The sequence below is a fragment of the Phyllopteryx taeniolatus genome, chromosome 20 (genome assembly GCF_024500385.1).
Source record: "Phyllopteryx taeniolatus isolate TA_2022b chromosome 20, UOR_Ptae_1.2, whole genome shotgun sequence".
NCBI lineage: Eukaryota > Metazoa > Chordata > Actinopteri > Syngnathiformes > Syngnathidae > Phyllopteryx > Phyllopteryx taeniolatus.
In genome coordinates, this window is record NC_084521.1 from 13,023,464 (window position 1) to 13,091,325 (window position 67,862).

Below are 67,862 nucleotides of genomic sequence, written 5' to 3' on the forward strand. Positions count from 1 at the left end.
AAGCCAGGAGAAGTTGTTTTTACACGGCAATCGATTAAGAACTCTAATCATAATCCTGCTTAGAGGAGGTGATAACATGAGATGTGAGTAGTTGATTATTGATATGTACTCACACAGCAGAGCATTAATTATTGTTATTCTAGCTTCAAAAGGTCATATGATCAATATCATTCATTCTTGCGTTTGTTAAATATGTAATGTCATTATTCTTGCTCAAGATTACAACGAGAAACAAGCTTGACGCATAACGAGAATTTCCTCAGTCATACATGAATATATTTACACCAATATTTGACAGCGAGTGTTATAAATTGATTGTCTTAAAAAGCAGTGTGTTAATTCCGGAAAGACACCAAAATGTGATGTGGAGCACGTGGAAAAGTTAAAAAAAAAATTTAAATTAAAAAATCAACTGAACACTGAACGCTCTTCTAATTTTAAAGTGTCTATTAGTGTACAGAGTGACCCAAAAGTCACAATAGACTTCCTTTTTTTCTATTTCATTTTAGTTATCAATCGGACAGATGTGAGGCCACCAGCATTTGACAGCTTCGGCTTTGCAGCTTTTATTAGCGTTTCATTCACTCGCCCATGACTCGCCAATTGACATGGGAGTGGCGTTTAAAAATTGACGGCTGGCAACAAGTCTTTCTGCTCCTGACTGCAGTTCAGCGCCAGTCTGAGAAGCTTTATGGCCGTCACACTGCTCCGACAAATACTAGTGACATCAGTTTGTCGAGCGTCATAATCTTGAAAACTTGAACAACCTGAAGTCAGTACTGCTAAAGTTTTATCACTTTGCAAAGCGTCTGCTGAATTGAGCTTTTGGGGATGCTGAGTTCCAGGTAGACTTTGTTAGAATTTGGGGGTTTTCATCAGTGGTGGAACAGGTCCTGTTTTGACAAACTTGCCATGGATAGCATAAATTGTACTACGCATTGGAGCGGTGTGTTGGCCATTACTGTTGCTGAAGTACAGTCAGAGACAGAAAAAACATCTTATCATCGAGCCTCTCTGCCTAGGTGTTTATAATGAGATGAGCTTGACATCTACTCGGTCTTTTATTGCCTTTTCCGTGGATATACTGCTTTTATCTGTGGCTGTACACGTTGAATCAATACTGAAATTTTTAATTGTAGGTGCTTAAGTGAAGAATGACATGAATTCGATTTCCCATGAAAGTAATATAGCACTCAGCCTCTTGAAATATAAATTTTTCCCCATAAAATGTAGTTATCATCCTATTTGGTAACTTCCACCTCCTACGGGTGCAATGTACTGTGCTATGAAACCGAAATTGCGCGAAAATCACGAAACGTGCCAACGAATGGATTGTCACACGACACAAGCATTTGTACGTGTTAACGAGCTCCAAAACCTTTTATACTCCCTAGCGTATTGTCTAAATTTTACAATATTTCTGATACAGTCGGTGTCAAGGTGCGGCTGAATAAGAATGAGAAGGTGATGTTATTAAAAAGTGCAGTGTCTTCCAAGCAGATGTGTGAGGATGCATTTACAGTACATTTATATCTAACACACTCCAAATGTTCATTCTGTTCATTTAGGTGTGATTAAGTGTCTGTCCAACATCTAACCTGGCTGGATCCGTCATTTATATTATTTAATTAATTGCTCGTATATCTAAAGCAAGTTGCACACATCGGTAATGCAACACCTTCGCTCTAAAAGATTAACCTGACTGACTAGCTTGTGGTGTGGGGTGTGTTGAGTGATTTATTTATTTATTTTCACTCTTTCTGATCTGCTCAGAAAACAGTCAGGGCCAACAATCATAAACGTTCAAGCTGATCAATAGCTCTGATCGCAAATTATTATGTGGTCATCACCGAGTACGGTTGGACGCTGTGATTGTAACGTGAAACAGAATCAATTCGGAAGCAACCTGAAGCTTGTTGCAAGAAACAAAGAGGAATACCCAGCTATTTTGAAACGCTTACGTTCAGCCTAGTTTTTTAAATTTCTTCTTCTACTAGTACTCTTTATTCCTCTTTGTATTTTCCAGGAGTCCGGTTGGCTTGCCCTGTGGCTCCACGTTGCTTCTGGCACATCAGTCTTGGTACCACGACAGACATCTGGTTTGGGAGAGGAGCCATGCGATCGTCAGTGGCGCTACAGTGTCATGATGAGCTTGATGTGCCGTGTTGGTCAGCTCAAGTACATCACCACCACTATTAGAGCAGTAAGAAATTCTGTGTGTCTCATTCGGTGTGGGGTCTCTTGCATTTTTTTTTTTTATTTTGTTTAACCAGGTAAGGCAATTTAGAACAGTTTCTAATTTACATATTTACATACAATCTGGAGGCAGTTTAGTGTTAAGTGTCTTGCTCAAGGACACAGTAGACAGATGGAGCCAGGATTTGAATCGTTGACCTTTCAGTCATTGGAGAACCCGCTCTACCAACGGAGCCACAGCCAATCGGTTCAGGCGTAAAAAATGTGTGTGCATGCACCCCGCTTTACGTTACACACTTGAAACCACTGCAGATAAATATCCGTGAGTTCATAACGTTCAAAGAAAACTTTTGGGAAAAATATGGCTCTGAAGTCATGTAAAACTCAAACCGCCATAATGCAAGACATCAGCCTCTGTCACAAGCCCTGAGTTTTCCAAACATCAAATAGCTAACTTGCTTTTTCTTTGCCTTTTTGCTCTTTTTGCAACATATTCCAATTCAAGCATCAGCCTCAACAAAGAATTTGTGTGAAGTAAACGCACCTCAATTCAATATATATATATATATATATATATATATATATATATATATATATATATATATATATATATATATATATATATATATATGCCACCACAGCCGGCCCGTGAGAAAAATGCCATCTCCTAACCGGTCCGCGGTGCAAAGAAGGTTGGGGAACACTGTTCTAGATGTTCAAATATGCATGCAGACTCTGCTCCTGAAGCTTTACATAATACTAAATGGTCAAAAACAAGACAGGCTTTCTTTGTTCTATAAATTCAGGAACGAACGATCATAACATTTTCAAGGTACGACTGTTTAGGGCAAGTGAATTCTACTCAGACACAAGAACATTACCATAAACACATTTTATTGTGAATTGAATGACTTGTTTCATCATAACATGAGAAAGTGGGATGGGATAATGTGTGAGTTTGTCTGTCTGTTGTCGTAATGTAGAATAAAACCACAGGAATGAAACATAGACGTTGCATGAAATTCAACATGGCCCTGGAATTACAGTAGTACATGACATTACATGACATTACATTAACTTACAATTCTGTGGTCTCGTCATCTTTGTTTCCGTAGTACTTTAGTTGATTACCTTATTTACCAACATGAGGGGGACCAAATATTACACTCCACTCTCATTATGATGCAGTGGCATTTAACACCACTGTAAACTACAGTAACATTAATAAACACGGAGCTGGAAATATAAACCGAGCATTATTTTATTTGTAAATGCAGATTTGTGGTGCGGCGGCACGTGGAGCGTGTAGTTAGCGTGTCAGCCTCACATTCGAGAAGTTCTCAGCTCAAATGTCCACAGGCCCACCTGTGTGGAGTTGCCAACACCCCTGCTGTCATTGCAAGATAAACCGTGCCATTTACAATAATGTGACAAGTTCCAGTTCTGCGCCTGAGACCACACACCATTAAAGAATGCCCACTCTGGCCATTAGGATAAATAAATATTGACTATGCATTACAACAGAGTACACTATGTAATACAGTAGTGCAGGAGATCATACAGTATCTCGTATGAGTGGGAGTCACAGAGTAACTCAGGATAACATTTTATATCAATATTTTGCCAACGGTAATGATGGTATCATGATACAGGGATCATAAACTATTTGATATAATGGAAGAAACCCATCTTATGATACATCATGATATAAATGTCGTTGAAGAAGTCTTTTTGCACTTTAAACATACCAACGGGAACAAAAACACACTTTTTTTTCTCATATTATTCACCTCTTCATTTGTTTCACGCAAACCCCCTGCCTATCGTTTTTTTGTCCCACCCCCTCTGTGACTGTGATGTTGTCGTTTCAATCACATGAACAGGAACTTATTAAACCCAATGTTGTATAGTCCTTCCAAGTGATCGATTGAATTACCGTATCCAGACCAGTAATAGTGTATGTGGATTTGGGCATGTGTCCGTCATCTGTGGGATCAACTGCTCACAGTGTGAGTTTTGTCACCCAGCCAAAGTATTTGTGTCTCTCCCCGCCCAATCATAATGAATGTCGTTAAAGTTGGTCAGGTGTAAGACGGGTCCCGAATTATGTCTCTCGGGCTTGCTGTGGCTGAATCTGATGTGCAGACAGATGATGTTCTGGAACCATCACATCAAGAAGTTGTGCAGATGAGCCTCTATTGCCTGGCGTAGACTATGCGGTGGGTGGGTGGGGGGTGGGGGCTGGGGCGGGCTTGGAAGGAGTTGCATTTCCTTGAGGGAATTGTCTGTTTCAGTATGGATATTGCAAGCTGTGGCAGAGAGAATAAACAGACTTTGTCTAACACAGGGGATGGGCCTGTTCACAGAAGCGGTTCGGTGACTGATGTTTGTCTGCGTCTATGTGTTTGTTTGCCAAACAAATGCATTATTAACAAAACGCTGCCACGTGTGATCCTTGCTGGGTCTTCTCCATTTGTTTCAGTGTCTCTTTCCATCCCGTTGTGAATGAGCCGGGTCACCGCGCCACCTTCCCAATGTCAAAGGTAGCAAAATAAAAGTAGTACTGTATATGAGATTTCACTCGAAGGAAATGTGATCTATGAACCATTGTATTGACCCATTCACTTGCACATATTGAAACAGACTGCATATCCTAATCCAAATCAAAATATGTAGAAAATGTTATCATATGTGTTATTCTTTTACAGAATGTGAAGATAAATGAATATCCGTGTGTCGCGTCAGCATTTTTCTTTACTAACTCAAGCATTAATTCAAAAATGATTGAAGATTTTCCTTTCTGTGAATCACCAAAGAAGTAATATTGAGTTGTACAATTTCAGAAAACTGCTTCACATCTGAGTTGCACGGCGCCGACCAACTGGCAACTGCAAATAGGTATTCCAGTTCAGGACAACATTTTTGTATTCTTATTATCCAGCCTTTATTCAACCAAGCTAAAACAACACTCGCCAAGACAACCACACCATACTCAATACAGTATCAAAGAAAGTCATACAAATAAAAATAAGATCACTGACAACCAAGGATATCAGAGTTATCATTAACATTTGGCGCGACAAGGTGGCTCTACTTATCTAGTTAGTCGTCTTACCACACTGCTTGCAGAACAGACATGGCGTCTATAAAGATGACGTTTGTGGTGGTGTTTCAAGGAAAGCGCTGCGTATAACATTCCCGCCACTAAAACTGTTTTCGATTTCCTGATTGACCCTTACATCGTCTTCAGGGTTATGGGGGAGCTACACCCTGGATTGGTCTCCAGTCAGTCACAGGCCACATATAGAGACATACGAACGCTGTAACTGAGTGATATCTGTGTGGACACGTGTATTTGTGGAAAAACAACATGGGATTTAACATTTTTATTAAAAAAAAAATAATAATGTGAAAATCAAGGACTCCACCTAATAAATGCCTTAGCCCCAGTAGATGGCTGTTTTTTTTTTCCTTATCTGGTTTAATCTGAAATTGTGCTCATTACCTTTCCTATTGCTTTAACACCTACTTCCAATACATTTCCCCAGAGAGGGCTCAATAAAGTTTGATCTATTATGACAAACTATGATAAAATCATTAGCCTGGACTCTCTATCATCAGTAAAGAAAAAAAAAAAAAAAAACATAACCATAGTCAATTTGTTGCTAAAAATTGTATCCTACGTCATGACATCAGGGGCAGCCAAGACGAGAATATGTAAAAATGACCTTTTTTTTTTTTTTACACCGCAGTGAAGGACGAGCTTTGCAGATTTGATGTGTCGTGTAGGTTATGCCTACTTACTCTTCAGACAAAATGCCTCCATTACCCAGCCCATGAAATTAGCAGAGCTCATTTGGAAGGAAAGATGCTGAAAATGGCTTTCAAACATGACAGAAGCGGGCTGGGCCTTTTAAAACTTAGCGATAAATCCTCACATTCATGACGCCTTTCCTTTTAACTTGCCGCCACATTAGATATTAGGCTGAGTAGGCCCCTGAGCATCATTCCATCTCCGAAAGGAAGTGCCTGTAGGTTTGCCAGGGACTATCTTGAATAAAAATAATGCTGTGAAAGGCTTATTCACACTCACAATTGTACTTAAGGCAATTAAGCCATTGCAGAGACCAGCAGCAGGAGAAAATGAATCTATGGTAACAGACACGTTTTGCAAAGTTTTGTTTTTTTCTCTCATGCATAACAATATACTGGATAGCTCATCTGCAATCAGCAGGAAATGCTGTTCACTGAAAAATATATGCACAAAAACCGACCACTAGTGAACTAAACATTTAGAAATAATTATATGATAAAGGTTGAATCTGTGGTATGCATTTATAGTATTTTTTATTTATTGAATTGTTTTTACAGAGACAGCCATTATGCTATTTAGTCAAAGCATACAATTAAAAGCACGGCATAGTGCTCCTAAACAAACGGTTGCGATTCAACAGCTTTGACACATTTGCTTGACTTTTGCTCTCTGAATGCTGGGTGTTTAGAGTGCAGCTTGACATTGTAGAATCAAACGAATGTCTGTTTAAGATTCATAAAAGGCACTTTGAGTGGTCCTGCCAAGGTCACGGAGCAAGTCGGATCAGTGATCCCACACAGAACAAGAACAGAAATCACCTGTCTTTGAAGTCATACGTTTCAAAATGTGACTGTTTTCACAAAGATTGTGGCATCGGGATTACCTTTCTTGCGTTTTTGATTTTTTGGGGGGGGCTTTTTGGGACAAAAATGGAGCAGCTTCAGCAAAGGGTGTGAAGAGAAGACGATGAAAATAGAAGCAGTAAGACTCCAACGTGACCACACGCACCGTCACTTACTGTGGTTTATTGTAAGTAAGTAGTGTTAGATTTTCCTATTGACAGACGTTAACTTCTTTTTACACTTTCGTGGCAATTAATTACCATTAAAACGTGAGGGGCCTCTGAAATGCGAAATCATCTTCACATTCCAGCATTCTCATTCAAAATAAAAAGCTTTAACTACCCTGATTTTTAATTTTAAACTTGTATGACCAATATGATGATTGACATTTTACTTAATTACTGAAACTTGCTAATAAACAATGGGAGAAATTTTACTCTGGGACAATTATTTATAACTTCTATAAAGTCAAATTTCTTCAAAAGCCAAGCAAGTCTGAAGTTGACTTGGTAGCATCTGAAAATGGATTGCCTTCAAATTGAATATCTAATGAATTTGCAAAGCCTCGTAGTATTGCTTGTTTTAGAGTATTTTTAGAAAGTAAATTATCATATAGTAGTATAATAGATAGTATATGTGACTGATTATGCATGTACATTTAAAAAAAAAGAGTAAATTACATAATGTACATATTTCTCAACTAGTGTGTTGGTACTTGTTGCTGCTTTCATGCAGACTTTGCAAATGTTCGATTCCCAGCGAGTGCCCCAATACACAGACACTGCCGCTCCCAAGCCTGGATATAAAAATGGGTGGGTTGCATCAAGAAGGACATCTGGCATAAAAACCGTGCCAAACAAACCTTGCGAGTGAATCGCTGTGGCAACCCCTGGTGTGACACGCCAAAAGTCGCAACTTTTTTTTTTTTTTTTACAAGAAAAGGACTCCGTAAAGTGCAGACCCACACCGAGGCCAAACTGTTAACTAATCCATCAAAGTTTCATGAAAATGTGTTTAGTAGTGTTCCCTGAAAACAAACTATAAACAACTTACAAAGTCTTTGCTTAATAATCTAATATGGGATATTTCCATTGGTTTAGACGAAGAATGTTCTGTAATGAGGAGGAAGTCAGTCATCTGAAGAATCTTGTGAACATGAAACATTCTGCAAATAGATGACACTTCACCTGCCAACTATCGTCTTCTCACGAGGTAATTAAATGTTTCCATGTTTTTCGAGATGGCTGAGATGAGCAGCGGTGAATGTCATTTAAAGCCGTCTTGATCGTCAGATGATGCAACTTCTGCTCCTGTGACTCCAACACTTTCAGTCTTGTTTTGTTTCAGATGTGTTAATAGACACTGTGCAAAAGAAGCAATGAGCATGCGGGAATGCTCCCACTCGTACGCATGAAGTAGAAATTTTCACACTTACAGCCCGCGTGAGTGTTTATACAGTATAGCAAGCTTACTAATGAGTTCGTGACATCATGTATGGGGGTCTGCAACCAGAGAGGACTTTCGTCTGATGAGTCCATTACGTAATTTACATTCAAAAGCAGAAGCACTGCGTTATTTTACTTTGTGTATTGTGTCCTACAGCCATCCAACGCACACACACACACACACACACACACACACATTCATGCATCAATTCTCAAAGAGGTCTTTAAGGATACCTTGGACAGACAAATAATACTCTTCAAAAATAACTAAAAAGGCCTCATGAGTTCACCACTTTTTTATAGCATCTACAATTTTGTAATCATCTTTACGCAGCCTCCAAAGCAGAATAAAACGCCATCTGCGCTTCAATAAAAGGCACCCTATATTTAAAGGCTGAGTGTATCTTGTAGCATTTATACTCTCCGATAATGTGGATGACTCTGCATTTACTGCAAATGGAGAAAAAGAAAAAATACAATTCAGGCTGCATATCATAAATCTTAATAATGGCACTGTGGTATCCTTCGTACTCTATTGGGGAGGATAAATCTTCCTGGATCTTAATCCTTCCTTTAGTTTTAAACAACACCATATACGTATGGAAAGTAAGGAAACCAAATCAAGTGTTGGTCAGCAATACGCTAAAAGCGTGTTTGTTTTTACGTTTGTGTGTTTGATGGTTTTAATACTGCAAATCTGGGGTTGGAAACCTATGGCCCATGGGCCATTTCCAGCCTACGAGAGCATTAAATCCAGCCAATCCATGCAGTTGTAAAAGCTAACTAGGAGGGGTATCTTCAGGTAGAATCTCTGGAAATGGCCCAAATACCCCCAAATATGCCATCTTCAGACTTTATGGGTTCTGTATTGATTTTGGTGCATCCTGTCATGATGAAGGTGCCTATGGGATTGAATCAATCAAAGGCATGCTTAGCAGGTGTTAGACGAACGTCCTAAACTCGTAAAATATGTACATTTACACTAGATTGCCTGTTTGCAAAATATTTTTAGGTTTTTCAGAAAGCAAAGCTTCCAAAAGTTGATTTACTTTTCAGAATGATGATAATCATAAGAGGAAAGGAACAAAGCCTTAGGATGTTAGAATCACAATAAAAGAATCTCGTAGGAACTTTTATGAAAAGACACAAAACAAATGCTTATGATATAGAATAAAAAACATTTGTCACACAGATGTATCATCTTTTTTTCTTATATTTAGTATGACCCTTGGACGACTGGTTTGAAAAGATTTCCCAACCCCTATTCAAGTGAACTTTTATAAAATATTTAAATGGATTTAAATGTTTAATAAACTCGGGTCTGCGGGCTGCTTTTGACCATCTCATTGCTGCAGTAGGCATGACTTTTGTTTCTGGTTGTTCTATTTTGTACAATTGTTTTTTTTTTTGTTTATAAAGGGGAAAAAAGATACAGTATGACTCTATAGATGATTATAGAAAGTCCTGTTTAAGGAAAAACTGTGGCAGCAGATGCTCACGTATCATTTTGTCAGGCCTCCAAACTGTCTTTCTTCACCCAAATGACCAAAACATTTTGTTTTTAATTGTACATGCCGAAAAGGGTTTGCCTCTTCATAACGCTAAATATAAATATGGACAATATTTACTAAGTGACTCACATCCTCAGTTTGTGTATTAAAGGGACATTTCAAGTTTGCAACAGGTTTGTAAGGCATTACATATTGCCTGATTTAAAGTGGTGATCTGGAAAAAAAAGAAAATACATTTTGTGATACTTCATGGGTAAACCAAATGAACCCACAACAAAGTCAATAATTATAATAATAATTACTTTGTTGATCTGTTTTGATGACAGCTTTTGATCCTTTAGGGTAGGCATCTATCAGCATGGCACATGATATTAGTTGCAAATATGTAGGGTGTGCACAAATCCCCTTCGGGTCACCGTACATATTTGCAATTGGTTTTAGGTCTGGGATCTGGCTGTGCGATTCCAAAAGTTTCATGTTCTCCTGGTGAAACCATGTATTTTGTAGGGCCATTGTCACGCCGAAAAGTACAAAACTGAGTTGTATTTGGGGGTGTTGAGGTTTCAGAAGCCCCAGTTCCAGTTGACCACAAAACATGACGCTGCCACCACGATGCTTCTCCCTGCTCTCATTGTTTTGCATCATAATAACTTGGAATTTTAAGAGGGGGGTGTTGGCTTTCTATATTCAGCATCATTGGGTTTTCTCCATGTGACTTAAAAGAGCTGCGATTGGCTGGCAACCAGTTCAGGGTGTACCCCGCCTCCTGCCCAATGATAGCTGGGATAGGCTCCAGCACGCCCGCGACCCTAGTGAGGAGAAGCGGCTCAGAAAATGGACGGATGGACTTAAAAGAGTAATAATAGTTCATTGAAAAGTGTATTCACCTCATATATTGCTCTATACACAAATAGGACATCCGTTCTGGATTATATGTTGACTTTTTCAATTGACAGTTCAAAACAACAGTGCTTATTTCCTGACTAAATCCTGGGACTAAAATGGGTTTTAGTGTAATTACAGCACTAAAAAGGTCACATACTAATAAGATCACCACTAATGAAGATGAATGATTGTGTCCTTTTGACCCAAAGGGCTCACATTAAGGAGAGATTAAAAGCTCAGTATCATCGACCAACAACAGAACAGACCCAATTTGTAACTTCCATTTTGTGTTCCGAATCTCTGAATTACTGCAGCAATCTCTGGAACGTGTCTCAAACAAGCAGGAGACTTCACTCTGGAGTCACATCAGAGCGGGACCACACAGGATACCTTTTTTTTTTTTAAATGTATCTTTTTGTCTAAACTTGATAAGATATTTTGAACGTGTTTCACTTTCTTGGGAAAACCCCTCACACATCTCACAAATACATTACGTTTGTGTGTCATAGTGTATGACTTTGGTTAAAATGTACACCATGCAGCAAGAAAATGGCATTTTATGTCATACCAAACTAAATGATAATATTGTACGAAAATCTAAATGTTCAGTCCACAGTTGTTGTTTTTTTCTTTTTTTTGCTTCATTAACATCAGTTTTATCTGTATGTGTGCATGTGCCACGCAAAAGTGCACTGAAGTTGTGCGTTTTTATATTTAAGTCAAGAGTGTACCCATGAATGCATTTTAATTTTCACTGTAACAACATAGAATATTTATCTGTTGATAAATGTCGAGCAACAACGATATGCCATGAAACATCATATGAAGGATAAATGCTGCAACTCTATCTTTTTTTAAGTCTTATTTCAGGACTCAAACTTGAGCCATTCAGATTTCAGAACCATGGACAGAGGTCATGGTCCTCTCATCTGGAGCTCATTTACAATGAAAGATATACGCTTAGGCTATACAATACAATATAGTTTATTAAGCGGGACATATATAGGGATTCTTGTATTGTTTCCACAGTTTACATTTAGTGAGCAATTTCACTGAACATTAAATCGATCAAAAGCTATACGCGGATTGCGCAAACACACTCATGTGAATAATGTATTTTCAAAATTATAGAATCATTCTTTTTTTTTTTCTTCAGCAAAAGGGCTCTCCAAGTCAAGTCGTTTCCGGTGTGTCCTCTTCTTTTCATAAATAATTCTTCTTCTTGTGGCCCAAATTTGGCTTATTTTCAGCATCCAAACGTAACACCATTGACAGCACAAAACATTAAAAAAAAATAATAAAAAAAATAAAAATTCCATTCGTGCAAAAGACGGCTTTGGGCGTGAAAGCACTTCACTCTCAGCTTGTCCATAATTCCATATACTTCACTTAGACGAAAACCATATAATCTTTAAGGCTATACAAAACTTAAAATAGAGCATAACACAGTCGTCGCCTCTTCCACGTCATGTCCTCTCTTCCTTCTTTAATTTTGTCCTTTTTGGCAAAGTTTCCCAAGCCAGCCAAAATCCCAAAGACACCACCACGACATCCTGGTGCGTACAAGTTGATGGATGTGAATATTTGAATGTCCAAGGTTCATATTGGACGAGATAGTAGACTGATGGGAGGAGGAGGAGGGAGCGAGGGGGCGGAGGAGGTGGACGGAGGATGTTGAGGATATTCAGGAGTTTCGTCATTGACTTCCTTGGCTGACAAGTTCTTAGAGTTCAAAATAAATCGCACGTTGTTCTTTTTTGTCGTTGTTGTCATTCCAAGCAGAGTCACATCCAAGGTCAGATTATAGAGGAAAGACCAGAAAGCCTGAGAAGGTGGAGTATTTCCAACCGCCCATGAGGGTGCCTCGCTCCAGCTTCAGATAGACACGGTCCTCTCGCTCCACCATCAGCAGTACTCCATTACTGGCCGCCTCCCTTGTCACGTCCTGGTCCCCGGCAAAAGCTGATATGACTGGGTAATCATTTTGCATCAGGTTTACCTGCAGCGGAGGATAAGGAAAGAAGGTGGGATGAGTCTTCCTTTTTGTCACATCGGTTTACACCTGTTCTTGCATGCAAAAATCCCAATTGCTCACCTGAATGGTTTGTCTGTTATAGACCTTCACCACGTGGAAGCTAAAACTATATATCCCCCTCCTTGGGGCTTGGAAAACACTCGCCTTCAGGTCAAAATGGTTGCCGATGTTCACTAAAACCTGTAAATACAGATATGTTATACTTTAAACAAAACAAAACAAAAGAGCTGCATTTTCCTCTGCCAAATGCTTCAGGTGTCATGTTATGCGTCAGATGGGAGTTTGGTTTGGTGCCAAATGTGTGACCGAGGTGCATACAGTTCACCCAAAAAAAGAAACTGAAAGTATATGCGTCAAATCACTTGTAACTTTACTCGGTAATAGGTTAAATTTAGCAGTGGGTTGCCCAAATCACATTGGAAAAAAATGTCAATAAACGATTGATATATGACAAATTCGTCTTCTTAAGGTGACTGCTTTTTGTATTATGGTTCGGAATTAATGATGGGAAGTCTGTGCTTCAACAATTAACTCAGACATAAAGTACATGTTAAGTCAGACTCTGCCTAAGGCTTGATTTTTGGCTGCGCATCAACAAAAACACTCGTTACGCATACATCAAACAGCCCAAGGTTGCTTCTTCTGCGATATCGAGTTAGATGCAAGTCAAATACTTATAAATAGTCAATGGAATATCACATTAAAGAAGTTGCAGAGGCATAAAGGAAGTGTACAATCAGCCTACCCGCATAACTTTGCACGTCAACGGGTTGCAGCTTGAAATAAGCTTCCACTTATTAAAATGAAAATGCTGTGGTTGTTTTTAGGACCTAAACCTGACGGTCTCATTTCACAACGGTGGGTCTTACAGGGTGAAGGTTCAGGTTACAGTCAGTTGGATACGAAATAAATGAAAGGTCAAATTTACACACTCCTAGACCGCACGTACCATTAGACTCGGCCCATAAATGTAAGCGTAAAATCACCCATTAGTACCAGGGGTAAGAGCTCTTCTTGTTGGTCAAATCACAAATTCAATTAGGGAAAATAAATGGAACATTAAACAAGTCAGACATAAAAAAATAAATAAATAAATCACTCTGTTGCATGGGTGCGTTCAATGGTCTGTTTTACGCACAACATTTAATACATTACACGCAAACGTAGCTTAACATTATATTAATTCAATTCAGCTTTTCAAACAGCGTTAAAGTGGGAAAAGATGATTGTCCTATTTTTTTTTTCACCTGATCAAAGTAGATTGTCATGGAGGTGTTGCTCATCTCTGACGGCTCGTGGTTGGTTCCACGCACGGCCGAAAAAGCCACCTTGGCCCCGGCGGAGCGCACCGAGATGCCGAGTGAGGACGTGACCGCTCCGTCCGAGGAAGGGTTCGAGTCACACACGACGAGACACTTGCCCTCCAACACGATGGGCTCCGTGTCGTTCTGGCCGAGGCAGAGAGCCACGGTGCACCCCAGGAGGAGGAGGAGGAGGAGGTGGGCCAGTCCCGGGCAGCGCGCTGGCACCATGGTCGCTGATCCTGTGTTCGAACCCGGCAGCCCCCGTGGAGGTTTGTTAGCACTCGATCACCTGGTGCACACTTTCCTCCCCTTCTCTCCTCCCTCTCTTGCTCTCGCTCACTCTCAAACACCCCCTGACTCCGCGTCTCCCCTCCTCCCTGCGCACCTTACTTGGATTTGGGGAGAAGGCAAGTGCTCAAAGTCACACAAAGGTTGACGTACATCCTGAGAAATCAAATGTTTTATGTTAGACAAAACTTGTTGGCGGTGATTGGTCATTGTTTCCACCGAGACGCACGCACGTTGTCTGTGCGTAAAATGTCACCACTTTCTCACCTAATCTATTAAAAACGGAAACTTATGGTTTACCCTATCGCCGTCTTCTTTACATAAAAGAGGTTTAAGGTTTAAAGAACGACTTTATAGAGGCTCCAAATATAATTTTGGACCTACCTGCGCACTCCATGCTGCTGGTTCCTCCTCTGCCTCTCAGCGACTGAGCCGAGCGCTCAGATGCTGGTCCAAGAAAAATTCAAAAATAAATAAATAACACAATAAGCCAAGGTCTCCGGGCTCTCGTTCAAGGGATAACTCACGCCCATTCTTTGTCTAACTCCTTACAAGTGTTTCGCAGTGAAGAACACAGGCATGGACTCGTGGTTTGTTTGTTTGTTGTGTTTTCGCCCAAGTTTAGGTGGTGCGGCGACTTGGCTCTCGGTGTGTGTCATTTATATGCTGCTGCTGTCTCACGTCTGCCTCTGATTAATCCGAAATAAAGGGTGGGGTGCCGGAATAACATTTCTTATGCGCACCGCATTCCGCATCACAGTGCTGGAAAGGGAACAATTTGACACTCAAAGCCGGGATTCCAACTAGAGATGCTTTTGCGCCATCCAGTGGTTTATTTAAGTTCTGTCTGGAATTAGCACCAGTGGTAATTACGAAAATCTTTCCTTCCTGAACAGAAGATGTTGATTTAGTGGTGTTATCTGTTGTATTCATTTGTGAGCTGGCCCAAAGAAAATTACTCCAGAAACCGTTGTGAGCTCACTGAAATTTAAAGAGTTCATCTTAAAGCATTTCATGATGCTGGATGCCTGCATGTCATTTTTCAAGACAGGTGGTCTAATCAATTTGTTATTGTTATTGTTATACATGTATGTATAACCCCAAAGCAAGTGACATTGCAGTCAAGACCTTTTAATGAGCTGTCACTTCAGGGATTCATTTTTAATATCCCAATGAAAGACGCAGTGTGATTTTGCTCCCATTTTGTGTGGTTTTAACTCAGATTTTAGATTGCTGGCTATTTGAACCATTGAAATGTGTGTGCGTGACCATTTGGCTCCATGTATCTTGTGGTATGTGAGTGTGTGCGTGACGAGAGGAATCAAAGGGGATCAGATAAGCTTGAAGCTGCAAGCAAGATTACAGCCGAGTGTCTTTTTTTTTTTTTTTTTTTTTAAAGCAAAGACTGCTTGAATATTTATAGATCGGCACGTACTAGATGAAGACCAATATGTCGTTACGTCTTCGCCATTTTCTGGCATGAATGGGTTTTTTATCCATATGAGGGAAAACAAAATCTTCATGCGTTATTTCAATGAAGAGATGCGGTTTGGGGCTTAAATCAAACTAGGGATGATTTTTTTTTTAATGCTTACAATTGGATTGAGAGAAAGGACAAAACTACACCTTGCACATAAAGGTTTGGAGGGGCATGGATAATCTTGATACACAAGCTGCGCAGTGTTGCGGTGCAAAGCTTCATATGGCTTGCACTACAAAGAACAGGGAATTTTCAGCTCAATCACAGTACTCCTTCCCCCTTCCTAAACCCGATTTGACAAACATTGCGTTGTCAGAGCTGACTGCCAAACCATGCGGAAGAGTGACATCAGGTATCCGAGAGCCACAACTGACCCCGGGCCTTCAAGGACATGTAGCGATGGGAAAACATCAAATGTCAAGTACGGGGGACACGCAAGCAAAAGGGATGTGGCCTATATGGCATTAACATACCAGGGGCAGCCGTTGCCCTAAAAGAGGCTGCATGTCCTTCAGGACAGCTGATTGGCCAGACTGACGACCACATTATGTTTATTTTCCCTGACAGCTAGCAGTGCCTACTGGCTTCCAGGAACGGGGAGGTCGATGATGTGCCGGCTCTTAAAGCGAGCCATCTGCCTTTTTTTTTCTTTCTTTTTTTTGTATGTGTGAGGAAAATGACTCAGACTATTCATGATTGGTTTTCCGTTTTTCTCTATGTGACTTTTTTTTTTTTTTTTTTTCATGCAAGTCCTTCGAGGTCAGATGTGGTTTGATGACTCATTATTCCCTCTGGTTGTTTGGGACATATTGTCTGGTGTGTGTTAAATGCCATCAGATGCAATCAAAACATCGCACATTGAAAAATGTAGTACATCTGAACCGCATATTTACTTTGGTGTTGGCACACACCTTTGTATCCATCTGTCCTCCCGTCCATCTGTCAACTATAAATGTCTCCTTGGAATTAGCTCAACTTGCCATTTTGGCCTGAGAGAAACCCTTGAGTGGCATGAAGACTTATTGTGTCATGTGTGTTACATCATCACTATGTGTGAGCTCCTTATGATATCAGCGTGACCACTTCCTCCCAGAGGCTTCAAAATTCAAATTGTATCCCTGTAGTGGTGACCAAGTAATTGAGTCAAGCTTTACCGTGCGTCAAAATATTAGTCTTCTTTTGTTTCTCCACTCGCTTTTTGTTAATGACATCGCAAGTGTGGCTCATTTGAGATGATTATTACCGATCAAACATATTGCTTACGGCCGCCGATATTGTGGTGGCTCTCATCGCTGACTTTTGGGCTCAGTCGCAACTTAAATCCAATTTTCCCATCAATTATGCTGGGCTACACTCCACTCCCTGTCATGACCTTGATTATAGGGGGTTACAAAATAGATGGATAGATATGGATGGAATTATTACTATCATCAGTCTTCCATTTAATTTCCCTTGACAGCATTTCCCAGCATTTATTTGGAAACCGAGTCGCAATTTGTAGTTAGGTGTAAAGGACATATGCTTTTTTTTTTTCCACAATTTAAACAGTCCCCAAGTCTGTTAAATAGCATGGTTTTATCAAACTATCCCAAGGATCAAGAATTATAGTAAACTTAACACGCTGCATTTCTAGTCTTGCTGAAGTCAGGTTGTTTGAGAAGGGGACTCTGCCCCATGCAAGTGAGCCAGCCCCTTATCCCTCGCCACGTATTATTGTCCAGAAACCATACTCTGGCCATCGATTGAAAGTGGCTCTGGATTTCCAGCCAGCCTAGCCGATCATGTCATTGGCTGAGCAACTCGGTGTGGGGTGGTTACATAAAGGTAACTGTAACAGTAACGGGGCAGAGGTGCAGAAGACCTCAGTCACAGACATATCTTCTGCAGTAGTCAGATAACACTTTACTTTTGTTTGTAACTTAATGCTTGATGGGTGGGCAGGCATTCCTGAGATCATAAAAACATTAAAAGTCATCTTTCTCCAAATATGTGTGACCTCAAAGATTTTTCTTTTTTTTGTGTGTCTTACCAACAACCAAACATTCTAGAGTCCGAGACTGCCCCTTCTCAAATACTGTAACCCAATTTACAACTAAACAACTGCATTAGCGTAGGTCAGTGATAGACTAAAAACGTTTCCAATTTACGTAAAAGTTCGAGATTTACCGCAGTCCTGAGGGAACGGAACTCTTTCTAAAGGACCGCCTGCACGGTAGGCCTTCGTATTTTTAATTATCATTGTTTACATACTTTTATTTTGACGCCGGAAGTCAAGACTCATCGCCGGAAACGTCTTCTGAGCTAATGCTAATTAAATGACGCTTAACATCGATGTTGCTACGGCGACAGGACGCCAGCAGTGTGAAACTGCTGGTCGCTATCAAGACGAGAAGTTCACGAAGACGCTCAGCGAATGTTTCAGTGGAAGGTGTCCGACTAAATATTGAAAACCGTCAAAGCCGTATTTGCTATCACAAATGCAGTGCTACAATTAGGAGAAACAAGCGCGAGCATGTTAGCATTAAAAGCAACGAAGTCCCAAAGAGCTAACAAACCCTCTCGAGCATCCCTTCAAAACTTTACGGAAAGGTAACAAGTTCATCTCTCAACTCCTTTTTTCTCTAATTGTTTCAGTCTCTGAGAATGAGAACCACTGTTTGCTACAAATTCCAAGACAATTAATTTTGTTCATTAAAGCCCCACCAGAGAGTATGCATATAGTTAATGTCAATTTGTCAAAGTAAATGTAGCCGACTACTGATATCAAATGAACATGTTATTGATGTTTTGCTATTGACGTCATCATTTCATACAGTCGTGGGGATGATAACACTGCCAGTGGCATACAACAGAACAGCAGGAAGAACAGCTAGTGGCATAAAAACGTCTTTTTTTTCCCCGTTACCTTTTTTTGTGTAGACTGCCATACGAGATCCAAAATAAGATCTTGTCCTACCTGGATGCTGGCACACTACTCTGCATCAGCCAAGTCAGTAAAATCTTCTATCAACTTGCCAATGATGAGTAGGTATTAGAACACACCACACGCGGTGCATTAAAAGGCTACAACAATGTTGAAAATCCACTTCAAAAAGGATTTGAGGATTCAAATCCAATCGTAAAGCCTGGCAAGGAACAATCCGAGTCAGAGGAATTAATTCAACTCTACAGCTTCCTTCAGATAATAATTTTGACGTATTTCCATTGTACGACTTCACTGTCACTAGGTAGTCCTTTTAGTTTAATGTCAATTTCTGATGTAGTTTGTTGGTGTTGGCCAAGCATTCAGAATGTGTAGACAGAGAACTTTCTATACACACACACACACACACACACAGAATATTGTTCTATGTGAAAAGGTCAGATGGCAGAACAGTTTACACTCTCAATATATTAAAAGCAATTGGGTGGTCATCTGACTGAAAAATAACCTCTGGGTTTGTGTAATAGCCAGGTATATTCACTACTTCCATGCTGGTACCTTTTGAGGTTCAAAAGCGTGCTGCATGCCTATCAATGCCAATTTCTCATATTTCTCTTATTACCAAAACAACCAATGCAGGGCATTATGGAGAAATATATTCAAGAGGCTGCTAACCAAGAAGCCAATGCGCATGGTTGGGGAGATGCTGGAGAAGACCACATTGGAGGCTCAAGATCAGCCTTCAGGTTACTGGAAGCTACGTTACTTTAAAACTCTGGATGCGTGGAATAGGAGGAAGTGGAAAACACACATTGGAGTCATTAGCCGTCACACAGGGTTGCCCAGTCGCACAGTTCAGATGCTCAGGTGAGAGAAAGAGTGCCTACTTTAATTGCATACAATTTGTTCAATCATACTTTATGTATTACAGTCATCCCTCACCATATCAGGTTTTACTTTCCGCATTCTCACTGTATCGCAGAATTTTAAATCGTACATATCTAAGTTTATATCACAGATTTCCTCCTGTATCGCGGGATTTTGCCGTGACCATTTTTCCGCATGGACTAATTTTATTGCAGGCTTACATACTGTAGAAATAAGCACCAGCCAGGAGGAAAGAGTGTGTAAAAGACACAATCTCCCTAATTTAAAAGATAAAAGTCCATTGTGTCTATTGCAAAGCAGAACTGGCTAACACAACTACACGTCAACAGTAAAGTAAACATCGTTAGCTAATTTAATATAGCCTTCCGCCATTAGTAAGAACAAATTGTAATCCTTCCGCAGGTGGTCAAACACAGACACAGCTGCAGCTTTCAACTGATTTATTGAGCAAATGGTAACAAAATAAACACGTAACAAGCACCTTCATGGACGAGCTGCACGGCCACAACCGATACTCACCCAGAGGCACTCAACACACTGACTAGCTAACGGTTAGCCAGCTGCTATCCTGAGCCCACAAAAACCAACTCTAAAACTCTCACTCGCTGACCCCCACATCACTCAACAGGCCACGCCCCGCCTTTGAAAACCACACACATTCAAAGTCACAGATGCTACTGTGTAGAAAGTGAGAATGGCGACCCCAAATTGACAAAAATAATACATACACCTGAGATTTATATGTTGTATTGGTATTATACATAAAGCTCTAAAATATTTGTAAATAATAGAATAAATATATGGCCGTAGTGTAACCCTCACTATAGGATTTTACTGTGCTGTTCTCTCTCAATTGTCTCACTTTTTATCAGCTGCGAAGTGACTATGCAGGTTTTTTACATCCACTACATTTTATAATGGGATCCTTAGTAAGAGGCTACTTAAGCACCAAGGGAGCAGTTCAGGTATCGATGTCTTGCTCAACGATACCACAGCCGTGGGTCTGGGCGATGTTGGGGGTGGATGGTACGTTGCCGCATCCTCTCAAGCTCTGTCTACACTTGACGAAGCTGCCGTTATTTATTGGCCCACATTCTTCTGCCGGTCCGTGACTTGAACGGGTGCCCACGGTTGCAAGGGAAGATATCAACCAATTAGCTGGAAAGCTGCGAAGAGAAGTCCAAGGAAGAAAGTGTAAACAAAAAAATAAGATGGCATACGTTAAAATAAAATAAAAAATGATGGAGAAAAAGGTTAAAGCTGTTGAGTTTTTTAATATTAGTTCAGATTGTTTCTAGCCATTTTTTTTAAATGTATTTAATCTAGAAATAATGCAGCTACTACTCCTCAGACTCAAACCTTTTTCCGTTTCTTTGAGAAATTTTCAGATTTTGAATTTTTTGGGATAAAAAAAATATGCTTTGTCTAAAGATGCACCTATTTATTTTGATCAAAGGTTGATGACACTGTCAGAAATGTCCAGCTTTTTCTATTGGGTAGCACAACTACTACAATTTTGTGTTTGGGAAGCATGAAAAAAAAAATTTGCTGAAAATGTGTAATGGCATACATTGTGGATATGCATTTTTAGTTTATTCTTTACAAACTATTTGGATTGTAGAATCAATATCGTATGTATTCTTTACAGCACACACATTTCAATCTTCTGTAAAATTCCAGGGATTATTTCTCCATGTCTGAGAAAGAATTCTGCTCACTCAGCCGAATTTAATTAAAATAATTAAATTGTTACAATTTGAAATATAAAAACAAATAGGCTTTCCACGATCAGGATTTTTGGGGCCGATCACCCATCAGCGAGTTAAAAAAAAAAAAAAAAAAAACGATAACCGATCACGGATCCAATCACAAGATGGAGCAAAGTATTTCTATTTAAATTACTTGTTCATTTGCTGCATATACTTGTGTACTGTATACTGAGTATCTTCAACAATATTTTCTAGACAGTTCATGTATTCTAATCAGTCAGGTCAAACCCACATTACAACATGACAGAAATAATTGGTTAACTTACTCATTACTTCATCATAATTAAATTCTCCGATTGGCTGGCGACCAGTTCAGGGTGTACCCCGGCACTCGCCCGAAGATAGCTGGGATAGGCTCCAGCACGCCCGCGACCCTTGTGAGGAAAAGCGGTACAGAAAATGTATGGATGGAATGGTAATTAAATTATTTTACACACACCGAAACTTTAGAGCATGATTCAACAGAACGCTGGCATGTTTACGTACAATCGTTAGTGCTAGCACTAGCTTGCTAGGCTACATAACGTTTTGTTGGCCGCTTGTGAGCGTTATCGTATTAAAACTACGTGGCCATACCTCAGGCAATCCTTGAACGAACATCTTCTCCCGAGCACCGGTGACCACCACCACCACACGTTTTTCCCCATTTTGTTCTTTTTTGACCAACACAATACACGCGCCATCCATTGTTGTTGGCGTGGCCGTGGTAACGAGTGTTTCCAGTCGCGTTTGATTTGACAAAGCCCAGTGATCGTAAATGACGTCAAAAGACACGCAACAAAGCTAAAAATAAACTAGCTTTTGGATTCAAATATACTTTATACGACGGCGACCCAGAGTGACAGTCTTTTGCGGAGCCGATCAATGACGTCATTGAACGGATCAGCGAATTCTGACATTAAAGCCGATCAGCCGATCATCATAAAATGCTAATCATTGGCCGATACCGATCGAAGCCGATCAGATCGGTGTAAAGTCTAAAAATAAAAAAATCAACTCATAGAAACATGTTGTCCAGCACATGTGTAAACTATATTAGATTTTTTGTCATTACATGTTGATTATGGTAATCTGTTCGGGATTATCGTTTGTACAGCTGTGAAGTGCGCTTTACATTTTCACTCCATGTTTGCGCTTCCATTTTAAGAGTTAAAGGTAATTATTCGCTTTGATAAAATTATTTTGAATGTCAATTATTTCCAGATTTTTTGCAGTATTGCCTAATGGGCCAGCGGGCTCTGCTTGGTCTGAATCATCTGCTCAGAGATATGCCAGCATCCATGATCGGAGGGGGGCTTCCTCACCGCCTCCCCCTAACTCTCTGCTGGGTTTTTATAACCTCTGATTAGAGGCTGCGAGGCGCTACATTTGGACTTCCATTCTGGTTGCTGCGGTACAGAGGGGAACTGGAAATAAGTGTTTTCCTTGCAGAGGCTGTCTGAATTGTTGAAATAAATTACTTACCCACGCCCCCTCCCGACCTCTCATCTAGAACACACTTTCTCTCTCTTCCTTCCCCAGAAAGTCAGACACTCCCCCCTGGGGGTTTGTCTGAGACACTCAGGAGCGTACGATTTACCTTGCTAATAAGCATTTCACAAGACATCACACACACAGACAATGGCGGGCCAAATCCCCAGGGTGATCCTGGTCCTCACAGGCTGCTCCAATTTTTTCTTTTGTTCCTCCCTCAGCTAAGCATAAGAAAAAAATAAAAAATAAATCACAATAGGGGCAGTCCTGAGTGTCAGTATAGACTGAATCAGATCAAGAAATTCATCAGAGCAGCTGCAGTTTTATGTCATTATTACATTTTATTCCATTAGCAACTTCACTGAACTCCCTTCACTGCTGATAAAGCAAATAGAATAGCCTTTAAACTCTTAGTTGGGTGAGTATAAAATGTAATAACCAGACAAATGACAACCTTTCTGTTAAATTACACTTTTCATCTTTCATCACTTATCTTTTCATTGCACTTTACATTAAGCTGTTTTTATTGTACATTTACAAAGATTTACTAGGTCACACCATACAGAAAAAAAAGCAACGAAGAACTTTTTAAAGAAAAATGTTAAAATTTTATGAGCATGAAAAAGAATATTCCAAAGTACAAAGTACTATGATAAGTATGAGAATACAAAAAAAAAAATTGCTATAGTTGAACTCAATATACTAATCAAATCAACGAAAACCACATTTATCTTTAGAATTTATATTTTCAAAGCTGTAAAAATGGCATATTGTGGTCCAGACTAGCTGAACAAGTTAAGACAATATTTCATTGTGTTGAGTGTGGATAAGGTACATTACAGGTGGCATTTATAAATACTGCAATCTGCAATCAATGTGAATGTTTCTAATTTCTTTTATACTGTCAAATATTCTTGCATAATTTCTTTAAATATTTCTGATAAATTATTCACATATTATTCATATATAATTATGATAAATTATTAAACCCATCTTGCCCACCCCTATTGGTTCAATGACTGTGGCCTTACTTTAGGTCTTGAAATGTGTCTTTGCTAACGCAGATTTGAGTGTAGCCTAATTCTCTTATTAATTACTCATGTCATGGCACACTAGAAACATAACCTGGGAGCTGACGGTCACCGACAAATCAAAGAATGAAGCCACATATGATCTCAGCTGGCTCCAGTTCTTTGAGAGCTCTGCGGTGCTGTGCTGGAATGGGAGCCTCTGGCCCGACTTCCATCAAATTTCCACCGTTCAGCTCCACGGCGTCAGGAGAGTAGCCCTCAACTGCCCCGGACTCAAGGCGTGAGACAGTCAACATCCATCCCCATCCATCTGTTGCTCCAGCGCCTCTCCACTGTAAAAAATGATTGTCTTTTCCTTGCTTTGGCAGACCTGGCTGGAGGTCCCTCATGGATGTGGTAGACATGGAGAGTCTGACTAAAAGCATGCAGGACTGTGGCCGGGATCAACTAGTTGAACTGAAGCTATTGAAGCATGATGTTGTCATGGGGCTTTGGAAGGTAATTATGTTACAAACCACTCTGTAAAACTAATGGAGCGGGCTCAACCCAAATGTATAAGTTTAACCCTAGCTATTTGACAAATTATGTATTATAATTTATTTAGAATGTCAATTTGGAAGGTATGGTTTAAGGGAGGTAGACAGAAAAGAGAACAAAATGTCCAAAGACAAAATCTGCAACTATAACACCTGCTAGCACCTGGTTGGGGAATCTTGCGATAAACAAGGGGAAAAAAGAGGTCAAAAGGTAATAATTAACGAGACGTGAAAGATTTGAGCCAATTAGTTGATTGCAGGGACAAGTTACATCAGTTGAGCTGTGCTTGTTAATACAGGCTTCTTGCTTTGACATCAAACAATGCCTGCACCTTTTGACAAGAGCGATGGGTTGGAAACTGTAGCCCTCTTTCTCACAAAGTTCCTGCAAAATGTGTGTTTCACAAAAAAAAAAAAAAAAACTGCCGTGCTGAATATTACAGCAACTGTGTTTGCCTTCACACAGCCAAAATGCAATCCTGCATCCAGATCAGCTCCAGCGTGTGGTGTGAAAATTGCTTTCAACACAAAAGGACAGCGGAAGTGAACTGGGTGTTCACCGTCACAACACCCGTTCTGACTTTCTGTTTATTTTTCTTTTATAACACTCCTGCCTCTAACTTTGTCTCTGAAGTCAGGTAATTGAGGTGTTGCCTCCATTCTCCACCGATTATTCCGTGGCAGTCAGTACCTTTCACACAGAACAGCAACGCAGGAAATAAAGCTGGGATAAGAAAACTTTTGACTAGCAGTGTAAAAGTGTGTGTCTTATAAACACAATCGGATAACCCCTGAAAGTTACAAGCTTGGATAAAAATTGTGACTTGCACAGTGTTAAAACTAAGGGAACAACGAAACAAAATATGGTGCTGGGTGGAGAGCTTTTCTTCAATTCTTGTAAGAAAAGTCAAGACAATGACAATGTAACGACAATGCTGATTTGAGTCTTTTTGTTCGCAGGAGCGACACAGTGTTGCCTTTGTCATGTTCACACTTCACTTCTATAGACTACTGGAGAGAAGTACCCAGGGATCCTCTCTTTGGTAGGCGACACCTCTTCTTGAGCTGTTCAAACGGTAAAAAGTGTGTCACGAGCAAATGCAACTGACAGCCTTCATTCCCGAGGTGATCTGTCTTTGATGCTCTGCTTGGTGATCCATTACCGGCACTTTCACTACGACTGTGGCCGTTATCCTTGTCAACATTATGGCCTTTCCCCCCTCTCTTGTCTTGTGTTTGCATCATCTACGGCTTGTCTTTAGAGTAGGGTTTTGAGAGATATGTTTAAATGAAAAACCAAAATAATAGAATTGATTGAACTCTGGTAAACAGGACAAGGCGTTATATTTGTACAAGTGAGTTCCATTTGTATTACAATGAAAGCGTTTAAATGAGGAGGGCGCTTTAATTTGACATTGCTCATCTACTCCCTCTTTCGTGCAGCATTTCTAATAACTCATAAGTATGCACATAGCCCCCTCTACTGGCTAGAATTGACAACTCATTATTTTCCTTCCAATAGTCCCTACGTGGAGCCCATGGTCAAAGCCCCATTTGATGACATCGACCCTGATTATGGTCTCCATGGTTACCAGCTAAACATAGTTCTCCACAGCACTGAATGTGAGATCATGTCTGCAAGTTTCTCTCAGTTATTCTGCCGAAGAGGTAATCTTTTTTTTTTTTTTTTGTTTATATCACATGCGAAATACAACTTTAAGTGTTATGCTTTTGTTAAGTGATTATACTGCAAGTGAAAGTGAATTAATGAATGCATCTGTTTGTTCATGAACAACCTTTATCACGATGTCCTTCAGATCAGATCTGCGATGGCCACCTTCGACTTACAGCCATTAATGAGACCTGCTTTTCGCAGCGCACACCTCTATCAGGAAATGTCACTCTGCCCTGGAGGTGTGAGGCACTGCGGGGCGAAGTAAAGGTACCAATTCCTTTGTTAGAAGACTTGTTCACTGTCTGGGACTCAGTCACACACTAAATGGTAGGAAGTTCTAAGCCAACCAAACATCAATCATTCAAAGTCATCGGCACTGTGGTTCAGCAAATAGTGATCAAGGGCATTTATTTACAACACTGCAGTTTGGGATAGAGCTTTATTTGTACAAATACCTTTTTTTTGTATAATATTAAATAGCGTTACGGAGAATTGCAGCAAAATGGCAAGAAACGAGTAAACACGCACATTGTGGTGCAATTACGTGTCAGGGTCGAATGGAACATTAACAGTCGTTAAAGATGTCACGTTCACTTACATAAGATGCTCTTTAATACAGCACAGGGAACTTGTTCACGACATGTGGTGAGTCTCCACACTTTGAGAGACTGTTCAAGTGCTTTGATGATGCTGTTTGCTCAGCAATGAAGTTAGCAACTTAGTACAAATGGGCCCAGCAGTCAACTATTTAATTATGTAAATCAGAGCGTGTGAACTGAGGTAATTAGTCACTATCCTTTTTTCTCCTGATGAGGAAGAATGAGCTGCAACTCAGCCCGCCCGCATGTACAAAACTGGGTATGTCTTTTTGTTTCCATGATGACTAGGGCAGAGCTAGGGGGTTGCAACTAGGCAAGTGGCTACTTGTTCTCAGACAGCCCAGTGTCAGACGAGAAAAGCACACCTCCACATAGAGAGCAAGTAAAAGGCATATTTGTGACTTCACTTTCCGTCAGGACTTCGTCACCAAGCCACTGGATTACACTTGCGATGCTATCCGTGCAGGCGGAAAATGCAGCTGGCACATTAGCAAAGGCAAATAACTCCCGTCCCCACGTCGACAAATTTGATGAACATTTTAGTTGGTGCCAGTTATCAGGAGCTAATGCCGGCAATGCTATTAGCGAATGGTAATCTCTACTAACAGTAGGCACTCCGGAGTTCCAACTTTTTGTGTACAAGCAATTAATAAGTCAAATTTCCATGATATAATATGAGAGTTCTCGCAAGAACTTGTTTGAACATTGTCCCAAACAAATTCATAACTGGATCCTCCCCTCCAAAACATGGCTGTTTGTTGTACTCATTGCAGTGTATTTTTATTAAACAATTTGATCATGTCTTCTCTTCATCAGGATCGCTGTATCATGACTCTGACTCTTCTTGATGAGTTCAACAAACCCTTTTGGTGTGTCAGCACGCCAGTTGTCATGAAGCACCTAGAGATGCCATGTTCACTTTTCTATGCCGCGGAACACTTCCTCATGCACTATCGGGACTCAGAGGGTCAAGTATTGATGAAATTTGTGCGGATGGAGCAGCAGAAACAGTTTTTCCTCATCAACTTAGCAGTTTATGTGACAACCTGCAAAGTCAACAAGTACTTCAGAAAACAATACTGAACATTTACTGCTTCGCAATTGGATTGACCTTTCTTTATTAAATCACACATGTCCACATTCTGAGCACACCAATAACATTTGTGTTGGAGTGAGCAGTCACGTAAAGCAGTTGTGTAGGTAATAGGATTCCTTCCATTTTTTAGCCACTAACTTCACTAACCTTTGGTTAGAAAAACCCTAAACCACATGTATCAATAATAATGAATGTATTAATTCCTAAAAAACCTTGAATGCACAGCATATTCGCTTCATGGTGTCTGAACTTCATCCAGTCATCCTCCCAATTAACTTTAGTGCTCGCCCTGTGCTGGTACATGGTAACCCAGTAAAATGGTTGAAAATAATACACCTACACAATGAAATGAGCTCCAAATCCAAAGTTGTGATACGTATATTGTGTTGCTCAAATGCTTACACAAGGACAATGAATACATTAAAAGAGAAGTGTGTGCATATATGTTCCTCTTCTATAATCAGCAAAAGGACATTTCACAACAGTGTATGAAGAAATTTTTTTACCACAACAATATTGATGCCTTTCTTCAAAGATTCAAGGAATTTAAGTGTCATAACAATACACATTTACACATGATATGGCACAAAATTAGATACCCAAGGTCCCAGATTAGCCCAGTAAGTCTCAAGATTTGTGAAATATAAATAAGATACAATAAGAGAAGATAATCAAGATTTTTTTAACAATATTTGCAGTGGTGAATGTGTGCAAAGGTGCAAATCAGCAAGGATTTGGATGCAGCAAAATACAAATGCCAGAAGCATGTATTGGACATAATATTTCCATTATATTTCTGTGGTCCTTGTATTTGAAGAGAATAAATCTAGCTGTACTGTCTCAGATTTTGGGGTCTTCTTTTTGACAGGAAAGACACAGAGAATGTCTCCCCCCCCCCCCCCCCCCCACCCAAAAAAAAAAACGAAGCCTAAAAGCATCTTCCTCCCTGGCTGATTTATTATTATTGTTTTTTTTTATGATAATGGGTCACTTTTAAAAGACCAGACAGACCTCTTATTGAAATGAAATCATGAAATGATTTTTGGGGAATTATTTGCTTGTGAATACACATTTTGTTTCTCATTCCCATGGTTTTATGAATAGAGTCGGCCAAGAGTAAGAACAGCATTGTTTAGGCCCACTGAGCCACGTCCGCTTTTCCTCTGTATAAGTAGCGTGTCAGCAGGAAATGCTCCCAGTCAGTCAAGCGGTCAAAAAAAAAGTCAAGCGGAGCGCTCATCACACAATAACATTTATAGATGTTGGAACTCGGTGCACACATAAGGCGCGCCACATTATAAGGCGCCCCGTCCGCTTTGGAGAAAATTGAAGACTTTTAAGTGCGCCTTATGGTCGTGAAAATACAGTAGCCTGAATGTCTACAATTTTAAGAGTGATGCAAAAGTATTGACCACCAATCACTGAATAACTTCTAAAACCTCCATCCAACTCACTTACATTAGGTAATTATCTCTCCATCATGAGGCCACCTTTATTGCGACACCCATTAGTGTCGGTAGCCGTCGCTTTGACTCTTTAATATCCACATACCCATAAGTGTCCAAAGCAAATGAAAATATGCAGTGTATTTTTGCCAGTCGGCCATTTTAATATTAGGGCAATTCCTCGGAAACCTGCCAAATGACTTGAAAGTTGCTGAGTCATGCAGTTATAATGGCAACGCATCATAAAGTCTCATGGCGCCAATATCTGTTTATTTGCTTCAAGATTGTGCAGCCATTTTGAGCATGTCATCACAGCTTCAAGATTGTGCAGCCATCTTGAGCATGTCATCACAGTGTGTTGTTACACATTTCTGCGGGAGCGCTTGTCCCTAAATTAAATAAAGCTGCCATGTTCATAAAATGTGACCCACACCACATTTAGAACCAAGGACGCCGGGTCTAGTGTGATAGCATGCCTGTATTTGGTATATGACGATGGAGATTAAAATAATAATAATAATTCCTAATGCTTATTTTATACCTTCGCCGCCACGCTTCACAATCACTCATTTCTGTTATTAGTGAGACAAATGGTCAATTCCTTGTATCGAGCACAGGAAATTGCTTTCCCTGCACACGTGAAAGCTGTGGCAGACAAACAAACCGGCCGTAAATAATAATTAATAGCAAGTGCTTAAAGTACAAAGGATGATTTGTCATTGTGTAAATATAAACAGTACAATCACTTGTTTAACATTGAGAGAAGCTTGATTATCTGTTGCAGTAAAATGCAGACAGAACATGCATTTCAAATGAATTATAACAGTTTAAGCTGTATCGAGAATGATTGCATTTTGTTTTATTTACTTCTTTTTTCGGGGGCACGGTGGCCGACTGGTTAGAGCGTAAGCCTCACAGTTCTGAGGACCCGGGTTCAATCCCGTGGAGTTTGCATGTTCTCCCCTTGCCTGCGTGGGTTTTCTCCGGGTACTCCGGTTTCCTCCCACATCCCAAAAACATGCATTAATTGAAGACTCTAAATTACCCGTAGGTGTGACTGTGCGTGCGAATGGTTGTTAGTTTGTATGTGCCCTGCGATTGACTGGCAACCAGTTCAGGGTGTACCCCGCCTCCTGCCCGATGATAGCTGGGATAGGCTCCAGCACGCCCGCGACCCTAGTGAGGAGAAGCGGCTCAGAAAATGGATGGATGGATGGATTTCTTTCTTTTTTCATTGAATCGCAGTATATTTGCCAAGTGGTCCACTTTTGAGGAGATCCTGGAGGAAGAGGAGGAAAGTGACCACACGAGGGCACTAAAGCACCTTGGGGCGCTCACCTTTTGCTTTGGGCAAAGAGAGAGACTTTTTTTTCCTCCAATGTGAGTTTTTAAAACACCCCAGGACAAAAAAAAACATCAGCTTCCCAGACTGTTGTAAAAAGTGTATATGTTCGTATTTGTTTCCACTGTAAACAGGTCAATCATTTGAGACGACTTCAACCTGAAAGATACATATCAAAAATGAATTTGATATTAAGCTTATTTTAGGTGATTACCTGGTCATGTTGTTCTCCCGATACTGAGCCAGCATGTGGAATCAATTTGTTTGCCACATTGCAAAATGATACAGTGAACCCACTCAGGCTGTGTTATCTGTATACTTTGAAATTCTATGGTTCCAATGTCTGCCAAATGTTTTGACCGGTCGTTCAGTTTTTCCATTTGGGTAGACCTTCCTAGAAAGACAAATGGCTTTTTGTGATCGGTGTATATCCTCATGCGTGTCCTCCTCTGCTGTCATTACATCAACCTTGTGAATTGGAACACCTAACGCGTCTCATCAGATAATTTTTAGCTAACACTTAGAGGACAGCATTCATCAATGTCATGGGCTTTTTGCCAGTTGTGCATTTCTTTCCATGTGTGTCCCCTATACCTTGCAAATAGCCATTCCTGCGTATCCAGCAGCGCCCTTTGTGACCTTTGCCACCTCAGCGGCGCACAATATGCATTGTCAAGGTTCTTCAGTCATTGCAAAGCGGCAGCCATCTAGCAGATGCAAGCTTAAATTAAACACAACAAGACCACATTTTACAACATTTCAGGGTACATTGGCGCTCGACCACATGCAATGTTTCAAAACTTAAAATTGATTTATGTCTTTGCTATTACATTAAGCGTCCTTGTTGGGTTTGACTTTTGTTTTTTTTCCCCCACATGAATGGAACTATTTTCAACATAAAATAACACAAGTACAAAATTATCTTCTCTTATGCAATACTGTGTCATGGAATTAGGCCTTGTCAATAGGCCCCTTTTCGCTATAAGCGCGCTGAACTGGATATATTCCCTGAGTAATCAGCTTTCGTCAAAGTGATAAGCGACATAATGTGGTGATGTTAGTTGCCCAAATCAATCAATTTCCTATAGCACTCTTGTTTTCTTTCCTCACTAGGAATGCCTCATTGAACTGAGACTGAATACGTATTTGGTTTCCACTGTCTCGATGTATACTGCTAATATACAGCGAATGTTAAAAATTGAAAATCTAGAAAGAGCTAAATCATAGTTAAAAAAAAATAAAAATCTACTTCAGTTTCATAGATGACGGACTACTGTGGTTTGCTCTTCGGCTTAAATCCGAATCACATTGCATTACAGTATCTAATTACGATTTGCGTATTTTGCGTATATTTGATTTATTGTGTTTATCAATATATTTTACATGTATTTTCACATGTTTACATTTAACGTAGCACCTTAATCAACCTACATGTCTAAAATGCACATAAACAATTATTACATAACTATTCATTTTAACAGAGATGTGTCGGGAAATGGGCACTGTGGGCGACTGGTTAGAGCGTCTGCCTCACAGTTCTGAGGACCGGGGTTCAATCCCCGGCCCCGCCTGTGTGGACTTTGCATGTTCTCCCCGTGCCTGCGTGGGTTTTCTCCGGGCACTCCGCTTTCCTCCCACATCCCAAAAAAAAACATGCATGGTAGGTTAATTGACAACTCTAAATTGCCCGCAAGTGTGAATGTGAGTGCCAATGGTTGTTTGTTTGTATGTGCCCTGCGATTGGCTGGCAACCAGTTCAGGGTGTACCCCGCCTCCTGCCCGATGATAGCTGGGATAGGCTCCAGCACGCCCGCGACCCTTGTGAGGAGAGGCGGCTCAGAAAATGGATGGATGGATGGGTGTCGGGAAATGAGCTATGGTCAGAAAAAAAAACAAGGTTAATCTTGGCTGTTATTCCAAAAGGTATTTTTGCCACAAACACTGCTTAGCACCAAAAGAACACCATATCTACAGTGAAGCATCGTGATGGCAGCATCATGCTTTGGATCTGTTTTTCTTCAGCTGGAACTGAGGCCTTAGACAATGTGGAAGGAAAGATGAACTGTTTGAAATTGCAGTCAGTGTTAGCACAAAACATGCAGGCTTCTTCTAGAAAGAAAGAAAAAAAGACTTCATATCCTCTGTAAATAGAGAGCTTTCTCCTTGACATTATGATCAGTCGCTATAAATCCTGAATGTTGTTCACGTTTTTGAGATAACTCAAGAGAGCTGCCTTTGAACCTACAAATCACAATTGTCACTATGAAACCAATGTGATGAAGTTTGTTGTTTTCCCACTGCCACTCATCAACTCACTGTCTGTCCTCTGCGATGTAAGCCCTCCGTACGGAGCAACAAAATGTCAGCCTGGATCTCCGTGTACACACGGGTCGCCCTAAACCAATTTTAGATGTGTCAGAGGAAGTGATGCTGCACACGCCTCTAGTCACAGTTTGAGTAGAGGAGCCTCATCTCAAAATCACCTTGCAATTTCACAACCTTCTGAGAAGCCATGCATTACTATTGTTTTTATTGTCATTAGTAGTAGGTTAGGAGAGCATTTGGCTACATTTCCCCCAAGGGAATAGAACTGAAACACAATGAGCAATACCCTTCCCACTAAAAGCATTAGTACAGTGAGGCCAAATCCCTTTTTTTTTTCTTACAGACTGAAAACATTTTGGTTTGACAGCAAATCACAAATGTCAGATGAGATAAACATTTTAACTTTCATTTCACCTGATATACAACTCAGAATGTAATGCGTTATTTGCATTATTACCTGAAATAACTTTGCCTGTGACCAGGTGACATCCTCAAACTATCGCCTGCTTGGCATTAATGAAGATTAAGAAACCAGATGAAGCCATGCCAGCCCAAACCATGACATTACCTCCACTGTGTTTCATAGTTGAACTTGTATGTTTGCGCTCATTTCCGCAAACTTTAGTGTTAGCAATAGGAGCAATACTTTCAGGAGGTCCAGAAACCTTAGGGGCGAGGCCAGCAGCACTGAACATATCCGATTGGGTTAGGTCCACGAACGACAAGTACCAAAAGCTTAAAGATCCTGCAACTCAATGGAAATGTGACTAGTACAGTGTATCGGCGGTGTTTGTGGACCTGCTAGCTCGATTGGTCACTCAATCGACTTTAAAGTTCATGAATTGTTTGCGTCATGTACCGCATGCCTGAAAACTCCAAAGTGTCAAACTAAGTTTATCTCTTATTTAGATAACAAACGACTTGTCTTCTTACCTTGTTGTGGAGTTCTGCTCCTAACCTTCCTCTCTCCTGCATTAAAACTCGATTTAGTCGATTTCTGCGTTTCAAGATCATTCAAGTCAACTTTGTAAGTGTAATTGGAGCCTGACATCACCTCCAAATCCCAGGTGGAGAATATGCTATCTGCACTGAAAGTATTCTGCGGACATAAAAGAATAAGGTTTGAAGACGAGCAGAAGTGTAAAATATAAAAGTCTGTGGTAATGTATGCAGGCCCTCTGCTCTGTTGCATTGAAATCCATTCCTCGGTGCCCATTATAATGTGTCCAGTGAAAGCTTTCACTTTCAGAGTGTTTCCGCAGAGCATATATCACGGAGGAGCTGTGGTCTAACGACAAAAAGCATCCCACCCTGCCACCACCTCGTCCTCCCCCCGTCGGGGCTCATTCAGTGTATTCCTGCATAATTACCTTAAAGTGATGAAAGAAATCAATGGATTGCAGTCGCTCCCTACGGCACTAAGCAAAGCCTTGGATTGTCACGGTATGTACCTACCAGTCTAGCTTCCTTGAATGAAGATTTGGTAAACAGTCAACTGCAAACTGTACATACAGCAGCAATAGTTTCTAAAATGAAACAAGATTCCTTCAAGGCAAAAAGAAAATCTTTTGGGGGTCAAATATGTAAGAGGTTTGGGAAAATATACCACAGAATCTTAGGTCAAATTGATTGTAGTACTGGTTGTTGATTGATCAGTCAGTTGATTCAATTATTGATTATCTAAAGAAGTTTACATGACATCACCTATGGCCGGGGGCAAAATTTCAAATTGTCTTCACTTTTAGTAACATGGAAAAATTTTAAAAATATTTTAAGCATTTTAAAATAAGAAAGGTAGGAGTGATGCTGGCAAGGGGTTGTGTTTAGCGTGTGTAAGCATAAGTTATCCACTGTTAAACCGAAACATAAAACAAACATTAACTCGTGTTAATAAGAGTATGGATGCAAAGGTGATTGTGCCTAGTGTATTTAATTCTTTAACCTGGACAACTGTCATGCAAGGGAACGTGTTGTAAAGTATCTAAATCAAGGAAAATAAAATCATGAACAATAAAAATAAATTTTACTTTGATAAGTAAAAAAAAAAAAAAAAGAAGTTGGATTTTCTGAACCGCTTATCCTCATTAGGGTCGCGGGCGGGGTACAGCCTGAACCGGTAGCCAGCCAATCGCAGGGCACAATCAGATTTAAATTCTTAGATTTAGGATATTTCACTGTAGGTACTTAAGACATACCAGTATCTCATTAATCCTAAATATTGATTTGAATCAATACATTTCCTCAACAAAGCTTGATAAAACTGTTTCACACTTACTACAAAAAAAAATAAAAAATGCTTATGACTTAACAGCATACCTTGTTTTAAACAAGTGCTTCTGGGCTTAGATCATCTTTTTCAACATTCTCCTTTGTCAGCATCTCAGTTCCAAACAAATGCGCAGGAGAAAAGGATAACACAGACTTGACAAATGTTCACATGAATCATTTTACATGACATCTTATCAATGCGTTCTCTCTCGCCATGACAAAGCTACTGCATTTCAAGGCGTTAATTGAATCCTTCAATGTACCTTACTTTGAATTGGGAAGCTGATTGTAACTTATCATTTTTTTAACGCTGAGATTCCAATATAACCGTGTGAAGGAATGGAATTACAAAGGTGTTGGCATCACCATGTGAACATATAGCAGGGTTTTGTGAAGTTTTAGTTCGACCGGTCACATATTTGATCTGACAAGTTTTGTCTTTTAGAAAAGATTGATGAATGTCACAGCAACAACCCAATTCAATTTGAGTGCTGTCGTCGACTCTCCAAACTGTTTGGAGAAGCTAAGGTCAAAAAATGTAATCAGTGCACGTTCATGTACGTTGTTGCCATCCATAGTTCTCAATCATGTTAAACCTTTCACAGATTATTGACTTTATGCCACAGCAAGAACCCTATTCATTTTGACTGCAATGCGACAAAAGATGTCGGCGTAGCTGAAGTAAAAACTAAACTTGGGGCATGTTCATATTTCTCTGCACAGGACCCAATTCTCATTTAATCATTAAACCCTCAGAGATAATTGAGCTTTGGCACCGCAGGTAAAAATGTCAACAGTAATCCTGACTACTACGCAACACAAAATGTTAGAGGTGGCTAATCTAAACCCAGTCAATGCAAATTCGTTGTTACTTTTCTGATAGACAGGATGAGGAATTACTATTACTCATGAAATGAAAGTTATTAGATTGCTCTATGTTACTGCAAGAATCCTGTTAATATTTACTGCTTTCCAACACAAGATTTTTGGAGTGGGTAAGGTCTAACATCAAATCAGTACACTATACTTTATGTCCATTATCGTCTTTGTGAGTCACAATTGTCACCTGAATGACATCGAACTTCAAAGTAGTTGGAATCCAATCAGTAATTGTGGCTATCACTTGCTCTTTATATCAATTTTCAGCATTTCTTTAAAGATGATTGGTTCATGTAACACTTAAGAATTTTGGGGACACCAGTGGTCATTTTTAGTACATATGACACACTGCTAATCAATGATCGGTTCTTTAAATATAGATAAGAAGATAAATGGCACGGAAAGCAGAGGGTTTACATGAAATGATTAACAGCAGCTCGAACATGTCGCATGGGATTTGTTTGTAAGTTTGGTCTTATAAGTCTAAACAAGGGAAGGCAGCCAGTGTGGATCACAGGATCTCAAAGATTTACACTGTATCGCCACAAAATTGTAGGCGCCGCTAAAAAACAAACCAAAAAACAACAACAACAACATAAGAGCATAAAAGCTTGGTTAAATGTATTATTATGAAAATGCGGTGCATGCACAAAGGTACATGCGGTACAAAGTAAAGAAGAGGCAGTGCAGCCTCCTGTTTGTTTCTGGCAGCACGTCAAGCAGCTGCTCAAGTGTTCCTCCAGCTTTAGCGAGCGGCCTACAGTTGAACCTTTAGTTAATCTCCCCCAGGAAGTAAAGTGGAAAAAAAATAGAAATCCTACATGGGTTAATAAACGTCTTTTAAAGTGTTCACTCGACTGCTGTTCCATCAAGAAACCGAGGACAGGAAGGAACATTCGGTTTAAGCACTTGAAGCAACAATACAATCTCATTTAGTTAATAATTCTTGCTTTGTATTTATTTAACCTTTGGGTTCTTACAAAGAGTGTGCTTTTCTTTCACACGGGCAGGTTGGTGTGGATTAAAAGACTGGTGTTCTCATATTAATGAAGTCACAAGTTAGATGTATTGAAGATTCATCTTTTTTTGTGTGCCACTTAGCTGCTGAGGATTTGTGGAGTGTGTCCGTGGGAATTTGTGGCCATTCATCCAGAGATCATTGATGTGGTGTTTAACCGGAAGGTCTTTTACGTGGTTGGTAAGTCCAGTTTTTCCACATCAAACTCATCTAGAGCATGGCTATACTTGTTTCTGCCTCACAGTTCTTATGTTCTGGGTTGACTCTGTGCTTTTGTGGGTTTTCTTCTGGTACTTTGACTTCAGCCCACATTCCAAAATTGTGCATGTTAGGCTAATTAAGGACATTTCCTAGATGTGATGTGGTTGTGATTGGCCCCAAATCAGCTTGGATAAATTCCAGGTCACATGTGTATATGATAAATAAAACCTCATTTTATTTTTGATGAACACAGGTGAACATGCGTTCTATACTACTGTATTCTAATGCTGGTCATAGGACTGATACTTGGAGATTTTTGGGTGGTACCAAAAAGTTACAGAACAACTGGTCTAGTGTATTAAAACTATTGTTTAATCCTAGTAATCATTTTGCAAAGTGCTTAGATTACCAGCCTTAATGTTGGGATTTCCATAAATGCATTATATTCGATAGTTAGGTCCATAAATATTGGAACAGAAGCATACTGCAAAAACAACTTTTTTTTTAAGGCAAACAATCAGAATCAGAATCAGAATCATCTTTATTTGCCAAGTATGTCCAAAAAAACACAAGGAATTTGTCTCCGGTAGTGGGAGCCGCTCTAGTACGACAACAGACAGTCAATTGACAGAGAACACTTTTGAGACATAAAGACATTGAGAAAAACAGTCACTGAGCAATAAAGGGTTGCTAGTTATCTGGTAATGCCGGTACATTTATTTTTTTTTGACAATTGTGCAAAAAGATGCCGGGTCGTCTAGCACTTAGAGCAGTTCGAATGACTAATATTGCAATAGTCCGGTGCAATGAACATTGTGCAAAGGGTGCCGAGACTTCAAGCGAGTAGTGGGATAATCTGGGACAATGTCGATTGTGCAAATGTTGCAGATACTCCTCAGTCAGTGTGCAAATGGGGCAGATGCTACTCTGGCATGAGTGGCCAGTATTGGTTCAACAACAGATATGCAAATAGTGCAGCGTGGCGAGACTACTACAGTGAGTGCACGAGTAATATATAATTGGCCCCACAGAAACTCAAGACAAAAAAATTGCCAGCATGTTGCAGATGAAGCACATATTTTTCATTTGATTTCAAATCCATCATGGTGTTGTTTAAAGCCAAAATGATCAGAATTGTGTCTGTCTGAATATTTATGGACCTGACTGTACATGAGACAATCTGATCTAATACACTGGAGAGTGGAACACGGTGGAGGCTCGTGTATAAAATTTCAATGTTTTGCCGACTGCGGGCGGCTGGTAAAAGGTGTAAAAATGACTGTCAGTAAATCCCTGAGGCGTTACAGTGTGCAGATGTGCAAAAGAGTTGTGCTCGCTCAGTAGGAGGAGATTTGACAGATGTTTAATGCAGCATAGTCCTGATGGCAGAACACAGACAACAAAACACAAACACTCAGACGAATCTGCCAGTTTATATTAGTGGAAAATGTTGCCTGGTGGACTAACCCAAAACCTTGAACACCTGAGAGGGCTACATAGCTGCTTGTAGTCCGAGAGGCAAAATCTGCTCTTCAAAAACATGAGCAACATTTGTAGAATTCATCCATTCTCTTCTCCTGGTGATACAATGAATGACATTGATTGCTGGATCTTTAATTAATAATGCTACCTCGCTGCCTTGACATGGTTAATGAAGACGGCCAGTTGACATGCCTTGCAACACTGATAAGCAAGTAATTGTGTGATTATTTTTTTCCCCCTTGTCTAATTGTCTTGTTTGGCTCTCCAAATAGGCTTCATCTTTGAAATTCTAACGTAAATCCTTGCCACCGCCTCATGAAGTGGATAGGTTTACACAAGATGCTAATGTTTCCATGGAAACCAATGTGATTGATAAATGATAAACATATCATATATTTTGACTTTTGGTTTTACCTTTAGTAGCACAACATACAACCACTCTTTTATCAGAGTACAGTACAGCAGTGAGCATTTTAGGGCACCGTGCACTTTTGCTGTTCATTGCTGGCGGCATTTTATTTTCTCGTAAATGACAATTTATGTCAAGTGATACAAGTAAAACAAGAAAAAAGAAGGAAAATAAATCCAGGAAAACAAGAAAAAAAGATGACAAATAAGGTGCATAGCTCTCCGGACCATAAATGTTAAAGTTTGTGACAAGTTGCACCCCAAAGCGGTAACAGAGCGTGGAGGTGATTTAACAGTCTTTATTTTACAAAAACTAAAATAGGAAATAAAACTGTTAAATACAACAACAACAAAAAAGAGAAAACTGGATACCATAAAGCGCTACCAACCCCGTAGGGGGAACACAAACCTAACTGAAAACTCTAGTGCAAGGCACCACACAAACAAAAGCACCTCTACAAAAGGCAAAACTGAGAAAAACATGGCTTGTGGTGCTGGGTACATAGAACAAGGAGTGTCACCAGGAAGATGCCAAAAATAATAAAACAGCTAAAAAAAAACAACAAAGAGCAAATCCTACAGACAGTTGTACAAAACACTTCAGGAGCAAGAGAGAATCCACAAAGCAAATGAAGAGGGACAAAGAAACTAGAGGAACGATCTGTCGCCTTCCTGGTGTGCCTGCAGCGCTTAAAACGAGGAGATGATTGCCAATCCTTCCCAGGTGCGCGCCTCCTTCTTCCCTCCACCAGCTCAACGTGCCCCCTCAAGGAAACAAGAAAAACTAAAGTGAGAGCCAACTGACGGGAAAAAAACAAACAAACCAAAAAAAAACACCACTCAGATCATAAAAATATATTATGGAGCGACATCGTCAGAGTCTAGCGAAACACTAACTGTCATGAAAGATACTGTCTCCACATAACATAAAATCAGGCGTAAACAAAATGTACTCTTTCACTGTCAGCCTTCCCAGTTAACATGGATATTTGGCTTCCAAAGCAGTCAGTGGATTTAAAAAATTCAAATTAAAATGTAACCTACAAACTGTAAATTTCAGAAAAAAATAAATTATTAGTTGGTTAAATTAAATTAGGCTCATTACTTTTTGATTGCCGCTCGTCCATGCTGCAATCCATTCTTATACTTTAATTTAGAATGTTCATGTGGTTTAGCGTTTCAGTTAGCATCTGAGTTAAAAGGGTTTCGGTAGTTAACTCGTGAACGTGAGCAATAGCGTAAGGCGCTTAGGTCATTACTTACCACTACTGTTTTGTTTTTCTTTGATGGGAAATGGAAGGTGTCTAACGTGGAGGCGTTAATTGTGGCTGTGGATGAGGCACCCGGCTACTATTTGGGGCACGGCGGTTATTAAATGGATAGTCATTTTGGAGAAACAACTGTAACTTATATTATAAGGTCATTGTACACAATATTAATAATTCCACAGAATTATTTAAAAAAACAAGTTTTTATTTATTTTTGCTTTTGTCAGATTCAAGCCATTTTTGTGACCAGTGTGGGTTTTTCTTTCATTAACAGAGGGCTACCAACAATTTTATCCACATGTGTAATTGTATTACAACACAGTGCACTTAAAATAGCTTTATGTGCCGCACCACTCTCTTGTTGGATTTTTTTAACGGATGCAAACTATCAGTCAAGATGCTCATCTCCTCTTGATGCAGGGAGAGTTAATCCTCTCTAATTCCACTGTCACTCACGGAGGCTGACAAGAGGTGTCACAGCGTGAAATGACAGGCACGGCTCCACACCAATGAAGCGTCAGGTCAAGATATGATCAACAGGATGATGAAGAAAAACTCCTTGACGAAAGTTTAATGATAAAATTTGCTCTGTACTTCCAGGATGGAGGAGAAACAGGAGCGAGGAGGGCTGAACTGATTAGTGAGACTCACCTGTGAGTCTAGTGATAAGAAAGCCACTATTTACAAACTTGAAAAAAAATAAAAATAAACTGATCACAACTACAGTAGGGTAGTATTAGTCTTAGACAACCATACATTCCTCTTTTTTTCCTCTTGAAGTGATACCTGGAGAGTTCTTATGAAACAAACGTAAAAATGTATCAAATGTTTACCTTAACAAAAAGAACAATGTTCAGTTTTGGGCCACACAGTCAGAGAGGTAATAATTAAAAATGTTGGTTATTGTGGGTGAAGTTTGCAGTGATGTAGAACTGTTCTGCCCTATACTGTAAGTTGTGTCTAATATTTTGGTTACATGAGTATCACAAATATTAAGAACGTCTTCAATACAGTACAGTTGTATACCACTGTAAACTACAATCACAAAAATGAACACGTTAAATTAATAACCCTCTGATTACTCAGCATACACTTGATATACATCTTTAAAATCATTTTGTGGTTTGAATGCCATAAAAAGCCCAACATGGGTTTTAGAACCAGATCGTCTCAGTACCAGCATGTCAATTCAGTTGCTCCGGTAATATTCCTGAAGCTATGAATAAAACATATGAGATGGAAGTCTGGAAAACACACCTGGCCAAGTGTAATGATTTTGAGCAGTGGCTATTACATAATGTGCATTATGGGGCGTAGAGCATGCTATGAGTCTTTCCTCTTTTATGACTTTCTTCCTTTGTGACTATGATTTTGAGCCCTTATGACTTCAGTAGCTGCAATATTCTGCTTAGTTCATTTATTTTATTGAGTTGAGTCAGAGCTACGCAGGGATCTCCAGGTGGTACATGCCTCCAAAATCCATCTGCTAAACTCTGCTAGAATTTCTTCATCACTAAAAGGTTTTTTTTTTTGGTTTTTTTTAGCGAGGAGCAAAATGGATGAGGTGGAGAAAAGCAACCCTGAGAAAGGAAACTTTGAAAATGTTGAGCAAGAGTGTTATCCACTCAGGGTGAGTTTGTCTTAAGTAAAAACGAAAATCACTAGAAAGCGCAGACTCTACAAAGATACTTGAAATTTGATTGATAGTCAAGAGAGGTACAGCATGTCTTTGTTTGTGGTTGTATTGTATTATCGTCGAGCCGATACGCAGTATACTGCCTGAATAACAAACGGAGCAGCTGAAATACCTTTTCACCTGGTACAATATTATTGGATGCTATGGATTTATACTCGGCCATATGCTGCTGAGATTTCTTGTGAGAGGAACGCAGGTGACAGGTTTATTTGGATCATTTTCAAATTTGTGTTTGTAACAATAATTGACTGCCAACTCAACATTTGCAACAAAGTGTCAAATCTTGCTTCCATTTTTCTTCAAGTATGATGTTTTTCCTCACATATTCAGTACAATTGAAAATATATTTTTGAGCCTTATTTGAACAGCAGATGGAAGAACAGTATAGTGTGGACTACTGAACTAGAAGGGCTGTTAAAAAAGATTTCAGCCTTTTAGGGTTAGGGTACGTATACATTATCGACAGTAGTATCGTAAATGACGGGTGATGCCAAGTGTGGTGCAATACCATTTTCTGCAACCATGCACTTTTAGTTTTGATCTGTTATAGGGCCTGTGCACAGAGTAAAGGCCCTCTCAAAACAGGAAATTGCTTTGTGTCTTGGTCATTATTACTCCTTTGCCTAAGAAATCGCTATTTTTGAGGGCTTTCACAAAAGCTTGGCGTCTTTCTGGGGATATGTTGCTGTGAAATAAATGTTTGGTATTGGTTGAGGCGGTTATTTTATTTAACCTTTATTTAACCCGTTAAGGCAAGAACAGTTTCTCATTTATACAATGTCGATCTTGACTGCAGACAGCAGAGCAAAACAAGGCACAATAAAGGCAGGTACAGCAAAGTACATTTACACTTAAAACATAAAACAATTACAAATCAACAAACAAACTCTTCCTTTCCAATGCAAATACACCATAGCTCCCTTCACATTGGCACTTGGCAAATAGGTGTAGTTTTGTCTTGATGTTCATCATGTTTGAGTTACAGTTAGAGATCAGAGAGGATTGAAATCTCCTTTGGACAGTAAAGGGGCGCCAGGATCAAAGATGTCGCGACCCCAGCATGCGTAACGTCACTCGCGTTTGCTGCCTAAGCAGAGTTTAAAGCAAACAAGCAACTGCAGTTTTCAAACAGCCAAGAGTTCTTGCTCTGGCGAGCGAGGCTCTGCCGCACACTGCGCAATACGGTCAAACTCAATTGGACCGGATCATTGCAAAATAAATGAGTTGCCGACTCAACCATGCACATTGAGCGTCTGGATATAGAGACGCCCTGAACAGCGAGCCTGTATAGGCCTTTAATGCTATATATACAGTATGTTGTACTTTATCACATTTATAAAACCATTAAAAGATGGATTAATTGTCCGGAAGAAGCAAGTTGCTAAAGAGTGGATGTTGGCGAGAAGGAAAGCGAGTGTGTGGATATTTTAAGATGCTCGAACGTACCCAGCTTGGTACATACCGCGTGCGTACATTTTGGCAACAAGCTTTGCTTTTCATCCACCGACCGGCACATTATAAATTATAGTTAAGTATTGTTATAAAACAATATTTGATGCGTTATATGCTGTATTTAGCAATGTTACATACATTTTAATGATATAAAATCAGCCCTCGTTTGTAAGACCCGGCTTGATAAAGATTATGGATTTTGTCACTTTTTATGTTGAAAATTGGGCATAATTTTCTGCCCGGAAATCAAATGTAAATCATTAGGAAATGTGTGACCGAAACCTTGACTCTTGGGTAAAAAAAAATGCCTGGATGTTTCTTCTTAGTTGAGATGGAAATGTAATGTGGGCGGTGTACACTCGAGCCATCTGAGAATCTCATTTTGATGATCAAACCCAAACCGAGAGCAAGCTCGTCATCAGAATTACTTTAAATTTCACAGAAAAGCATAATAGTGAATCACCACCAGACGTGTGATTTTTAATCCCGAAAGTGAGGGGCATTTTCATCTTTCTCAGAACTGCAAACAAATCTCAACCAAGTATTACCTTGCGCGGAACATTGACAAAATGTGATTTTGATGTAAATTCATGTACCGATTTCCGGCTCAGCGAGATGGAAAGAAAATGGGGGCCGGTTTTCTGGATTTAGTAACATACCTACTGTATTTGTATGGCGTGGGAGCAGCACGGTGGCCATTTTGTCTCGCTCGCTTAAAAACACAAAATCTATTTCTAGCATGAGTGAAAGCTTATGTGCATTTTGATTGGCTGTAATCTGCAACGGTGCAACTGCGTCATATTTCGAATCACGGCAAAGCCGATGGCAGACTAATCGGCCACTCATGAATCTAGCTGGCAAACCACGTACACTACACGACAGTTCACTCGGGTTCAGCCGCGTCGCTCAGTGTGCGGCAGTCTTACCAACGTATACCGAAAGATCGGTTCAATCTTTCTCGTCCCATCCAGTCGTTTCTCTGCTTCTCTGAACTTTCCAGTGCCGCCTCTCATTGCTCCTCACATCATCTCCTGTGGGGTACAAACATGGCACCACGTTGGGGTGTGAAGCATCCCGCTCTTCACAGTCGTACAGTCCAACGGCATCGACATTTTCCCCTCAACACAAACGGGACTGATTGCAAAAATGCGGCCATACCGTCGTAGTCTGGTGGCAACAATCCGAGTGCTGATATTTTCCGCTCCCATTCGTGGCAACAACTGCAAAGGTGCAAAATAACAAACGCCGATACTTTGCTCCAAAGAATGTCATGGCCAAAAACAGTCAAAATGATGTAGCTACAATAAACATTAAACAACGAAAAGGGTGGAAAAGTACAAATTAAAGCGGGACGTGAGGAGGGCTCTTGTTACAGGCTGCCAACTCAAAGGCACCATCTTGAAAAATGTAAACTTACTGTATCAGGCTGAACAGTGCAAATTTGAATTGGCACCAAATTATACACCTTCTTACAGTAGATGGCTAGCTCCTTTATTGCTGAATTTTGTTAAGTTCGACGCACAAATGACCGGGAAATTAAGTAATATATTTTTCTGTGAATGAACATTCACACTACCTTATTCAAATGTCATTGCTTTTCAGGCACAACAACATAATCACGGCGATACTGCAGAGGAAGTTTGCCTCACATCCCTACAAAATGGCCGCATCTTTGGTGAGAGCTCTGCTCAAGCAGATGGAGGTGCTGCCATGAGGGAGCACCAGGAGGGACAGGTTCACCACATACACAAGAATAAACTGGAGATGCAACAAAAGCTCAAGGAAAAAGAAGAAGAGATAAAATGCCTTCTCAACACTTTGGCTGACGCTGAGATGCTCACCGTGTTTGTCAGCAAGTCGTGGATGGATGCTTACAAACAGCTTAACAAAACCTTTGAGGATGACGCCAACAACATGGTGGCAGCCATAAATGTAGAGTGGCAAAAGTGGTGGGCCTACAGAGAGCAGGAGACTGCCGAACAGTTTCAGACGCAGCGGGAGAACATGCAGTGGCACATGGATGACATGGCGGTCCGTTTCAACACTGAGCTAGACAGCATGCGTAGGCACAATTTAGAAATGTCTGCATACTTCAGAAGTGAAATGGAGAGCCTCCAACAGCACATGGTCGAGGTCATCCAAGAAAAGGATGAACTGATTGCAAAATTGCAACGTGAAAACTACATCCTTGGAGCAGAGAATGGGGAGATGTTGCAGTCCCACAGTTTTAAATATGAGAATCCAGAAGAGCAACAAAGTCTTCATGCTTTGGAGGTTCCATTAAAAGTGGACCAAGATACAACGTCAGCCTTTGTTAATGTGGCTGAAGTAGCAGATCGTGATCCACTCCATGATGCACAATGAGGCACATCGAGTACACCACTTCACTTGGGCTTGTTTGAGCTTAATATGACATGTATTTACATGGTTACATACCAATGAGTGATCAAATGAGATGCAGTTTCCAAAGGAGACAGAACATGAACAACTGGGACCTGGTAGTAGCAAACGGGACAGTGCATAGGGGCAAATGGACAGCGAGTGCATTTTTAACGAGGCCCACAACAAAAGTGCTTGTAAAAATGGCAACAATGTGAAAAACAATTGCTATCGCACAGCAGAAACATATCCAGGCCAACAAGTACTGCAGGCAAGAATGGCGATTAAAGGGCTCTGAAAACAATGGCCCAGATCTCCCCAGCTATGGTGCAGATTCAGCTGCTGGGCACCAGCCACGAGCATCTGACAGGGCTCCAGAGATCTGCGATGAGGGTCCAGTGCGAGTCGCGAATGTGCAACAATGTCCTCAACCTCAACTGACTTGAGAAAAGAACGAAATGACCAAAATAAGTATAGCTTACAGTCAAGATTGGTGACAGATTTTTAGAGCTCCGACCTAACCTCATAAAGAAGCAAATGATTGTTACACAAGTGGGTACACAAAATGCAGGCAAAATGAAATGCTAATTCAGGCTCAACAAAGTCCAACTCTTCTTTTCACTAAAATAAATCCTGCAGTGACTTCCAAGGCCAAGAATTGATTGGATGGTTCTCTTCAAATCAATGACGACAGAACCTTCATCTGGCATTTGCATGTGCTTCCTCAGCAGGAGCAATATCGGTGGTGCTCGCATTGCAATTAATCGGCTCATTTGCTTTGTGCTACTGGCCCACACAACATATTTTAAAGCTATGCTGATTACATTTATTAAATTAGGCAATTGGAGTTTTTACCCTTTGGAGGTTGGGGTGGGGTTGGCGGTTGGTTGGTTATAGAACTTTTGTAGAACTTTTTTTTTTTTTTTTTTTTTTGATTCTACAAGTGTACTTGGTGATTTGTGTTTTTCACTTGGCATACAAGTGTGCATCGTAGTTGTATTTTCTTTAGTGACACTTTGGCTTGAATTTTCAATTATTGCTTCTTGTTTCTTCTACATCAGGCAGATGTTCAATATAATATACATATTGCAGATTCTGCACGTATTGAGTCAGTCACCATCCTCACCAACGATTGTTGACAACAGAGTAGATTAAACATGGCTGAAAACATGATTGGAAGTATCCAGAGGAACATGCAAATCAAATGCGGCAACACTTATGGTTGACTAGCATTATGCCTGAAAGTTTCATAATGAAACTGGCAAAATTATTTGTGTCACATGACAACAACAGGAAGTAACAATGGAAGAAAATGTGGACTTGGTCCCTGTTCTACAAAGACAGCCCTTAGCTTGATTATATGCAAACATTAACTGCAATCTGGCCATATCTAGACAGATGTTTTCTTAAGCTCCCATCAGAACCAAACGGGGGATTCTGCTGTATTTTAGTTTTCCATCAGCACTTGGCCATACAGTTATCAGTCACACCACTGCAGAGTCAAAAGCATCCCCAATGGCGCCGGTGGTTGCCGAGCCACACATGATGGATGCCTCCTGCACTTTTCCTGTCACAGGCACTGCTCTGAGGTAATAACCAGCGTGACCCCTTTCAAAAACACTTCCTTTTTTGGGTCCTCAGACACCCTCTAATCCTGACAGCATTTAGACACTGCCTGCCACACAGACACAAGTCCACTGACAAAAACACTGGGCAAATCAGGACTGAGTCAACTATTGGAAATGAGGCAACGCAGGCCAAGCACTTGATATGCAGGCATATGCTTTGTGGCTTATCGCTACTGCTCAACTGTGCAGAGCAATTGCTTGGCTGGCCCAGTGAACACCCCCCCCCCCCCCCCCAATCCTCATTCACTGCTACTCATTTTGTCTCCAGCCACTTTTCTGCCAGCTTGGAAGGACATTATTGGAATCGTTTCCAATCATGTCAATTGTAATTAAATGGATGATTTCCCCCTAATGCGAAAGCGAGTGTCTAGTACTGTTGAGGTACACTGCACCAACCATGAAAAGATATGCTTTACTTATAAAATAAATGAAGCACCAAAACTACTCTAAATCCTTGATGGAATTAATGCTTATTACATGCATTCCACAGAACTAACTGAAAATCGTTAGTTCATGCATGGTGTGCTCTTGTTTAGTCCTGCAGAAGAGGCATCGAGTTAAATTGAGGCCCAAATAATCTTCTGATAGTCTGAATAGCAAATATGATTAAACTGAAAATTAATTGGTAGATTGACTAGTAGTCTGAACAGTCAATATGATTAAACTGAAATTAATTGGTAGATTGAGCCATGTCACATTCATTTTAAGGGAAAGGGACTGAATCTTTTATTAATTTCCGTGCTGGGTGGGTTGTGGACAGCAAGTCAAAAGCCACTGCCGCCTAGAGAGACCATAAAATAGTTTTGTTTGTTATACAGTTTTACTCCTCCCTTCCCTCACATTTACGCTTCATAAAACAAACTTTTCACGTAACCCTTAGCGCCTCTTTTCAAATTCTAAGTTACATATTGCAACGATTCTGCAATAACAATGAGGCAGGATAGCTGTGGACCGCTTCTCCAAATGTGTGTCAAGGTGTGCTTGCTTCAAGCTGTTTAATTTTTGCTCCCAGTTGACATTTAGCCTACTGTAAAACACTCATAAAACAAAAGTTAAACATTGCATTTTCAAAACCAAAATGTTAATCATTTTGTCTTAACAAAAGTCTGCTAGCTTAATGCTAATAACATACTGTACAATAATGAAAAAGAGCATAGCTGTTCCGATAATTATAAACTTCAACCTGCTACTTTCAAACACGGAGCACAAACCCATAAAATATCCCTAATTAGAAAGTATTAGCGACTGTATATCCTGGCATTAAAGCCTTTAACAGATCTTCCTGTGTCTTGTGTTTGATTTGATTGCACTTCGTAATTTCGGAAGTCATCTGCTGTGCCTTTTATCTGATGGTACGTGTCTTCATGCTGAGAGCAGTTTTATGATCCATGGCACAGGTCGTACTTGCGCTGACACTTTTATTTGCAATGATGCTTGACATTTACAAAACCTTCCACAGTGAAATGGGTTCCAACCGATTTGTTGCATAAAGATGTTACTCTGGAGGGAGATCTTAGTTGGCGTAATTAATGCTTAATGAGATGGATGAAAAGTTTGTTTTGCCACTGGGGGTCGTTTCTGATCTGTTTTATTATTTGCTGACACACATGCGACATTTGGTCTCTGGTTTGGTGGTAACATCACTAGAAAGCTGCGCCTTTCATCCCTTTGTGCATGGAGAATATCGCAAATGGCAACAAGAGTGCTGAGGCGTGCTGGGGCTCAGCCAGTACCTCCAATGGGATGTTGAAATATTCAAAGATTTCCCAAAGCATGAAAGATGTGGAATAACTAGAATAGGTGTAAATCTATTTTCTTTCCTTTTTTTTTTGTAGAGAGCATTTAATCATCTTATGAAGAGGCTCACCTCTGAGGGCGCTGCAGGGCCTGTTACCTGACACTGCCTCAGAAATAAAATAAAACATGTTTAATCAGGAACAGGACATAAAATCATGCTGTAATTGTTCAATGTGATCACATTTGACAGAATGATAGGACCCATGACAATCTTATTATCCCTCTGGCATGAGGAATGTGCGATATAGTTATTTAGCAGCGGGGTGGAAAGTAAGCTATTTGTGTGACATTTCTTTCAAATGACTGAAAAAATATAATTGACATGGAAACAAAATCTGTCAACACGGGGCATGGGGCACTTGTAAGAATGCCAGCATGATCTTGTGAGACCAAGTATAAGCTGTTGCAAAAAATGTCTTTTTTCAAACAAAACTGTCACAGAGGTATTAAGCAATGTTTATTATTGTGAAACTAATGGAAAGTTACCAGAGCAAGCTGGTACACATGATCAGATATACTGTAATGTCTTTGCGTTTGACGTGGTGAAGTAGCATGTAGCTCCTTATCCAATGTCATTTTGAATGCCCAGTAAGAAGTCACTCTAAATATAATAGTATGTTAGTACAGTGGTTATAAAAAGTCTACACACCGTTCTGTTCAAATGCTTTGTTTTTTAGATCAAAATAAGTTTCAAAAGTTATACACCATTAATATGACCAATAACCTGTACAACTCAATTCAAAGAATTACATATTTGAGAGAGGGGAAGTAACAATAAACAACGAAGATTTACACCCTGTTCAGAATTAAGCAGTCAAATTCAAACTCATGTCTGCATACACCGGCTACCATTTTAAGTTCCTCTGATAAATCTCAAATAAAATTCGTCTGTTCTATTAGCTCTTATAATCCATGCCACACGTTAGAAAATTGTGCCACAAAAATCATGCACCATAATTTTGGTTCCAACATTCTTATCTGTCTACCTTTCTATGTACAACCTCTGAATATTTTATAGTAGGAAGGCTTATTCTGTGCCAGTGCAGAGCAGACAAGCGCAACTTGTCAGCTATTTCCAGTTCACAGCCACCCAATATTTTTTGTATCTTTGACACCCATGGTGATGCTCACATCGATCATGCACAAGCGGCGCCTATGCACCTCTGCAGCAGTGATCAGGTTGCTAGCACACGGCCTATGTTTAGTTCGTTCAATGTCACGAGGGCGGGCAGCTGTATCCGCTGCGTCAGCATTATGTAAAGGTGGTGCTATTCGCTCTCTAGTTCTCACGCTGGGCTCTATGAAGAAAGTGCAAGTTCCAAAATCTGTTTTGAGTTACTACTTTTGAGTTACTGTCACCCAAACAGCTCTGGAATGCTCAGACAACAATGGTAAATAATTACAATAATCTTAATGTAGCTGCTTGTCAAACAGAACTATTCGTTTTTTATTGCTACAGATTAATATGAAAAGTCTATTCTACATCTCACCCTGTAAATACACTGCAAGCAAACAAAAACTAAACATGAAAAAAATTTGCATAACGTGCCCGCACAATGAGTGACATCACCAATGAGTGGTGCGGCTACACTGATTGACTATTTTGTCTATTTTGTCCACTGATTGACTGTAAATACACTGAAAGCAAACAAAAACTAAAAATGAAAAACATTTGCATAACGTGCCCGGACAATGAGTGACATCACCAATGAGTTAGGTACACTGATTGACTACACCAATGAGTGGTGCGGCTACACTGATTGACGATTTTGTCCACTGACGATTGACTATTTTGTCCACTGACCACTGATTGACTTATTTTGTCCACTGATTTACCATGAGTGTTGACTTATTTTGTCCACTGATTTACCATGAGTGACTGAAAAGCAGAGCCAGCCAGTTACAGTCCATTCAGACCCTACAGGAAGGTGGGAGAAACCCAGGTCACAGAGAGAGGAGTAATACATGCCGAGTGAGCGAATAGAATGGGTGATGTGAACCTCTCAGCAGTAAGCGGTCCTGCCTTACATTGCTGCGTTTCAAAAAAAAAAGTGAAAATTACTGCAGTGGGGCAACTCCACTCCTTTTAACGAAGCATTGACACTAATCTCTGAGGGTTTGTTTAATTATTAGAGAATTAAAATGAATGACAAAGTCAGATGCAATGGGTTCCATCTCACCCGTGGTATAGAAAATGAATGGACGGATGGGCCATAGTTCTACATTTTGTAATGATAGAATGATTTAAACAGCTCTTATATGTGATAGTTCTACTGCACCTGATGAAGTGACTGGTGAAAGTTTGTAGCCTATGTATCATATGTCGTGTAAAAATAAAAACCGCACGGATCTGTCTAGACGAACAAAAAATGGCATGTTAAAAGCAGGCACGCCAACCACCAGGATTTGTGAATAAGCTAATCAGTGGTGGCACATTTGACATTGGTGTCATAAAAGATGAGAGCAGTCCAACAGTGTGTGTGATTGCTAATTGCTGTATTGTGACCGCCTGCCTGCTACCTCCACTGTGACACAGCAATTCATCAGATATCATAGGTCAATGACTCATGTCTAAGGCCGCCGCTGACAAATATCCCCCAAACCCTTCGTTGCAGTCTGGTACCTTACTACTTATTAGCGAGCTGACTGTCACTCTTCAATCTTGCCTCAAATCTTGATGTAAAGTGGGCAATAAAAAGTTTGACATTTTTATTCAAGGGTGGATCTACATCTAAAACTGTATTACTATGATATGTTCGCTACCTTTGCCAGCAACCCGCCGCCGTCTTTCGCAACACCCCATTGCTTGGCTTAATAAGGAAACGATACGCTCACTCCCGGTAGCTCGTTCTTACTCAACGACTGCCTACTTTGCTCCTGTATTCTGAGATAGCATCTGTTATTAAGCAAATGAGTTGCCGCTCCATGGCTTTGCCCATCAGATTCCTGTGATCGAAGGTTAATGACAAGACCGCTCAATAGGAAATAGGACCACGGGGAAACCATGCATGACACCTGCACGTGGTTTGTGCATAGGGTCTCGATTCATATGTGTGTGAGAATGTGTGTACCAGATGTTTTGGACAAAGTGATGTCTGTAGTCTCTCTCCTGCCATGTGATTTTTGAAATAGTGCACTATAAAAAAAAAAAACATTCCCAAAATGTTCAAGGTAGCTATCGTCAAAGATCAAGCAGCACAAGTTATTTTTCTATATTTTACTGACCTAGTCTTCTTTCAACCATTCATGGCTATTTAATGTCAAAGGAGAACCACGTAAATGATAGAGGATGTTGAACATTCAAGGATATTTGAGAGCTCTGAGGTCATATCAGTAAAAGTTCCTCTTTTCTTCTCTACTAGTCACATTGATGAACTAATCTTACATTTTTTGCAACAGCAGGAATAAAAAAAAAAAAAGAAGCAGCAGCTTTAGGGAAATGCTAGCACTGGTGAGCTCACTACATTTGAGGGGACTCCTATTCTACGTATACGCTAAGAGAGTACCTGTTCAAACTATATCCCATCTAAAACATTTTGCATAATGAAAGAAAACGGAGATCGGTGGTTACTAAGTCTGCCTCACAGTCGAGAGATTTTGCATGTTCGGTACATTGAAGACCAAATTGTCTTATCGGTCCGAATTTATCCACGTCCAGTAACTAATGTTGGTGTTCAATATCAACTACAGCATATTCAATCATTGATGTTATGTTAATATTTGTTCGTACCTTACTTGTTGCTTCAGTGTGGTTGTTTGTTTTGTGTTCAATGTTGTTGTTGTCACGGCACGGTGCATGACTGGTTAGAGCGTCTGCCTCACAGTTCTGAAGACCAGGGTTCAATCCCCGGCCCCGCCTGTGTGGAGTTTGCATATTCCCCCTGTGCCTGCGTGGGTTTTCTCCGGGCACTCCGGTTTCCTCCCACATCCCAAAAACATGCATGTTAGGTTAATTGACAACTCTAAATTGCCCGTAGGTGTGAATGTGAGTGCGGATGGTTGTTTGTTTGTATGTGCCCTGCGATTGGCTGGCAACCGCCTCCTGCCCAATGATAGCTGGGATAGGCTCCAGCACGCCTGCAACCCTCGTGAGGAGAAGCGGCTCAGAAAATGGATGGATGGATGAATGTTGTTTTTGTGTTCGTGAGTGAGATGTAAGCTGGCACGAGTGACACCCTTGCATCTCGCATTAGAAATCAAACCATACTTTGCTGCCTTATTCTTGTAAGAGCACTTGCTACAGCAGATTGTTAACCAATCAATTTGGAGTTGATTGATTGACTGTCTAGTCGTGTGTTCGTCACCCCTGGTCTATGCTATTAAATCTTTATCAACAACTCGCAATTGCATTTGAGTGTGATACTCTTTATATCTCTAAATATCCCTTGTCTAAGATTGACTTTAGCCTGACTTGATAGAAGCTGCTCTTTGTCTCCAATGTGTGAAAAGAAGTGTGTGTGTGTGTGTGGGGGGGGGGGGCGGGGGGGGTGCAGTCAGAATCCTTAAAGTAAGGCAGTGCCAACAGACGTTGTGCTTGGCTTGTTGCCTGGTTCCATGAGAAGATTCTTTCATTTGGAGCCGCTTTATCCGCTCCACAGGGGGGGATTGAGTTTTTCTTCTTACGCCAGAAAATTCACTATTGGAATATGGAATGTCTGATCTAGCCATGTTAGTCAAAAGCTACAGTTACTCTCGCTCTCGCATGAGCACGAAGATTATACTGTATATTCATCACTGTAGCTTAGTATACACCAAGGTTTGATGACTGGTCACCAGCCAATCACAGGGTACATATAGTCCAAAAACCACATACACTCACATGAACACCTATGGACAATTGAGAGACTTAAATGAACCTAACATGCATGCTTTTAGAGTGTGGAGCAATCCATAGTACCTAGAGAAACCCCATTTAAGCATGGGGAGACCATGCAAACTCCATAGAGGAAGGCTGGGACACATATTTGAACCCAGAAATTCAGAACTGTGAAGCAGACCTGCTTACCACCAGGTTATCGTGCTTACTCCATTCATATCCCGCACAGAGCGAGGATGGCAGCATGCAGCAATTCAGAAGGTGTGCACTTGACAAAAGGCTGATGTTTCAGTCCAGAGATTAGTGGGTGTTCTCAGCTAATGCAGTACTTGGATTTGAGTTTTATCAACCTCCAGCGCGTAAGCTGTGCCTCAGGTAGTCCTCTACAAAGAAAGCATAGGCACCCTCTCAGTCACAATATGGATTATGTCACATTATTCCTAATCACATTTCAAACATGCTGTTCTGAATAGAAAATGGGTTCTTCAGCACGTGGTCCCAAAATGGGGAAGATTGTGAATGAACATGGCCAGATTTTTACTGTTGACAATATTAAATCAAATGAGGAGGTGTCCATCAGTGCAGCAGTTTGTCAGCTCCCGGTGACAAGCGTATGACTTAATTATATTATCTTTCACAAAAGTGTAAACGTGTGTCATCACATCAATAGCTATATACACTGAGGCAAGTGGACAGAAGCAGGAAAATACAGCTAACCAAGTTATTATACTGTATGTAGCATTTACTGTACGTGTGTTGTTTCCTCTAGATGTCATGATAACAGTGGCAGAGTGTAGGCTAGTTTTATAGTAGATGATTAAAGTGGATTTGAAATAGGGGTGTAACGGTACAAGAATTCGGGGAGGGGAGTACAGGATCATTGCACCCGTGGGAGATGCGGATGCACCGCACTTTAAGCGATGAAATGTTTCAACACCCACGCTTTTCCCACTGTTGGAACATTTATTCCGAGTAATTGCCATTTTTTTGTTTCATTTTAAATGTCCGTGTTTACACAAAATATAAGCAGTTTTATGCTTTGCTTTTGTTTGTTACTGTACAGAACGTGAACTAAACTGTGACCTTAAAACCAAGGTACAGTACATACTTAGTCATTTTTTTGTGTACCATTCAACCATGTACAAATTTAAGCACTGGTTAAATCGCTATGGTCAGATCCATCCATTGTAAGAGTTGGACTGAAGTCTTTTGCCATTTTTTTTTAAGCAGGACTAGAATTAAAAAAAAAAAAAAACAATAACAGCTCATGCAGCAAACAATATCTGTCATCCAGAAAACAACCCCTTTGCCAACCTCTTTACTGTTCAGCCACTCTACTTCCTGTGGCTCCAAAGCCCCTCACCCGTGAGGGACGGTGGAAAAAGATAAATAACGTAGGAATGGCCTCCCTGCTCACACTAATGCAGCAGAGATGGCTTGGAAGAGGTCACCGTGAATCTTCTCCCCCTTTAGCCCTTGCACCGCCGTCAGCCAATAACCATTGCAGCCATTCAAATGTTTTGTACCTTGCAGGGGAGAAGGAATGTAGCCTTGTGGAGGGGGGCGGGAAATACCAGCATCGCGTTAAGAGTAAGACATCGATTGCCAGAGATCAGTGAGTTCATTCGCTGTCCTAGCTTCAGATTGTCGGTTTTGTAATCTCATTTGCCAAGCTGCATTATTAGTTAGTGTGTGCTCAGTGGTTAATTAGAACAGATGGGCAAAGTAGAAACAAATTCCACAGTGATGAAGTCCATATTTACATGTCACAACCAATAAAGTAGCTCATGATTAAAATGAATAATAAGTTCATTCATACAAATGTGTCCATTAGTTACTCTACACACATTTCGTTTTCACTATTATCGTTATAGATGGTGAGGTCGGTGCCTTGCTCAATGGCACCTCAACAGTAGTCAGGACTACAACATTTTCCAACAAATAGTCACCATTTTTTGACACCCTGGTTCCAAAGATTGAGTTCTAACCGATAAGCTACTGCCTCCTCCATTTACAAAAGTAACTTCTCTTTTCATCTCTCTTTCCCATCTTCTCCCATTTGCAAGATAAAATGAGCTCGCCAGCGCAACATCAATACTTTGGCCCGAGAAGTCCAAACATTTTTCATCTCCAAGTAGCGAGCAAAATGAGAAAGAAATTGGCCCTATAAAAAATGCCCAAACCTAAAATAGCAGCATGGGTTCACAATAAGGTCATTTGTTAAATAAGGTCTATTATTCAGAACTGGAGTTGAATGTAATCATAATGCATGCTACAGCTTTCAAATGGGGTATTCAACTTGGTATAGCAATTCCCTCCAAAAACTATCCATCCATTTTCTGAGCCGCTTCTCCTCACAAGGGTCGCGGGAGTGCTGGGGCCTATCCCAGCTATCATCGGGCAGGAGGCGGGCTACACCCTCAACTGGTTGCCAGCCAATCGCAGGGCACATACAAACAAACAACCATCCGCACTCTGCAGTATTACTACGTCACACTTTCAATGTCACAATTAATTGGATACATGTCATCCAGTAGGAGTTATTTACTTCTGCTGCTGATGATTGTATATGTCTTTGTGATTGCCTGCTCTTTTAAATGTATGAACCCAAGCTGAGTGTGCGTGTATGTGCGCATGCGCTCATAAATTTCAAGTGCCCCCCATCTTTTTGCGTCAATAACTTGACTTGAATAACGTGACGTTCACTCACCACACAAACTTGCAGAAGCAATAAATCAGGGAAGGGCTTGTCCATGCGCACACTATGACGTGAATGTCTGAAAAAGACCTGAAAGAGGTCAACGCACCTCTTTTTTTTTTTTTTTACTTTATTATGAGTTACTTATGACAGTGTACTTGTGTGTCTCATCATTTTTTCAGTTGTGTTTTGTTAATTTTAATCCAAGTTTTCCAAGTGAGGCATCAGTTTAGAAATGTGTTTCTTATATTGTGGTTGTAGTATCATTTGGTGTTGAACTGTACGGCATCATTCTGAGAGCTGTTGCTAATATTCTGGCTACCCTAATAGCTACAATTAAGCTCATACAGTGATCAATTTATTATAGCTCATTATTTTTTACAAGGATTTTTGTTCAAATTACAGGGGAACCTCTTTACAACGGTCTCATCTTATGATGTTAAGTGGTTATGATTTGCGCCCTTTCCAGTGTGCAAGCCAACCACAAGATAAAAGCTAAAGAATTATGGCATGTACAGTTCCACAATTTCATTATTTCTCTGGCCCTCGGGGAGAAAAATCTAGCTTTGAAGGGTTTTTCATAAAAATATTTACTGAAAAAAAATACTTTACTACTGTGTCACAAGAGGATAGTGAGCAAGATTGTGTGTTCTGACTTACAGTAGGGTTACATATAAAAGTGAGTTACAGTAAAGGAACTCCGCTGTAAAATAAGGACCCCTTTGTTCATGTTGTTTTTCAATGCATAGCCTGTATAGCTAATGTTTTAAATGTTGAGAAATACCCATATTACTTAGAATGATGTTAAAATGGAATTACAGTAATTTGCAACTTTCTTTTAAAAGTCACTTTACCTTAACATTTGGCCAGGGTATGATTCATTTTGGACCTAATTGTAAATAAAAGGGCAAATATTTTAGCAAAAATATTTTGTAATTCACTCCTCACAAGGAGATTTTTTAAAAATGAATTAGATCTCATTATCATGTACATATAATGTGGCCTCTTAGTGTAAATGGTAACAAATGCCTCTGTCCAAGGTCCTGAAATGTAGTTTTAGTAGATTTACAGTACATGACAGGGGAACATCCTGAAAGAAGGCTTATGTATTTTTTTTCTCTAATTTAAACTACTTCTCAGTTGTCTTAATAAAGGGTCTCTGACATTCTTTGGTCAAAATACAAAATGGATAAATCATTACTGAACAATGCATATCCACGAGTGCTACAGTATGAATAAGCTGAATATTGGACCCCAGAGCAGACAACCAAATAAGAGCCATTAAACAAGACTTTATGTTTAATCATTGGCAGTGAGCAACAACCACAAAGCACAAACAGAAAACAATGACAAAAAATCTATCACTACAAAATAAAAGGAGCTGAATCTTAATTGCACAAGTTAAAAAGACAGAGTAACTATAAAAACACTAAAGCAAAAGAATGTAAAGGCACTTTTCTCTTGTAATCATCCAGCACTCAGATTGATATTCCACATGGCCTAATAAAAAGATAAAGGGCAGAAGGATACCCTGACTTCTGCTTTTGCTAGCTAATCAGCCTTGTGCTACTTTCTGGACATGAGTAGCAGATTATAGCCTGCAAGTGACAGCGGCAGCTTGGTGCTTTTCAAAGCTGCTGTAGAGTTGCTGTTTATAATGCACAGACTCACTAATTACAGCCTTCCTGCTCTAATAATGTGGCCTTCAGATGAGTAGATGCCGAGGAACAGCCTCAAAGGCACACGTACACATGCACACACGCTATGGCGACACATACTCAAACACACACACACTGGCCCCGTTTGAATGAATCTTGGGAGCCGCGAGCAAACCAGCGTGTTAGCGGAAATTGGAGACGGTGGCGCGTGGGTTAGTGGTGCACAAGTGTCAGCCCCCATGAAATCCAATGAGCCCTTTGTGATCACCGGTGAAAATATAAGCAATAGAACAGAACGGAAATAATAAAATGTCAATACTTTGACTATGTTATGGGATTTCAACTTGGCCGACAGAAATCTGGACAGAATTAAATCTCCAGGAGATTACCTCCCCAGTGATGGCACAATAATAGGGTGTCAGAACGGTTTCAAAGAGTATCTATAAAACATTAAGGCCATTAAAATGTATTTAATGGGATTAAATTGAGGTCTATTATGTGAGTTTCTGGGCGTGAGCTATGGCAAACAGCAGCTCCCGGATGAGTGTGCTCATTGTGTTTAGGTGTTTTGCTGTTATCACAGCATTCATTAAAAGGCTGAAAGCTGCAGTATGACTGTTGCTCTCCTTTCCCACATGTGAGGGCATTACAGTAAGTAAGTAGATTGTGAATACCCACAAGCAAACAATCGCTAGGAACCACAGATTTTCGTGATGTAGCAGGGATTTACAGACAGAAATAGATGAGTTCCACGTGATATAGAGGGGAAACATGCTTTTAAAAAAAATGTCTTATCCTAATTCAGGCATATGCGAGATGTGGATAGCAATGAAGGTGTACAATTTGGGGCTAAAGAAAAAAAGAAAATCCAATTGAAATCGAAATTGCTCAACATGTTCTTGATCTGTGCACTATTCTAGTTTGTATGACTTTTGGAGCATTATAGTAGTCAGCAGCAATAGGTCAAATTTCTATTAAAGACCAACAACCCACAGTTCAACAAATAGTCATTCATACCCGGGCCAAATTTTGAACTGAATTGAACTGTGTCTGGAAAAGACACAAGAAAGTGTCAAAACATTTTAAGAAGTTGTGCCTGAGGTATGAATAAAACCATTTTATTTTATCTTATCTAATTCAATCCAATAGAATTTTATTTGTAGAGCAATTTTAAAACAACAAAGTTGACCAAAGTGCTGTGCACAGCAGTAAGGTTAAAACACAACAACAAAGAATAATAAATATGATGCAGGCATGTGAAATTAGCTATAAAAAAACTGTTGTAACAATAAAAAATATAAAACAATAAATGATAAAAAAAAAAAAAAGATAAAAGTCAACATCTCAAACTGTGTTGAAAGCCAGTGAGAAAAGTGGATTTTACGAGAGTACTTCAAAACAGTAAGTGAACCGGCCTGTCTAAAGTGCAGAGGCAGCTCATTCCACACTTTTGGGGGAGCAACTAAAAAGGTGCAGTCTCCTCTGAGTTTTCGCTTTGTCTTGAGAACAAGCACTGCCTGGGGCAGTGCACAGAGGTGTAGGGCTGAAGCAGGTCAGAGGTGCAGTGGGGCAAGACCATGGAGACGTATAAAATCACATTCTAAAAAATTTAAATCAATACTAAAAGAAACCAGGAGCCAGTGCAATGACTTTGGAGATGGTCAGACGTTGACCCCGCTCTTTCAGTGAGTTGAAGATCGCAGATTTTGCAAACCATAGAGTGTTTTCTTTTGCATGTTGTTTTAAATATGATGTCTTTATGGTTACATAAGATGTTTTGTGATTGAGGAAACCTTCGAAAATGTGGTCTCGATACTGGTCTCTAGACCAAGACCGGTCTCATGTGTAAATATGGGTTTCAGCTCATTATCTATTTTCACACCGTGATTTGACTCTGTAGATGTTAAATATTGTTATTAGGGACCCAGGTTAACCTGCAGTGTGGCAGCTTCATTTGTCTTGTGTCTCTTTAGCACACTGTAAACTATTTACCAAAAGGCTGCAGAAATGACCTTTGCTCCAGACGTATCCTAGGTACGTTTTGGGCGTGAAGATGTATATTACATTCCGCTGACTCTTGGGCTGTAATCAGCTTGCATAAATCTCTTTGATGATAGCCAATGGAACATCTGCTGGGCCAATGAAAAACATTCGGCGAGGCAATAAAATGTCTGGGCCAACATATGCTAACGCCCCTGCAAGTTACTCGGAAAAGTTTGCCCCAAAATAATTGTGCTGGTGTGATGACGCCATTTATGAATTCCGAGGATTATATTGAAAGGAGCCATGCTGGTTTTGTTATCGCGCTCTCTAATGTGGTATGATTCTCCCTCAGGGTCTAATCAGGTCACCTAGATGAGGTTTTTAAGGCTGATTTGTGCGCAACTTTTCTTTACTGTAGTTCCATTACAGTGGTGTAAAATCTAACAGGCACCGAGCACCTCCTGAGCTTTTCCGCCTTTTTTTTTTTTTTTTTTTCTAATAGTCACATATGTGTGACAATATTGAGGTAAAATCTGTCACGGCTTGATGCGAAAGGCTCACGTTACATCACTGCTTATTGCAGATCATGAATGCTGGGAAGTTACACAGCACTCTCCCCTCCTGTGGTGTATTGTCCTGTGGTCTATACAAGTTAGTGGCTGGTGGACATTCAAGCCGGGTGGTTGCCAAGGTAACACTCTTGTGTCCATATCCCATGTTTCCAGTTGTATTCTCCAATGACTAACTCATGAACTCTGCTGCCTGATGTTCAAATACTATCGCTCTTTGTCTATTCCTATCTTTGTACGGGGTTCTATTGATACCTCCTCAAAGAAGTTGTGATTTGATCCTTCGTGTTTGAGGGTACAGCCGAACACCCCGAAACTGCTGCCGTTTGGCATTCAAACAAATTAGAATCTGGAAATATATCAAACCATCGGAGTCAGCACACCTTGTGAGACTTTACCTCAGTAAACATTGAAAAAGATTAACTCAGCATGTGACTTTTGCTTTGTCTTTGACTTTTGCATTTTTTTCCCCATGCCACCGTCAAATAGTCTGAGTAATGGCAAAGGGGAAACGTGTGGTGATAACCATAGAACCTAAAATTAAACGAAACGATTGAAACATACAACAATACAATTAGAAGTCAGTTGTGAACAAAAAAATATTTTACCAATCTGTTGCTGACAAAACATGAAAAATAAAAAAATAAAAAGCTTTTGTAAGCAATTTTTATTCAGATCTAATTAAATATTATAATGTTTTACTCTATCGCTCTATATTTTGTGTCTGTTTGGTGTCTTCAAAGAGTGAGTAGGTTTTTTTTTTTATATATTTAGTTTTGTTAAAGTCTATTACTTCTATCTATATTTGTATGGCAGTAATGTTAAGGAATGTTGGGAAATATGATTTGAAATGAGTAAATGTAGGCCAAGTCACACGTTAAATATTCTACAAAGGATAGTTGTAAAAGAAGTTACAGATTCAAGGTAGATTGGTGGTCTAGTACAAGAGCCTGTAGATATGAATAAACTGTTTTATATTTGCAACTAACAAACATATCTTTGTAATTGGGTCAATGCTGAAGAAGACAACTTTGCCTCAGTGTTGGAGCTTTATTGTGTCTAATTAAATGCGAAATGTGTGCCTAGGAATTAAGGGTTCCGATTGAAAACAACAGAGCGGGGAAAATAGAGGGATGATCAATTTTCTGACCGAGGAAGCACTCGCGAATTGACCAGTGCTCTCGTCATGTGTCCCACTGAGTTAGGAGTATGGAAATGGTGTGGAGAAGGGTGATAATTAATCCATTCTGTTGGTGTAAAAAACGCCTGCAGAGCATGGGGAAGATACAGCTTCAGAAAACATCCACAATGGCACAATGCAGCAATCCATCCCGCTGCTGGCCATGGTGTTCCGCAGAACCGTGTGGTTTTTTTTCTATGTGGCTGAAGACATCCTGCTGAGGAAGAATATGGACGTATGGGTTATCTCAAGGGAAGTGTCAGTGTATGTTTTATGCAAGACCTACCTCAAAAAATGGGTCCTAAATTTGATTGTGAAAGATGTAGAGATGTGCCATACCATTTTTTAAGCACGATATAATAGAGGAGACAACATACAGTATATTGCCAAAAGTATTTGCTCACCTGCCTTGACTTACATATGATTTTAAGTGATATCCCATTCTAAATCCTTATGGTTTAATATAATGTTGGTCTACCCTTTGCAGCTCTAACAGCTTCAACTCTTGTGGGAAGGCTTTCAAAAAAGTTTAGGAGTGAGTATATGGAAATTTTTCAAGAAGCATATTTACGAGGTCACACACTGATGTTCGATCTGGTTGAGGGCAGGACTCAGCAGGCCAGTCAATTGTATCCCTACCAAATTCTCTCATCAATGTCTTTATGGACCTCGCTTTGTGCACTGTTGCACAGTCAGGTTGAAACAGGAAGGGGTAATCCCCAAACTGTTTGACTGTCCAAAATCTCTTGGTATGCTGAAGCATTCGCAGTTCCTTTCAATGAAGATCAGGGGCTAATATTTTGGAGATTTCCAACTTTGTGGGAACAGATTGGGGATGGCCCCTTCCTGCTCCAACATGACTGTGCATCAGTGCACAAATGAAGGTCCATAAAGAAATGGCTGAGAGAGTTTGATGTGGATGAGCTTCACCGGGCTACACAATCCTGACCTCAATCCTATAGAAGCGGAGACTGAGAGCCAGGCCTTTTCGTCCAACATAGTTTGCCAATATAGTGTATAATGCAGTTACCTGACCATATCAAGTTGCCCATTTTACTTATATCTAATGGAGATAAGATAAGATTTAAAAAAAAAAAGTATACACCTTATCTAGATTTGCACCAAGGATTTTTTTGTTTTTACCTGGCCTCCAAACAGCCAAACGTACCCGATGGAAAATATAACCTCCGAGACACGCAACAACTGAGCCCCACCCAAATACAACAGCTGTCAAAAAATAATCATTGGATCCTTGGGGACGTGGGTAGTGCCATGGAGTTGTCTGGAGGTCCTCAGAGGTGTGAATGGCCTTGGTGGTACCTTCTATGTGCCCGCCATCGGGTGGCGTGGACCTGGGCTACCCTGCTGTGCCCTCTCCTGCGCCGCTTGGGCTCATGTTAGCTACTTGGCCAAACAGAGTGTGTGTGTGTGTGCGTGTGTGTGTGTGTGCGTGCGTGTGTGATACACGTGTGTGTGATACATGTGTGTGTGTGTACAGTATATATATATATATATATATATATATATATATATATATATATATATATATATATATATATATACTGACCTGCAGTATATCACACGTGAACAGTTTAAGTCAATTCAGAACCAAACAGGTTGTACAAGGGGAACCTTTAGGTCACTGCTAGCTGCTGTCAATAGAATGGCAGACACGGCAACAGGCCAAATTAACGATTTACAACTGACCTTTTGAAGTGATTACGACCCAACCTCATATGGATGCAAAACATGTACCAAGACCACAAGCAATAGGCCAATTGGCTCTACCTTGGTATTCTGAACTAATTTGACATAGAAATGGTCTGATTCTCACAGCCAAGCAGTATGATAAAATATACCACCAAAATGACTATACACAAAAGTTTATATAAAATGAATAACCACTTTATGACATGCGGCTCCCTGGTAACATGTATGAAAACTGGTGAAACTGGCACATTTTTCTTTACACCTATACGTCATAGTTTGATGCTTGGTGTCACACTGGACATTTCACTGAATTGCTTACCGCAATGTTTAATATGAAAACACTTTGTAAACGCAAATAGCTCTAAAATTGGAATGTGAGAAAACAATAACTGAGTCTGTGTGACTGCTGAAAGTTAAGCATTCACATAAATGTAAATTCATTTCCTGGGTTCTTAGAAAAATATATACCCTCGAGATTTTATATATGCCAGACATACTCACTGAGCTAAAGTCTTCCACGATTTACTGACGCTACAAATGTGGGTTTCTTTGATTTTTCAAGTGTAGTTTTCCAGAACTTTTTTTTTTCTTGGTTCCACTGTGAACTCATCTAATCTCCTGATAGAGAGCCTCTCACATTTCAACTCGGTCTATTCTCAAGCAAATATCCACGACATATTATTACCTTCTGCCATGTCAGGTGTCACCCCTTGTTATGTTCAGCTCCACTTGCGTGCTGAGGAGATTGATTCAATTGCCAGATGTAGGTCTTGTAGCAAAATTAAAATAATTGATTTCCTAATGGGCAGGTAAAAAGGATTTCTGTCTTTATTTTGCCCTTCTAATTTGTTGATTACTCCAATTGATTTGAAGAAGTGGTGGGAAGAGCTGGGAGGACATCATTCACTTTGAAGAGTGTGCACACATAAAATAATCACAACATTACAGCTTTTAATATAATTTTTGGCACCTCATAAAGTACTCCAAATGACATCCAAACCAAAATCTAGTTCAAGAATTGTGCTACTACAAAGATAGTATCAATGATTGTAGTTATAGATTGTGAATGTTAATCTGGTCTGCATCGACTTCTTCTTCTTCTTCTTTTCCTGTCGGCTTGTCCCGTTGGGGATCGCCACAGCGCGTCATCCTTTTCCATGTGAGCCTATCTCCTGCATCCTCCTCTCTCACACCAACTGCCCTCATGTCTTCCCTCACTACATCCATCAACTGTTGACCCCAAGTATTTGAAGTCGTCCACCCTTGCTATCTCTTCTTCCTGTAACGTCACTCTTCCCCCACCACCCTCTCTCAAGCCTTAACTGTTCCACCTGCTCCCTGCTTTCACTTCAGATCACAGTGTCATCTGCAAACATCATGGTCCACGGGGATTCCAGTCTAACCTCATCTTTCAGCCTATCCATCACCGCTGCAAAAAGGAAGGGGCTCAGGGCTGATCCCTGATGCAGTCCCACGTCCACCTTAAATTCCTCTGTCACACCTACAGCACACTGCATCACTGCTCTGCTGCCCTCATACATGTCCTGTACTATTCTAACGTACTTCTCTGCCACTCCAGACTGTAGTACCACAGATCCTCCCTGGGTACTCTGTCATAGGCTTTCTCTAGATCTACAAAGACACAATGGAACTCCATCTAACCTGATCTTCTGGAAAACAAAAGTGTTCACTACAGCTTTTTCCATCCTTTTTGCAAAGCCTACCACCATCTGTCACTCCACATTCCTTTCCTGGATGCCGTACTTACCTATTACTTCTTCATCACCCCTGTTTCCTTCACCAACACGTCCATTAAAATCTGCACCAATCACGACTTTCTCTCTCTGTCTGGGATGCTCAGAACTACTTCATCTAGCTCCTTCCAGAATTTCTCTTTCACCTCTAGGTCACATCCTACCTGTGGGGAATAGCCACTAATCAAATTATACATAACACCCTCGATTACAAGTTTCACCCTCATCACTCGATCTGACACTCTTTTCACCTCCAAGACATTCTTAGCTAACTCTTTCTTTAAAATCACCCCTACTCCATTTCTCTTCCTATCTACGCCATGGGTAAATAATTTAAACCCTGCCCTTAAACTTCGAGCCTTACTGACTTTCCACCTGCTCTCCTGGACACACAATATTATCAACCTTTCTCCTAATCATCATGTCAACCAACTCCCGAGAACATTGTATTTATTGTCCATCTTTTCCGCAAATGACAGTTTTTTTTTTGTTTTTTTTTGGAGTTCTGACAAAATGTAATTACGGTAACTGATATACAGGTAGCCTCTTTGTGATCAATTTTGACATTAACTATGTGAAAATTATGATTTTTATCCCCATAATGTTATGACTTTATTCTCCATCCATCCATCCATTTTCTGAGCCGCTTCTCCTCACTAGGGTCGCGGGCGTGCTGGAGCCTATCCCAGCTGTCATCGGGCAGGAGGCGGGGTACACCCTGAACTGGTTGCCAGCCAATCGCAGGGCACATCGAAACAAACAACCATTCGCACTCACAGTCATGCCTACGGGCAATTTAGAGTCTCCAATTAATGCATGTTTTTGGGATGTGGGAGGAAACCGGAGTGCCCGGAGAAAACCCACGCAGGCACGGGGAGAACATGCAAACTCCACACAGGCGGGGACGGGGATTGAACCCCACACCTCAGAACTGTGAGGCTGACGCTCTAACCAGTCGGCCACCGTGCCGCCGACTTTATTCTATTAACCTAATTATTCTTGAAACTTTTTTTTCTCAGAAATTGCATCGCACTGTATTTTTTTTGTCTCATAATCTTACCTCTTTATTCTTGTAAATGTATACATTTTTCTTGTAATTATCCAACTTGTCTCATAACTTTATAACTTGTTATAATTGTTGCAGAACCTTATAACTTCTATCTATCTATCTATCTATCTATCTATCTATCTATCTATCTATCTATCTATCTATCTATCTATGTATATATACAGGGTGATTGAAAAGTAACTCCCTATTTTTAATTACTTATAATTGATTCATATGTTGTAATATTTTTCTCAATTGTTTTTGTGTATGTTCCATGATTAAAGGAGCAAGTCTATCCTACCAAACCAACCACTTTGGAAGAACTTGAAGGGTGAATATGAGAAGTTATGTCTTCCATCCCACAAGTGTTCCTTGTGAAATCAGTTAATGCGGTTGCCAGGCGGCTTGAGAAACTGGTGGCTAATGCTGGCGCCCATATTAAATTTTAAATAAAATGCAATACACTTTCTTCTCATGTTCATTTCTTGTAAGAATTATAGTTCGGAAATAAATTACAAGAACTTAAAAATAGGGAGTTACTTTTCAATCACCCGATATATATATTTGTGTGTGTGTGTTAAATAAAAATCCAGTAAATTACAATTTTTTGTGTCTTGCAACGCCCTGATTTTACTCTTTGTTCAGTGGCCCTATTTATTTATTTTATTATTCATTTATTTATTTTATTATTTATTTATTTATTTTACAAAAACACTAGTGACAGAGATTATTATTTATTTATTTATTTTTTTTTTTAGTGAAGAAAAAGAAAAAAGAAAAGTCACCTGCACACGCACTCTAGTTAAATTTGATTTAATACAGGGGGGTGAAAAGCCTTCTATCCCTGAGGCCCACTGCTGGCTAAGCCTCCGTTAATTCCACTAACCACCTTGGCCATCTTCACTCCAGTCATCATTAATCATCTCTGCTCTCCTCTGCCCTTCCCCCTGTCTTCTCCTTCATTTTCTTCCTTGTCAGTACATTTGCGCTCCTCTGCAGCCACGCTGTTCCAGCCTTCCTGGAAGATCCTGCAGTGAGGAGATAACACTGACATGCCTAATGGCCATA

At 40.1% G+C, this 67,862-nt stretch overlaps 3 protein-coding genes across 11 annotated transcripts; 2 read left to right on the forward strand and 1 right to left on the reverse strand.

The window, feature by feature from the left end:
* Positions 1-11,659: 11,659 nt before the first annotated feature.
* cbln2b (cerebellin 2b precursor) lies at positions 11,660-15,031 on the reverse strand. Of its 3 annotated transcripts, none has more exons than XM_061758906.1 (4): positions 14,705-15,031; positions 13,976-14,271; positions 12,789-12,908; positions 11,660-12,692 (listed from the first exon to the last, which is right to left on the reverse strand). In XM_061758906.1, the coding sequence occupies exons 1-4, from the start codon at positions 14,715-14,717 to the stop codon at positions 12,495-12,497; spliced, it is 627 nt and encodes a 208-aa protein (XP_061614890.1). In that variant the 5' UTR covers positions 14,718-15,031; the 3' UTR covers positions 11,660-12,494. The 3 variants fall into 3 exon arrangements, with proteins under 3 accessions (XP_061614890.1, XP_061614893.1, XP_061614891.1); XM_061758909.1 differs by having other exon boundaries at positions 13,976-14,421; positions 14,705-15,027; XM_061758907.1 differs by having other exon boundaries at positions 13,976-14,476; positions 14,705-15,027.
* A 3,084-nt stretch (positions 15,032-18,115) lies between these two features.
* Positions 18,116-28,633, forward strand: fbxo15 (F-box protein 15). Of its 4 annotated transcripts, none has more exons than XM_061758946.1 (9): positions 18,116-18,389; positions 18,720-18,828; positions 19,363-19,590; positions 23,970-24,164; positions 24,253-24,382; positions 25,381-25,463; positions 25,943-26,088; positions 26,238-26,362; positions 27,511-28,633. In XM_061758946.1, the coding sequence occupies exons 2-9, from the start codon at positions 18,761-18,763 to the stop codon at positions 27,775-27,777; spliced, it is 1,242 nt and encodes a 413-aa protein (XP_061614930.1). In that variant the 5' UTR covers positions 18,116-18,389; positions 18,720-18,760; the 3' UTR covers positions 27,778-28,633. The 4 variants fall into 4 exon arrangements, with proteins under 4 accessions (XP_061614930.1, XP_061614928.1, XP_061614931.1 ...); XM_061758944.1 differs by having other exon boundaries at positions 18,720-18,824; XM_061758947.1 differs by having other exon boundaries at positions 18,720-18,789.
* Positions 28,634-34,123: 5,490 nt separating this feature from the next.
* On the forward strand, positions 34,124-50,862 carry LOC133470534 (uncharacterized). Of its 4 annotated transcripts, XM_061759008.1 has the most exons (4): positions 34,124-34,345; positions 37,151-37,247; positions 41,971-42,056; positions 45,177-50,862. In XM_061759008.1, the coding sequence occupies exons 3-4, from the start codon at positions 41,982-41,984 to the stop codon at positions 45,936-45,938; spliced, it is 837 nt and encodes a 278-aa protein (XP_061614992.1). In that variant the 5' UTR covers positions 34,124-34,345; positions 37,151-37,247; positions 41,971-41,981; the 3' UTR covers positions 45,939-50,862. The 4 variants fall into 4 exon arrangements, with proteins under 4 accessions (XP_061614992.1, XP_061614994.1, XP_061614993.1 ...); XM_061759010.1 differs by lacking the exon at positions 41,971-42,056; XM_061759009.1 differs by lacking the exons at positions 34,124-34,345; positions 37,151-37,247 and adding an exon at positions 41,846-41,885.
* Positions 50,863-67,862: the final 17,000 nt, after the last annotated feature.

Excerpts from the sequence above, each read along its gene's own strand:
- LOC133470534 (XM_061759008.1), top strand. The coding sequence starts at position 41,982 with ATGGATGAGGTGGAGAAAAGCAACCCTGAGAAAGGAAACTTTGAAAAT. Across the intron at positions 42,057-45,176 it reads AAGAGTGTTATCCACTCAGG|GCACAACAACATAATCACGG; the intron begins GTGAGTTTGTCT and ends ATTGCTTTTCAG.
- fbxo15 (XM_061758944.1), top strand. The coding sequence starts at position 18,313 with ATGTTAGCATTAAAAGCAACGAAGTCCCAAAGAGCTAACAAACCCTCT. Across the intron at positions 24,165-24,252 it reads AACTGCCCCGGACTCAAGGC|ACCTGGCTGGAGGTCCCTCA; the intron begins GTGAGACAGTCA and ends TTGCTTTGGCAG. Across the intron at positions 26,363-27,510 it reads CACTGCGGGGCGAAGTAAAG|GATCGCTGTATCATGACTCT; the intron begins GTACCAATTCCT and ends TCTCTTCATCAG.
- cbln2b (XM_061758906.1), bottom strand. Across the intron at positions 12,909-13,975 it reads TGACAATCTACTTTGATCAG|GTTTTAGTGAACATCGGCAA; the intron begins GTGAAAAAAAAA and ends CTGTATTTACAG. Across the intron at positions 12,693-12,788 it reads ATAACAGACAAACCATTCAG|GTAAACCTGATGCAAAATGA; the intron begins GTGAGCAATTGG and ends CCTCCGCTGCAG.